Below are 71,613 nucleotides of genomic sequence, written 5' to 3'. Positions count from 1 at the left end.
CACTGTGTCTACTTCCTGCTGTCTTCTGATCAAGATATAGCCAGCACCACGTCTGCCTGCACACTGCCGTTTACCCTGCCATGATGATAATGAACTGAACCTCTGGAACTGTAAGCAATCTACCTCAATTAAATGATTTCCTTTATAAGAGTTGCTTGGTCAGGGGGTTTCTTCACAGCAGTAGAAACCCTAACTAAGACAGAAGTCGATACCAGGGTCTGGGATATTGCTGGGATAAGCCTGACCAGGTTTTTGTTTGGAGAAATATAGAATTTGGGATTGGGGGATACGAAAGCAGTAGAACGCTTTAAATACTGTTTAGTGGGTCATAAAAGTAGGTGTAATGATCTGTCTTGTCTCTTTAAGAGACAAGCCAAGCCCACTCCCTCTTCTGTCCGCTGAGGCAAGCAGACCTTCAGCTTCCAGCCTGAGTCCTGTCCTTTTCATCTCCCTCTCTAAGAGGCAGCTTCTGTCTCTCCCTTCTCCCCACTTCTCCCCTTCCCCCCTCTGCTTCTCTCTCTGTCTCTCTCTCTCTCTGTCTCTCTCTCTCTCTCTCTCTGTCTCTCTGTCTCTGTCTCTCTCTCCTCTCTCTCTCTCTGTCTCTCTCTCCTCTCTCTCTCTCTCTCTCTCTCTCTCTCTCTCTCTCTCTCTCTCTCTCTCTCTCTCTCTCTTTCTCCACTTCCCCCTTCTCCCCTTCTCTTGCACAGCCCACTAAATAAATACCCAAGTTCTCTCTGCATAGTGTGCCCCATCTCTGGTCTCTCACCCACCACACGGCTTCCTGCCTGGGACCCAACTGCCTTCGTTGCCTGCCGCGGTCTCGGGACCCACTACCCACTGCCTGCACTTCAGGGTCCTGCAGCGTGATCTCATGGCCCGCTGCCCAGTGCAGCCATTTGGGGATCCTTTTACCATTGCAGTAGGAACATGGAAGAGTGGTGCTGAGTGTGATTTCATGAACTCTGGGGGCCACCTCAAAATGTTTCAGGAGAAAATAATTTTAGTGTGTTGCCTAAAGATTGTTCTTGTAATACTTTGGTGAAGAATGTGGCTGCATTTTGCCCTTGTCTGAAGAGTCTGCCTGAGGCTAAAGGGAAGAGATTTGGATTAATTCCATTGGCAGAGGAAATCTCAAAACAACCTCGTATAAGCTCCGTTTTGTGGCTATCGGTACCATCTCTGAAGATTTATAATGAAAAGGAGCAAGCTGAGCAAATAAAAATACAAAATGTCCAGATTGAGAGAAGGTGCACCAAGAAGTGGACTAGATAAATCCTGTGTTCAAAGAGATCAACAGATTAAGAAATGAATAAAGGGAATGGTGACTTCCAGGCACGATCCCAGCCAGCTAAATGTCCAACTTGTAAAAAGGAACTAGAGAAAGACGTACAGCTAGGTGTGGTGGTGCACACCTTTAATCCTAGCTCTTGGGAGGTGGAGGTTGGCAGATCTCTGAGTTTGGGGCTAGCCCAATCTAGAGATTCAGTTTCAAAACAGTTAAGCTTAGTGAAGGACAGAAAGCTGGTAAAGATATAATTGAATAAGGGGGCATGTTCCAGGCCCAGTAAGCAGCAGAACTTGGCAGCATTGGCCACATAGTTCTGCAGTTAAGGATAAAAGAAAAAGGTTATGGAATTTGCCCCTGAGGCTAAGGAACATTGCTGAGACCAGGCCTGTGTCAAGGGTGTCCCTGAATAGAGGCCTAGAGAGGACTTTGTGTGACGCTGTGAAGTTGAAGCCTGGATTGCCTTGGAGACCCCAAGATGTTAGAGATTCCAGAGCCATAGGATACCTGCCAAGAAGAGTTGCTAAAGGAAGAGGAACCAGCCCAAGAGAAAGATGTGTGCTTCAGTTAATGAAGGTGAAGAGCATTTGACATCAAACGTGAAGATGCCAAGTTTGGAATTTGCCCAGCTGGTTTTCGGTCTTGTTTTAGTCCAGTATTTCCTCACTGTGCCCCTTCTGTACATTTTGGAATGGTTATGTATATCTTGTGCCATTAAATATTGGAAGTATGTGATGGTTTTTTTTTTATTTTTGTTTTAAAGGGAATTAAAGTTAAAAGATTACACAATTCTCAGAAGAGATTTTGAACTCTGGACTTTTAAACATTGTTAAGAGTGTGACAGACTATGGTAACTTTTAAAGTTGGACTAAATGCACTTTGCATTATGATATTGTTAAAAAAAAAAAAAAAAAACTTATGTGGGCCGGGGAGTGGAGTGTGGTAGTTTTAATGTAATTGGCACCCATAAGCTCAGAGAGAGTGGCACTATTAGGAGGTTTGGCTTTCTTGGAGTATGTATGGCCTTGTTGGAGCAAGTGTGTCACTCTGGGGGGGCAGGCATTGAGATTTCCCATGCTCAAGATACCACCCAGTGTCACAGATCACTTCCTGTTTCCTTCCGATCAAAATGCAGCCAGCACCTTGTCTGCCTGCATACCACCAGGTCCCCCACCATCATGATAATAGACTGAATCTCTGAAACTGTAAGCAAACCACCCCAATTAAATGTTCCCTTTAGAAGAGTTGCTGTGGTTGTGCTGTCTCTTCACAGCAATAGAAACACCAAGACAAGGACCTTACCTAACGTACTTCTCTAAAGCAGTTGCCCATCATTGGAACTCTTTAACCCAAACGTTTTTAGTTCTGCTCTTGTCCATTCTTAACCTGATGCTATATAGTCTGAAATATAGCCCATAACTTCCCCCAAGATTGCTAAGAATTAACCTCCTAAGATTTGCAAAAATTCTTCAATGATTTATATTTTATAAAAAAAAAATCAATTTGTATCCACTTATGACGGCAAGAGATGGACCATCTCACGACAGATGAGTTGATATATTTTTGTCACCATGCAAAACAATATGTATACTATAGCCTGTAAAGCAAGCTAAATATCCTGAATAGCCCAGAGACCTAGGTTAGAACAAAACATGATCTGTTGGGAGCAGTGAGAACCCAGATCCTGAATTTCTTGTAATCCCCTGATCTGAGTGCCTACAGCTGCTCTGGGCACAAGACCTTCAGGAGTTCCTGATGGCAGGAGAGTGGTTTCTGGTGGGTTTGGCTGGGGCGTGGCTATCTCTATATAATCTGCCCCTGAACACAATAAAGGGGGCATTCTTGGGGAATTCAAGGATGACCCGTGTCGCTGTCTCTCTGTCTGTGTGTGTCTGTGTTTTCTAACCTCCAGCCCCTTGCCCGAAGCTCGGTAACTGGGTAATAGCGCACAGAGCGCAGACACGGGGGCGCGGTGCGCAGCATGATCAGTCTAAGAAGGATCAATGAAATGATTCCTAATGATATTCTGCTATACATGGAGATAGATGCCTTGTCCAGTGTCATCATAAAGGTTTCCTCTGGCAGCAGACACAGTGTGTGCAGAGACCCACAGACAGACATACAGAGAGAGTGTCGAAATTGGAGGTCTCCATTGGGTGCCTTCCCTTGGAGCTCAGGGGAATCCCAAGGAAGAGGAGAAAGAAAGATTGCATGAGTCAGAAGGGATGGAGGCTCCCAAGAGAGCACGGCCCACTGAATCAACTAAGCTGGGCTCATTTGAGCTCACAGAGACGGAAATGGCAAGCACAGGTAGGTCCTTACATGGGTCTGTACCAGGCCCTCTGCATATATTATAGTTGGCAGCTTGGTGGTTTTTGTGGGACTATTAACAGTGGGAGTGGGTTATCTCCAACTCTTTTTCCTGTTCTTGGGACTGTTTTCTTCCTATTGGGTTGCCTTGTCCAACCTCAATATGATGACTTTTGCCTTGTCTTACTGTATCTTGCTTTATTCTCTTTGGCTGTCATCTCCTGGAAGCCTGCTTGCTCTCTTCTGAAGAGGAAATGGAAGGGGAGTAGATAGGGGAGAGGTGACGTGGGGAGGAGTGGAGTGAGGGAAAACTGTGGTTAGGATATATTATAAGACAGAAGAATCTATTTTCAATATAATAGAAAAATCTCGACCATTTCTTTAATAGCTTCTAAAAAGTAACCAATATGTCTTTTATGTTTCAGACTTTATAAGCAATAACTCGGCAAGTAAGACTCGAGCATTAACACCATGTTCAGCACAAAGAATGTCAAACTGTTGCTTCCCATTCTCCACTTGGTAAGGACTCTAAGGGCAAGGATAGCAAATGTCTTTCCTCTTTACATGGTCAGAATATTAGTTTTAGGACTACCACACACATCACACACAGATTTCCTCCATTTGAGCTCATCCTTTTACCTAATATATGGATAGCATTTTGCTGCAAGACTTTAATGTATTCTAGTTAATCCTTTTATTTTACAGTTTCTGCCTTTGATAATATACTTACCAAAAATGTCGTAATTTTCACATACATTCATGCACACTTTTCCAGCCTTTTTGTGCAATTATTTGAAATTTTAAAATATTTACAAAGGTTCAAGGTTTGATTTTGGAGTATGATACAATAATTTACCCCCTGTCTTAGGGTTCCTATTGCTATGAAGAGACGCCATGACTACAACAACTCTTACAAAGGAAAACATTTAATTGGGGCTGGCTTACAGCTTCAGAGGTTTAGTTTTGCTGGAGATTTGTTTGGGCTGATGCTCAGAGACTGCCAATGGAGTGGACCATAGTGTATTCTGGCAGACTCAGAGGAAGATAGAGGAAGGGCTTGAAAGATGTGCATGCTTTTCGATCATGGAAGGTGGGGAAGAGGGTCAGGTGATGATTTCTCCATTGCTCCATGGATCAATCAGGTTTATTCCTTAATATTTGACTCCTGAGCTTTCTTTATTAACAAAACAATAAAAGAAACCACAATAGCTGGCATCTCATGGCGAGATCATGTGGTGACTTTTTCCCCCTTCTTTTATTTATTCTTTGTGTCTTTCACATCATGCATCCCTATCCCATTCATTTCTGTGTCCCTTCATATCCCCCCTCTGCCCTGGCAACCTCCCCTCTAAAATAAAATAAGATTTAAGAGAAAAAAGAGAGAAGGAAAAAGAATCAGTTTTTTTTTTCATGGAAGCTGTAGTGTGACACAGTGAGTCACACAGTAAACCTTTTTGTTCATCTTTGCTTGGAAGTGTTCATTGCAGAGAGTCATTGGTCTATTTGGTTTGAGGTCTCTAGTTTCTGTTACACAATGCTGGGCCCTCACTGGGGTTCCTCTTGGATATCCTGCTGTTGCACTGTGTTGTAGAAATCCTGCAGCTTTGTGTCTGCAGGACTGGTCACTTTGCGTGTTCCAGCAGATCACAGATAGAGTGGATGCAGGAATGGACCAACACAACCCTAGTTCTGGGCCTGGGTAGTTGCAAGGTTGGTCAACCTACCAGCTCACCTTTGTCCTTACTGTCAGGGTGAGCACTCCTGCATCATCCTGGTGAGTTCACTCCTTCCTGCTATGAGCAAAGGGTGGGGTCAGTTCTTCTGCTTTTGCGTCCTCAAGGTCAGATCCCCCACACCTACACCTTCAGAGTCAGTTCTGCTGTGTTGCCCAGGCATGGCATAGGGGCCACTCTCCTGAGTGCTGCAGAAGATGAGGGACAGGGACAGCCATCCTGCTCTTAAGACCTCAGGACCAGATCTTCCACCTGCCTCAGGCATTGATAGGAAGTGGGGAGGGCATCTCTCCCCCATCCATGCTGTCACAGGACAGGTGAGTAATGGGGACAGCTCTGCCATGCTCATAACTTCAGGGCTGGCTCACCCTCACTTCTGCCAACAGGATTGGCTCTACTTTCCTGCTCAGGTGAGGGGCAGGGTCCGCTCTCCTGAGTGTTGCAGCTGGTAATGGGAAGGGGCACCTCTCCAGGCCTTATGACCTCAGAGCTCTCTTAACTGTTTTGGGCCTTGATGGGCAGGGAGGAGTAGAACATCTGTCTCCTATCCATGTTGACATGGTGGCTTTTAAACTACTTACTTCTCTGTTACCTTGGGTCACTGGTTTGTCTCACTGTGTGGGTGAAAGAATGGACTTTGACATCAGAAAAAATGACAGGCACTAGAATAGCTGGCACAGAAGCCTTTCTCATTGTTATCTTCTTACAAGAGCTGTGCACCCATCCCCCAAATGCACGGTTGCAGCCACCTGCTGGCTCTGCAGCTGCCTGAGTCAGCAGCTCATCACCAGCTGTCATTCCGGTTGCCCAGTACCCTTCTACAGCCTTGCCTTTCCTGTCATCAGCAGCAGATCTAAGAATTCCCAGTAAGACACCTGGGGATTCTTAAAGGGAAAATTAGGTTTAAAAAATATTATATATATATATATATATATGTATATATATATATATCCCATGTTATGAATGGTGAATATTTCAATGTAGGGAGTTCGGTTTCTGTGTAGAAATGGATGGTTTGGAAATGAAAAAATTAAATGAAGGGATAACAACTAAGCTGGGATTGACATAATGTCAATTATAAATATTATCAGTTTGGTAATTCATATTTTATCCTTTAAAGGTGGTTTGATATTGGTGCCAACTATGAAAACTTGACTAATAAGATAAAATCCTTTAAAAATATCTACTAATGGAACTAAGAAAAATACTCACACAGGAATTTAGAGCAGAACCGACTTCACCATTGCATTATGAAACTTAAGAGGGGCAGTCCATGATTACTATAAAATCAACATTTAATTTATCCAGTTACTATACAAGAATGGCCAACAGATGATAGACACCCCAAGGCTATGTAGAAGCTAACAAGGGTCCTGCAGAAATGTTAGCTTTGAAGATATTCAAGGAAGCAGTTGTTTCATGCGGTATGCACTCACCCTTTGTGGAACAGATGTTAAATTCATAAGCAGCTCAGGACAGAATTCTTCTACAAGACTGGAAAGCTATAGCTGCAGCAATATTGGAAGCCAGGCCTCAGTGACAATGGAAAGCATGGTAGAACAGCATCATAGAACAGCAAAAGCACATATAGAGGTATGGAAAATTTCCAAGACCAGCTTCTCAGTAAAGCACATATAGAGGTATGGAAAATTTCCAAGACCAGCTTCTCAGTAAAGGCCAGTATGCTGATTTGAAAAGACCATTTAGATTTGATGACGACACCTTGACCTTATGTCATATGGCAGTTTTAAATGCTTGGGACATGGTTGAAGAATCAGGAAAGAGAATGGAGTAATTTATACAAATTATACATGGCCCAAAAGAAGTCTTTACTGATTTTTTTTTACAGATTGACTTCAGCTGTAAATGAAATGATATCAGACCCATTATCTATAAAAAATATTAATTGAATCTTTGGCTTTTGAAAATGCTAATTAAGAATGCAGATGGATTTGTTTCATTTTTCAGAGTTTGGAAAATTAAACTATGTGCACCATACCACAGGTTTTCAGAATTTCAATGGGCAACTGCTTTGAGTTCTGAAAAGGATGATTCTGTAATTACATATTTATTAGAAATTATGGCCATCATGTAAATACCTGTACAAATTAAGACTGACAATGCTCCAGCATATGTCTTTAGTAAAATGAAAGTTTTTTTATATTACAATATATAGCATACTATAGGTATATCATACAATCCTACATGGCATGCAGTTATAATACATTTCCAACAGGAAAAAAATTCATAAATCTTTCCAAATGTTTGTTTCTGCTGTCATATAATGCAAATACTTTTTGTGGTCACAACTCAATTTAAAAATTAAAATTAAAGGTGGCTTTGGAGTTGAAGCATGGCTCTGTCCTTTTCTAAATCCAAGCATGCTTGTTAAAGGAAAGCCAAAATCTCTGTCTCTTGTCAGAGGGAGCACCTAGTATGGGACAGAAAAAAAGAAACTATTCTATTGTCAATAATCTCATAATTCCTTGGGATTTTATAAGATTTTATTTCTTATGTATATAGTGTTCTGCCTGCATATATGCTTACAGGCCAGAAGAGGGCACCGATCTCATTACAGATGATTGTGAACCACACTGTGGTTGCTGAGAATTGAACTCAGGAAGTCTGGAAGAGCAGCCAGTAAGTACTCTTAATCTCTGAGCCATCTCTCCAGTCCTATTTTTTTTCAAGATAGGGCTTCTCTGTGGAACAGTCCTGGCTATTCTGGAACTCATTCTGTAGACCAGCCTGGCCTCAAATTCACAGAGATTCACCTGCCTCTGCCTCCCAAGTGCTGGAATTAAAGGTGTGCACCACCACCACCCTGTTAATCTCTTGGTTTCTTAAGGTATAAACATTATCTCAAAATTGGCAACAACACTAAGCTGACAAATACTACCCAGTGACCAACTTTGGACTACAAACTTCTCAGGACAATTTCAAGGCAGTTAGCTAAGATGGTCCAGCATCATTCACCACTTCAGTTAGAACTTCAGATAAGTCTGGCACTTTCCCATTATACCAAGACTGGGCAACAACTAGCTCCCTGGACTTGATCTTTTTCTCAGTTTTTGGGGGTCCCGTAAAGATGCTGTCATCGCCAGACAAAATATCTATGGTTTTGGAAGTTGTTTGCTCTGCACTTCCTGTTTATGCAGGCAATATTATATCCCTCTTGGGTGTCTGGAGGGTTGAAGACTAGAAAGTTATAGTTACAGATATTCTAGGCCTATATTCTGAATTTGGATGCCCCAACATTGCAGAAGAACCGTGGGTGACTGTCCAGACAGCCAAATGTCTCCACTATTTCTATGGTTTTGGAAGTTGTTTGCTCTGCACTTCTTGTCTACTCGGGTAATATTATATCCCTGTTGGGTATCTGGTGGGTGGAAGACTAGAAAGTTATAGTTACCGATTTCCTTAGTTACAATGGAAAATAAATTAGGCACAAAACTTTGAACTCACCAAGAGAAGATAGATAAAAGTATTTTCTCTGAGTTTTCCAAATAAAAATGAACTGGACATTCTGAATGTAATTCTTACTTGATGATTGTTCTTATTGTATATGGTTGGTTTCATTTTGCTAAAATTAATACTTTTCCTTTTTACTTAGACAATGCCTGATAATTATTCTTATTGAATATGGTTTCATTTTGTTAAAGTTAATACCTTTCATTTTACTTAGCCAATACCTGATAATTGTTCTTATTGTATATAGTTTTGCTATGTTGGAGTTAAAACCTTCCCTTTTATTTAGACAAAAAGAGGAAAATATTATGGGAGATTTGTTTACGTTATCACTTTGAGACTGCCAATAGAGTGGACCAGAGTTTTCTGGCAGACTCAGAGGAAGATAGAGGGACACAGAAATAACAAGGAGAGGCTCAAAAGATGTGCACTCTTTTCCATCAGGAAAGGTGGAGAAAAGGGTCAGGTGATCATTTTTCCATTGCTTCATGGATCAATCAGATTTATTCCCTAATATTTAATTCTAAGCTTTATTTATTAATAAAACAATAAAAAAAAGCTGCAACAGTTTAGACCACTATCATCTTGACAGGACTCAGGCAGGCATGGTGTTGGAGATGTAGATGAGTGTTGTACATCTTGATCCACAGGCAGCAGAAGAATTGTGTCCCACACCGGGCATGACTTGAGCATATAAGACCTCAAAGACCACCCCCATAGTGATGTACTTCCTCCAACAAGACCACACTTCATAGCAGTGCCACTCCCTATGGGCCAAGCATTCAACCACATGAGTCTATTGGGGTCATACCTATTGAAACCACCATACCCCCCATAATTAACCTACTTGGAATTATTAGATAATATATAATCACAAAACAGTCAAGAACAAACAATGCTAACAAATATAATATGAGCCACATGCATAATTAAAAAGTTTGTTAGCCGGGCGGTGGTGGCGCATGCCTTTAATCCCAGCACTCGGGAGATAGAGGCAGGAGGATCTCTGTGAGTTCGAGGCCAGCCTGGTCTAAAGGAGCTACTTCCAGGACAGGCTCTAAAACTACAGTGAAACCCTGTCTCGAAAAACCAAAAAATAAAGTTTGTTATGGTCACATTGAAAAAGTAAAATGATGGGCTAGAGAGTTGGCTCAGAGGTTATGAGCACTTGCTGCTCTTCCAGAGGACATGGGTTCAATTCCCAGCACCCACATGGCAGCTCACAACCATCTGTAACTCCAGTTGCAGAGGATCTGATTCCTTGGACACCAACTATGTACATGATGGTGCACATATATACATATGAAGAAAAATCACTAATACACATAAAATAATAAATTTTACAAAAGTAAAAAGATGTAAATAAAATGATCACTTCCATGTGTGACTGATATCAAATGTTAGTAATAAGCTTCATATTCTGTTTTTGTATTGGATCTTCAAATTTTAATGCTTATTTTATGAGTACAAAGCCAGTTATTTGCTAATTTTATTGTCTAAAAATTTCATACATGAATGATACGTTTTTGTTTTTTTTTTTTTTATAAGTCCATAGTTTAAAGACAAAAACTGGCAGTATGGTATAAAGTCTACATTTAAACAAAGTTTACACATACATCTAACATATGCTTTAAAAGATTTTTACAATGTAGTTCTATGTGCAGGTCTAGACAATACTAAAAACTGATTTTATCTCATGATTCAAGACAGTATTTTGGATATCAGTTAATCTGAAGAGTTTTTAGTCTCAAGTGAACCACTACCCCAATATGAAAGTTAATCTCCTGAGAACAGGGGACCTGTAAAGGCATTCAACCCTTAAACTGACCCAGTGGGATTTGTGTTATCAGTAACTGAGCCTGCCATGAGAAGTTTTGGGGTTCAAAGCCAAGAAAAAACAACTAAAAAAGGACAGGGGCTCCAAGAGTTTCCACCCTAAGAGTACAGGCCCTCCTGTTCCCCCTCCCATAGGTCCTCCTGCAATACATGAGCCAGTGGCAGGGATGGACAAACTGATATTTATAACTTCATAATTGGAAAGCTCTTTTCTCCAGTTTCAGGAATTAGCACCACTAAGGCAGAATGGTCACCTGTATGTATATACTCTCCAATAAAACTGTCCCTCCTCAGTCAATTTCCATCTTCAAATGGCAGCTTTGGTAACTCTGAAACTGGCTTTATCCTTTGTGGTCCGCAATGAGCTCAGGTCAGGAGCACCTTGGCTGTAGGTTTCAGTATTCACAGAGTTTTTTAATAGTCTCTCCGTCTTCATTTATGGTGCCAATAAAATTTTTTGAAAAGGCAAAATATTCAAAAAACTTAGAACCAATTCATTAGTTGTTCTTTCTGCCATTTTGCCATTTCCTCAATCAGGCTCCAAATTTAACCAAAATGATTCTACCCATCTCCCTTCCTCCATACCCCAATCTTCCAACCACCAATGAATATACCAGTAATAGTCAAAAACTACACACATGCTAGGCTGTAAAAAATGTGATTAATACTATTGGGAAGAAGGCTGTGGGTTGTGTAGATGCTCTCTGAAGACCAGCAGTATCTTTGCTTTCCCACACCCAAGTCCTACAGGTTGTGGCCTGCATGGAAGGCCCTCTGCTTTCTTAGCGAGGCACAAAATGGGTTGCCTTGAAACACCACTCCACTGGGATGGGGATGCAAATTATACAGCTTGAAATGATGTAAAGCAGTTGGGCTGCTGCAGGGCACAGAAACTATGCTGGCTCTTCAAAGGACATCTTCTCAAGCCACCTCTGTGGTGTCAAGACAAGTAGAACTCCTTCCTCCGCTGTTAAAACTCACAATCAAAGGTGACAGGCTGGAACTCAAGAGGGCTAATTCTTGTCTCTTCTATCATCATCCTCTGAGGGGTAGGAATGCCACATTAGCCTTTCCACATAGAAGAATATGACAACCTGTCGGCACTTGGCATTGGCTTCCTTGGCAAGGACCAGGTCAGTCTCCTCAGAGCTCTTTCATTTCATCTGGAACATGAGCTCTCCACTGGAGCCAGTAGCTCTGATAATCCGTGCAGGCTCCAGACCCCAGGCAAAGCCTCCTTACTTTTCTGACTCTTTCTTCTTCACAGACAGATGTTTCTTTGGTCTGCCAGCTCTCTCTCTCTCTCTCTCTCTCTCTCTTTCTCTCTCTCTCTCTCTCTCTCTCTCTTTCTCTCTCTCGCTCTCTCTCGCTCGCTCTCTCTCTTGCGCGCGCTCTCTCTCTCTTCCCTCTTCCCTCTCTCCTCCCTCCCTCTCTCCTCTCTCTCTCTCTCTCTCTCTCTCTCTCTCTCTCTCTCTCTCTCTCTCTCTCTCTCTCAGCACAGCACAGAGACTTATTAATTATAAAAGCTTGTCCTATAGCTTAGGCTTGTCCCACTAGCTCTTATAACTTAACCCATTTCTATTTATCTTAGTTGTTGCCACATGACAGGGGACTTTTACCGCTCCTCCTGCATGGCTTTCTCCCTCTGTGTCCGGCTGGCAATTCTACTTTTTTTCTTCCATGAGACCTCTTTGTCCCCAAATGGCCCACCTAACCTCTTCCTAGCTAATAGCCATTGAGCTCTGTATTAAACCAACCACAGTGGCATACCTTCACAGAGTAGGAATATTCCACAGCACCTCTTTGGTTTGCTTTCCTCTCCCTTATCTTCAGAATCAGAATCATCTTTCTACTTGCTTCCCTCTGAGTTTTCTGTCTCGTGAGCTGTTTTCTGTGACTGTAAGAAACTCAGATGAATTTAGAGCAATCTGGGTTCTCTTCTGGCTCCCATGTGTTATCCTCATCTGATAAACCCTTCCATTTAAAAAAAAATATCCCCCTTTGCCTTTGATAATTCATCAAGAACTTTTTCCACTACCTCTTCCTCTTCTAGCACATCCTCCACCTTCTTCCTGTTTTCCCCCCATATTACTCATCAGCTTTCTAGTGTAAAGGGTGATGCTGCTCATAACAAAACCAAAGAGTCCAAGAGGAATAGATGCTGTGCTACTCACACGTTGAGTCACACAGCCCAGGGGATTAGCCCCCAGAGAAGAGAGGTTAAAAAACATCTATGTGGCTGCAGTAGTGCCTAGCTGAAGCAACATCCTGCAGGCATGGCTGAGGGTCAGCCAAACAAGAGAGCCTCCCCACAAAATATGTTTTAATGAACTCCACCCTCATTTCTTCCCATACAATTCCTCCCTCAGCACAACTCTTCCATCCCAATTTCATGTGTTCTTCTTTCAAGATTTATTTTTATTTCTATCAATGTGCACATGTATGCTCTTGAGTTAATGTGCACCATGTGTATGTAGCGGCTTGCGGAGTCCAGAGGGGATCAGAACCAGAGCGACAAGCAGTTGAGAGATGCCTGGTATCAGTGTTGGGAACCACACCCAGGTCCTCTGTAGAAGCATTAAGTGCTCTTAACTGCTAAGCCACGTCTCCAGGTGCCGTGTTGCGGTGGTGGTTGTCTACCAAGTCCACTCAGTCTCGCCATCCCATCTCCCACCAATTTAATCCTTCTTGCTTCATTATTTTCCATCCCCCCAACCCGTTCATCTCACCATCTCTCCTCTGTTGACTCCTGTTATCTTCTACTAGCTTCCTGACTTCTATTGGTACCCTAATTTAAACTCACACATCTAAAGATTCATGGATGTCTTTCTGAGTCTAGGTTACCTCACTCAGAATGATCACTCCTGTCTCCATCCATTACGCTGTGAATTTCATATTTCTTAACAGCTGAATAATATTCCATTATATAAATGTACCACATTTTCATTAGCCACTCATCAGTCCATAGACACTGTGGTGGTTTGAGTAACAGTACCCTCCATAGGCTCATACATTTTAATGCTTAGTCACTGGGGATTAGATTGAAAGGGTTATAAGGATTAGAAAGTATGGCCGTGCTGAAGTAGGTATGTCCTCATTAGAGGAAGCATGTCACTGGGTGTAGGCTTTGAGGTTTCAAAAGCCCAAGCCAGATCCACTACCATTCTCTTTCTCAGCCTGCAGAACAGGATGTGGCTGCACCTTCTGCTTAGTTAGTAGGGCATCAAGTCCTTTGGGTATATGTGCAGGAGTGGCATAGCTGAATCTTCTGGTATGTTGGGCCTCATGAGGCCCAGTGTAACTTCCTATGCCTAACCTGAGTTTAATGAGGCCCAGTGTAACTTACTGAGCCTAACTTGAGTTTGAGGAGGCCCAGTATAACTTCCTAAGCCTAACTTGAGCTTGGTGAGGCCCAGTGTAACTTCCTGAACCTAACTTGAGTTTGGAGAGGAGTGACTCAGCACAATCTGACCTAGGCCCGCCTCTGCCCAGTCACTGCTGACATGGCAGGATATTATTGGCCCTTATTCCTCACTCCACCTCACCCCACCACAAGACTCCACCCCACTACCTCAACCCTATATCAGTTCCTGCCCTGATGCAATAAAGTGAGTGCTTTGACAGACTCCCGACTCAGTGTGTGTTTCTCCCCAGTGGCCAGCGGGGAGGTCTGGGTCATCAACACTCACCATCCCGCTCAGCCCCAGGGAGAGACCAGTGGGACTGGCTCTGCCTCAGCCCTATCTTCTGGAGAACCCTGCAATGGTAGATCTATTTATGACTTTTCATGTAACCTCCACCCTGATTTCAATCCATGTGGCTATACCAGATTGCTCTCCCACTAGCAATGAGTAAGCATTCCTCTTTTCCCACTTTCAAGTCAACATTTGTCATCATTTTTTGATTTTTAATATAGCCATTCTGACATGGATAAGGTGAAATCCCCAAGTAATTTTCACTTGTGTTTCCTTGATGGTGAAGGATGTTGAGCATTTTTAAAAAGGTTTCTCAGCCATTTGTGTTTCATCTTTTGAGAATTATGATGGTTTGAATAGAAAGACCCCCATTGGCTCATAGATTTTAATGCTTAGTCACCAGGGAGTGGAATTGCTTGAAAGGATTAGAAAGATTAGGTATGGTCTTGTTGAAAAAAGTGTTTTGCTGGGGATAGGATTTGAAGTTTCAAAACCCCAAGCCAGACCCAGTGTCTCTATTTCTCTTTATACTTGCGGATCAGAATGTAGAACTCTCAGCTACTTCTCCAGCACCACACCTACCTGCCACTATGCTCTCTGACATGATAATGGACTAAGCCTCTGAAACTATAAGCAAGCACCAGTTAAATACCTCCTTTCACAAGAACTGCCTTAATCATGGTGTCTCTTCCCAACAATAGAATAGTGTCTAGACAAGGTATCTATTTAGTTCTATACCCCCACTTTTAAATTGTTTTCTTGATGTTCATTTTTTTTAGTTTTTGATATATTTTTGATACTAGCCCTCTACCAAATGCATAATTGGTAAAGTTTTTTTTCCATTCTGTAGGCTGTCATTTTGCTGGAATGAGGGTGTCCTTTGGTATATAGAAACTTTTTATTTAGTTTTATGATATCATATTTATTAATGATTGGTTCTAATGACTGTGCCATCACTATCCTGTTCAGAAAGTTATTTCCTATGCTATTAACTTCAAATGTTTTCCTTATTTTTTCCTCTATCAGGTTCAGTGTATCTGGTTTTATGTTGAAATCCTTGGAGTTGAGTTTTATGCAATGATGTGGGAGGGTCTTCTGTTTTAATAAAGAAACTGCCTTGGCCAGCCCTTAGGTGGGGGGAGTAGACAGAACAGGAAGAAGGAAGTGAGGTAGATGGCTCAGTCAGAGGCCACGCCTCTCCTAAGTTAGTCAGACCACCGTGTCTCTCCTCAGAGAGATGAGAGATGCCATATGCGATGAAGCCAGCCATCAGGTCAGACATGCTGAATCTTTCCCGGTAAGACACCATTCGTGGTGTTACACAGATTATTAGATATGGGTTAGTCAAGATGTGAGTAAGAGGCTGAAACTAATATGGGCCAGGCAGTATTTAAAAGAATACAGTTTCCGCCATGTAATTATTTCGGGTGTAAAGCTAGCTGGTGGGGGGGGGGCGGGAACGCAGCCCGCCGCTCCACACTACAATGCAGGTTGATAAGTATGGATCTATTTGCATTCTTCTACATACAGCCGTCCAGTCGTACCAGAATTATTTGTTGAAGATGCTGTCTTTTAGTCTCTTTGTCAAAAATCATGTGGCTGTGAGAGTGTAGACTTACATGTGGGTTTTCATTTTTATTCTAATGATGAATGTGCCTGCTGTTTACACCCATGCTGTTTTTGTTGCTGTATTTCTATGGTATATATTAAAATCAGTGATACCTCCAGAAGAATGTGTGTGTGTGTGTGTGTGTGTGTGTGTGTGTGTGTGTGTGTACATTTAATATCTGAAACAATGAGTAATCAATTTCAACCTGTGGATGAGCTAATCTCTTCAAAATCTTCCTTATTCAACAAGACTAAAGTTACCTGAGTCCCCATTTAATTGTGAGGTTTCCAAAATTGTTGTTTTGGTTTGGTTTGGTTTTTGGGTTTTTTGAGACAGGGTTTCTCTGTCCTGGCTCTCCTGGAACTCGCTTGGTAGACCAGGCTAGCCTCAAACTCACAGAGATACACCTGCCTCTGCCTCCAAAGTGCTGGGATTAAAGGCATGAATTACCACCTGTCTCTTAGTTGTTTTCTTAAAGAGTCATTTAATTTTATTTTATGTGTGCAGAAGTTTTGCTTGCATGTGTCTATGCACCATGTGCGTGTCGTTCCTGTAGCAGCCAGAAGAGGGCATTAGATCCTCTGAAACTGGAGTTATATATAGTTGGAAGCTGACCTGTAGGTTCTGGAAATCAAACCAAGTCTTCTGCAAGAGCAGCAACTGCTCCTAACTCCTGAGTCATCTTTCTAGCCCTGCTTAGCTATTTATATATGTTAAAAAAAAAAAAACCAAGAGAAATCAAAATCATTGCAGACATTTATTTTAGGAAAACAACAAACAAAATATATTGGGAAAGGGACTAAATCAAGAACATTTCTTAAGTACTTAGCATTTATTTTAATCATATCTACCTGTGTATATGCAATACTCAGAATGCTGAACACAGTCCCATGTGCTCGAGAGTCCTGAATCACCCGAAAATAGCCTTTTATTTCCCCCCATTTCAGTTTCATTTTAAGTTGATTAACAAGAGTTAAAAACTACAAGATTTCTGGATGCCTCTTGACAACCATTAAACTAACCAGGAGTTTGCTCACCCCAAGTGTTTGGATTTATAGAAGAGTTACTCTAAATGGGTGAGCTGATTTATAGGATAGTGAGCCAGCCACCGAGTGTGTCTACTACAGCAGGCAACAACCTACACATTCCCAACTACTGGTACAAGAGGAATTTTTCCAGTGGCTCTGGAAGCCCTAGCTGGCAGACGGATTGATGACATGCACGGCCCAAGCACTTCCGGATACACAGGCGGCAGAGCTGAGAAAGAGCAGGTGGACCTGGGAGAGGGAATAAAAACGGCATGAGCCTCACGGTGGGGTAGAAAAGGAGATTTGACTACTGGAAGCTTAGCTGAATGGGATAGGAATTACCAAAGGATGGTAAATGCTTCCAGCAGAGGATTCTGCTCTGCCCTTTTGTAGAGGGCGTCCTTTATTGAGCCTTCAGCAGTGACTGTGTTATTGAACACAGGCTCGGAAAAAGTGTGGATCTATGGCGAGTCTATCTAACTCATGATTGCCTGTGCTAATGGACGTGATAGGCTGGCTGAAGTAAAAAGCACTGGGGTTCTGAGCCCTACGAGAGAGCTTCAGAAGAGAGGGTGGGAGCAGGAAGTGGCACCTCTGTGGTCACACAGCCAATGCGAGGAGCTGAACCAAGGACCAAAGAGCATCCTCCGGAGCCTTCCAGTATGAACTCCCTATGTGGTAGACCTGGCTCTCACCACCCCCACCTGAAAGGGCCCTCTGTTCTTGCAAGGGTTCCACCTCAAAGGACTCTAATCACTTCGACCCCATTGGTCCCTGAATTTCAGTCTCTTGGAATCTACTTATAAAGGGACATTTACATTATCCCATTATTTCTTCACCTGTCTCTCAGCAAAGACTTCCTCACACGGCTCTAATTACTCACTGGCTTGTACAAACCCTCACTGTAGGTAAAGCCCTACTGCAGTGGCATTATGAAAACCAGGAAAAAGAGCAGACTACACATGCAAACAGCCAGAGGCCACTCAAGATTGCTGTGGACGAGGAACAGGCAACCCAGAGCTGTTCAGAGAAGCAAACCCTTATCTTTAGATAAAAAGTTGGGGATTGAGAATGGCAAAGAGCCCTACCCAGTGCCCCTCAAATCTGGGGCAAGCCTTACCTCAGAAACTAAGTAGCTAAGTAGAACACAGTAATACAACAAACTGTCCAGTTCTCTTGGAGAAGCTCAAAAATAATGTCTGTGTTTATGAAGCTCGAGGAAAGAGGAGCTTGCTAATAAGGAATGCAAGTAAACCCTGGGCCCGAAAACACTCCCAATTAGGGGTGGCGGGGAGAAGAAAAGAAAAATGTAGAAACTGTTACCAGCTATGTTCTCATCGACCAGTTGCAAAAGTACTTTCCAAATGAGCATCTGGTAAGCAAGGCCACTATCCCTCGAGTGGCGTCTCAAATGAAAGAGCATTTATTGATGGCCTAGGCATCCAGACTACTATGGATCGGTGCTAGTTAAAGGATCGGAACCTGCTAAATATACAGAGCTTAGGGCCCTGCTTAGACTGCCTTGATCAAAACATGGATTTTAGGAAAGGGCCCCAGGTGGTTTATTTGCACAGTAGGTTTTCTTGTTTTGTTTTTGTTTTGGGTTTTTCGAGACAGGGTTTCTCTGTGACTTTGGAGCCTGTCCTGAAACTAGCTCTTGTACACCAGGCTGACCTCGAACTCTCAGAGATCCGCCTGCCTGCCTCTGCCTCCCAAGTGCTGGGATTAAAGGTGTGCGCCACCACTGCCCAGCGTACAGTAGATTTTCTTAAAGCACTGATGAAAAACTATTTCCAAAACAATAAAGCAGCCATTTCATTGGGCCAGACACCGGCCTTGGGAGTGATTTCACAAAACGTGAGAGCCCTTGCTATGTAAATTGTTTCAGGAGATTTGGGTTAAGGACTTGGAACTTCAAGAGTGCTCTTTCTGGCAGAAAACAGCTTGCTTAGCATCCTAGAGCTTCTTCCTAGTAGGTGTGTGACCTTCTGGAAGCCGATTCCTCTTTTCTTCACTTTTCTCATTCATAGCTCTCCTTCACTTCTCTATTCATACAGATAGCATAAGCTTCTATGAGGTTCTCAGTGCTTCCAAGAACTCATTGAGGTTAGCCCTCTGTTAAGGAGGCCATGGTGCTACTGGGGGATTTGATCTAATGAGACCACAAGCTATATACTTGGCCATTATTGATGCTCCTTATTAGCAGCATGGGAGTTATTTCTAATTTGCCCACGAGCAGCCTCCTAGTGTTACAAAGTCGACCTTTGATGTATTCATTTGTGGGCTTGTCCTATAATGAACATGACTCTTGGATCATTTCAAGGTTGCTGATTAATTTCTTGTAGAAAATAAAATGCAACAATAAACACAGAGTGTAAAAGAAAAGTCTTAGGACACACTGCAGTGCATCCAGGACTTGGTCCTTTCCACAATACCATCCCTAATTATAAGGAAAAGGGAAAAATGGGGAATAGTCTAAGCATGCTTAGGGAGAAGAAGTAAATACCCTACCCGGCTTGTCTTACCTTCATGGAGCAGGAGCGCCTGCGCCACACTGCTTTTGGGAGCAGCAAGATCAAGGGCACTTTTGCCCTGGGAGTTTCTGAGTCTCAGGTTAGCCCCGTATTCAGTGAGCAGGTTGATGACCTCCACACTGGACTGCTTGGCTGCAGCATGCAGTGGGGTATCCAGCCGCCGGCCGTGGTCAACATTGGCTCCTTAATAGAGCAGATAACCACAATCAATGCTGACACATGAGCTATTATTGTATATAAAAGCATCTTACATGCCATGGCATATTTAACCAGCCTTGGAGACTATGTGACTTAAGCCTAGAACCTCCGCAATGCCTGGAAAGACTACTCCCAAGCAGTTTGGAGAAAAATGAAGTTAGGTGCTTTCATACACACACACACACACACACACACACACGCACACGCACATGCACGCATGCACACATGCGTGCACACACACAAATTGTAACAAAAGCAAAATATTTGAAGTTCCTGTTACATAGTTATTAGGGGGACTTTTTGGTAAAAGACAGAAAGAAACTTGTTTAGCATTTATATTATTGGAAACTCAAAAAAGATTTCTAAAATCAATATAAAATAGTAAATGAATGAATAAAATAAATAATAAAAAACATCTTGGAGATCAAATTTCTCAAGTAAAGGTTCTTCCTATAGATTACAAGTTTACATCAGTAGCTAGGTGCCTTAAATCATGAATCAAAAGATAGTTTTGGAGTATTCTACTTGTCCCTGGAATGGTCGTTTCTTTATATGACATTCTGAAGTGAAAAATGACTGTCTTAGCAGGACAGAGGAGGATCTGCTGCAAATGGCCACCGCATTCTATACTTAATTTTCCCTTTGGAAAAGCATCTTCCTGTCAGAGTCTCAGCCCATGTACCCTAAGAGAAGCCTAATGACTGCAGGGTAAACTGGAATCTAGCCCTCAGCCCATCAGTAGCCTGTATTCCCTTGGCCACCAAGGTCAATCGATTGCCTCAGAGATGGCCATGCATGCAACTCAAAGAGAGCCAATATTCCTTCTTGTTACAGCCCAAGTGTTTGTGGCAGCCATATTGCCACAATCGGGGAGAAGCATCCTGGCTGCATAAGGCTAGCATCAATGGAAGCAGAGCTGAGAGATGAATACGTGTTTCTCTAGATGAGCTGTGCATCTAGCTTTCAAGTGTCCAATGCAATCAGAATCTTTTCTAATCTGATAACAATGATGAGATCTCCTGGGTAAACCACAAGGGTGGCGGTATGCAGAGGGGATGGGGTATGAGAACATGAAGGAACCAGATGGTCGAGTTGGGAAAGGATGGAGAGGGAGGGCAATGAAAGATATATCTTGTTAGAGGGAGCTATTATAGAGCTAGTAAAAGACCCAATGCTAGAGAACTCCCCAAGAATTCACAAGGATGACCCCACCTAAGAGTCTTTGCAATAGTGGAGAGGGTGCCTGGAATGGCCTTTCCCTGTAATCAGATTGATGACTATGCTAATTGTCACCATAGAACCTTCATCTAGTAACTGATGGAAGCAGATGCAGAGATCCACAGCCAAGCACCAGTCTGAGCCTGGGAATACAAATGAATAGAGGGAGAAGGGAATATATGGGCAAGTGAGGTCAAGATCATGATGGAGAAATCTAAAGAGACAGTTGAAGCAAGCTCATGAGAACTCATGACCTCTAGACTGACAGCTGTGGAGCCTGCATGGGACTGAACTAGGCCCTCTGCATGTGGGAGACAGTTGTGTAGCTTGATCTATCTGAGGGGCCCTGGTAGTGGGACCAGGTTTATCCCTGATACAGGAGCTAACTTTTTGGAGCCCATTGCCTATGGTGGGATGCCACGCTCAGCCTTAATGTAGTAGGGAGGGGGTTGATTCTGCCTCAATGTAATTTGGGCAGACTTTGTTGACTCCCCAATGGGAGGCCTTGCCCTTTGGGAGGAGTCAATTGGGGATGGCCTGAGGGGGGAGGAGGGGTGAGAGGGAGAACTGTGGTTGGGATGCAAAATGAATAAAAATAAATAAGCAAACAGAAAAGAATGCAATCTTTAGATTCATTTTTTTAAAAAGTCTAGCAGCTTCATCTCACTAAAACTGTTCTAACAATTACCTAGTTCTAGAAGCTTCTTCACACAGTCGACTCTCTCATAGGTACAGGCTACATACAGAGGAGTTCCCAGCTGAGGAAGCTCTTGGTCAATGTTGACATTATTCGCCAGCAGAATCTCCATGCACTCTCTGTGACCTGGTGGAATATATAATTTTTTATAATTATATATTATATAATTATAATATTTATATAATATTATATATAATAATATATAATAATTTATAAATAAACTCACTTGCCCAGCGGTGGTGGTGACGCCTTTAATCCCAGCACTTGTGAGGCAGAGGCAGGCAGATCTCTGTGAGCTCGAGGCCAGCTGGGTCTACAGAATGACTTTCAGGAGAGCCAAGGCTGTTACACAGAGAAACGCTGCCTCAAAAAAAAAATGCCTCACAAAGCCAGAACAAAAAAACAACATATGGGACTCGCTCACTCCCAAAATCCTAGGTGTATGAACTGGCTTTTGGAGCCACATTGCCGTGGTGGGATACCTTGCTCAGCCTCTATAAGAGGGGGTGGTCCTGCCTCAACTTGGTATGCCAGACTCTGTTCAACTCCTCAAGGAAGGCCTTATTCCCTCTGAGAAGTTAATAGGGGGTGGGAAGGAGAAGGTGGGGGCTGGTGAAGGGGGGAGGGGAACTGGGATTTGTATATAAAATGAAAAGTAAATTTTTTAATAAAATATATGAGAAGAAGAAACTAAAAAAATAACATAAAAGATAACCTCACTCAAATAGGGACTTGTTGAATATGTCCAGAATTTCAGGACTGCTTTCCAGACTGGGCTTTTGAAATAACAGAGATTCGGGGGGCTGGAGAGATAGCTCAGCAGTTAAAACTCTGGCTGTTGCTCTTCCATAGGACCTGGGTTCAATTCCCAGCACCACATGGTGTTTCACAACTGTTTGTAACTCCAATCTCCGGAAATGTGTGCTGCACACAGACACACATAGGCAAAACACTCATGTGCACAAAATAAATAAATAAAAATCTTTAAAAAAGAAGTAACAATTTTTCCCCCATGTGTTAGAAGAAAAACACTTTGTTTTGGGAATCATGGCAGAAGTCTGCAAACTAAAATCATGAACATGTTTCCTGCAGGGTAAGTTTTTTTTTTCAGTACCGGGGTAACTGCAGTGAGACTCAGGTTCTAAGGAACATAGCTGAACTCACTCGCTAGCATGAAGCCACCACTGTACAAATGGATGGCTCTAAGACGCAGAGGGATAAACGACCCCGTTATTACCCGCACTTAAACTAAAGCTCAGTCCCATTCCCGATCCATTACTAAGTTCTCGTTCTCTTCTTTATCCACCCCTGTAAGAGAAGCTGTGACTTTATTTGGTTAGACTAGAAGACACGGATGGGGAAGAATCCAACGCTTCAGGTACAGAGTGTATTCAAATGAACTTACAAACTCACAGGCCTGCTCTATGGAGACTTTGCCCAATGACTAGATAAACACGATTAATTTGCAGTATGTCAACTAATTCTTCATGAAGGAGTGCTTCTGAGGTACAGATGAAAGTTTGATGATCGTTTTACATGTTTCCTCAAAAGTTTTACCACTGAGGTTGGAAGGATGGCTCAGTGGTTAAGAGCACATGCTGATCTTGTAGAGGACTCGGGTTCAGTTCCTAGCACCCATATGATAGCTCACAATATCCCATGCCTCCAGTGCCGGGGGGATACATACATACATGCAGGCAAAACACACATATATGCAAAAATTTTTTAAAAATTAATAGCTAATATCGCTAATTAATTTAGCCAACCTTTCTTTAGAGGTAACATAATCAGAACCAAAACGTGCCTAGTGAACACATGGTAGCTGGCAAATACTTATTTCTGAATAATTCTTATCGCTTTCAGTTTTCCTGGCCGAACAGAAACTGAGCCTAGTTTGAGTTGAATGTAAACAGCCTTAAGAAGTGAGTATACAATCCCAGATGTGGTGGCAGCCAGACATAGTTGAAAACATCAGGACCAACACCAGACCTTAATTTAGGTAAAGTGCAATCAACCCAGCACTGTCGGGTGTGCCCTGGAGTGGCTTGCTTACCTCTCTTCACTGCTTCATGGATAGGTGAAGCCAGGTAGACCTCCAGCTGGGCCTTGGCTCCAAACTCCAAGAGCATGCTGACACAGGCCGCACTGCCGCTGCAGCAGGCGTTGAAGAGTGGCGTGGTCCCGTGAACTGTCAGTCCATTGACCTAATGTTGGGGCAGAGCAAAACTCACAGTAAAATTGTCACCAAGAGCGTACTCCTATGTGTGTGCCTGGAGAAATCCCCTCATGATGATGATGAGGGACTGAGAGCATTCCAGACCTCTCCAAAGGGACTGGTACCGTTAGGAGGTGTGGCCTTGTTGGAGTAGGTGTGGCTTTGTGGGAGTAGGTGTGGCTTTGTTGGAGCAAGTGTGTCACTGTGGGGATGGACTTTGAGTGCCCCGTTTGCTGAAGCTACTCTCAGTATCAAGGACCACTTCCTGTTGCCTGCAAGATGTAGAGTTCTCACCTACTTCAGCAGCACCATGTCTGCCTGCATGCCTCCATGTCCCAAAATGATAATAATGGACTGACTGAATCTCCAAACTGTAAGTGAACTGCCCCAATTAAATGTTTGCCTTACAAGAATTTGCTGTGGTCATGGTGCCTCTTCACAGCAATAGAAAGCCTAACTAAAACAAAAGTTGGTACCAGGAGCTAGGGTATTAATGTGATAGACCTGACCATGTTTTTGTTTGGAGAAATATGGACGTTGGGAGTTTGGATTAGGAATGCAGTAGAATGCTTTAAGTGCTGCTTAATTGGCCATACTACCAGGAGCATGGAAGACAGGGGTGCTAAGTTTGAGTTGATGGATTGGGGGCGGGGCTACCTCAAGATGTTTCAGAGAAGAATTTTAGTATGTTGCCTAGAGATCGCTCTTGTGAAATTTTGGTGAATGATGTGGCTGCTTTTTGCCCTTGTCCGAAAAGTCTGCCTGAGGCTAAAGTGAAGAGATCTGAATGAATGCCATTGGCAGAGGAAATCTCAAAGCATCCTAGTATAGACTCTGCCATGTGGTTGGTTATTAATGGTAACGCTAATGAAGATCTATAATGAAAAGGGGCAAGAAAATGAAAATTTTGAAGAGAAAAGGAGTGGAGTTAAGTGGAAGTTAAGTTAATAGTGTTAAGTCCTGTGTTCAAGGAGATAAACAGATTAAGAACTGGAATAAAGGGAGCGGTGACCTCAGGGCAGGATCCCACACAGCTAAATGTCCAACTTGTGAAAAGGAACTAAAGAAAAGTTTGGAACTAGGTCTGGTGGTGCATGACTTTAAAATCCCAGCATTTGGGAGGCAGAGGCTGGCACATCTCTGAGTTTGAGGCCAGCCTGGTCTATAGAGCAAGTTCCAGAACAGTCGAGCTTAGGCAGTGAAGGAAAACAGACAGCTGGTGAAGATAGAACTGAATGAGGGGGCGTGTTCCAGGCCCACTAAGCAGCAGAACTTGGCAGCTTAGGCCATGTGGTTCTGAAGTTAAGGATAGAAGAAAGGGTCTATGGAAATTGCCCCTGTGGCTAAGGAAAGCCACTAAAGCAAGGCATGTGTCATGAGTGTCCCTGAATGGAGGCCTGGAGAGACCATTGTGTGAAGCTGTGAGGTTGAAGCCTGGATTGCCTTGGAAACTCCAAGATGTTAGAGATGACTGAGCCATAGGATACCTGCCAAGGAGTACAGGGAGTGGAACCAGCCCAAGAAAGAGAAGTGTGTTACAGTCAACAAAGCTGAAAGGAGTTGGAGATCTAAAGAGCATTTTGATATCAGACATGGAGACACAGAGTTTGGAGCTTGCCCAGCTGGTTTTCGGTCTTGCTTTGGTCCAATATTTTCTCACTGGGCTCCCTTCTCTGTGTTTTTAAACAGTAATGTATATCCTGTGCCATTGTATGTTGGAAGTATGTGATCTGCTTTTTTATTTTGATTTTACAGAGGATTACAGTTGAGAGATTGAATGAATCTCATAAGAAACTTTGAACTTTAGACTTTTAACTGAGTTTGATATTGTTATAGGTTGTGGGGACTTTTGGAGTTGAACTGAATGCATTTTAGCATTCTGATATGGTTATAAGTCTTTGGGGTCCAGGGAGTGGAATGTGGTGGTTTGAATGAAAATGGCCCCCCAAAGGGAGTGGCACTATTAGGAGGTGTGGCCTTGTTGGAGGAAGTGTGTCACTGTGGGGGTGGGCTACTCTGGGTGTCACAGATCACTTCCTGTTGCCTGAAAGATGTAGAACTCTCAGCTACCTCTCCAGCACCATGTCTGCCCGCACACTGCCATGTCCCACCATGATAATAATGAACTAAACCTCTGAACTGTAAGCAAGCTGCCTCAATTAGATGTTTCCTTTGTAAGAGTTACCGTGGCCATGGTGTCTCCTCACGGCAACAGAAACCCTAACTAAGACAATCCTTTTATGAAAATTTAAAACCTCATGGTATCATTGATAGATCAAGTGAGTTATTCTATGTGAAATACCTAAAATACCACCTTCTTATTTGATTCACTCTCATTTTCTCTCTTACTTCATGTCACTGACTAGTTGCCAATGTCTTATTTTTTTGTTTTATTGTGTGTGTGGGTGCGGGGGTGGCCTGAATGTGTGTATTTGAACTGCATGTGTGCCAGCATCTATGGAGATTAGAGAAGGGAGCCATATTCCCTGGAACTGGAGCGACAGATGGTTGTTAACCACCACGTGGTTGCTGGGAATCAAACCTAGGTCCTCTGGAAGAGCAGCTAGGGCTCGGAACTTCTCTCCAGCTCCCGGCTGCCAATGCTTTGAAAACAAAGGTAAAATAATTACCTCTTCCAAAGTAAGTTAAATTTTATCAAGGGAGAAACACACACACAAACTACTTTTGATGAAACAATAAATTCCTCACATCACTATGGCAGAAAAACAAAGGAAGACATAGATCTGAGAAATGGGAAGGGAGGAGAGCCAGATTTTATGATGAGCTAGATAGGGTGTTGGCAGATGAAAGATGATTCCCAGGGCTAGGAGACTAGAAAGAAATTGTATCGAATCTCTGAAACTGAAACCTAAAATAAGAAGCCCGTGGAGAAGGAAGGAAGTGACATGTACATTTCCGGTGGGCTGAGTTTGGGGCACTGATGGGTCAGCTAGCTACTGACCGATTCGCTTTCTCCTACTCCTTTCCTCGTTCTAAGGGAACTGTGAAATGATGGGAGGGAGCACTTATCAGCTCTTTATGAAAATTATCAAAAGAATATGGTGCCTTATTGTTCTCTTTGTCGTCCCCCCCAAACATTGTCCTAAAAAGAGAAATGTCTACCATTTCCCACTAACAATAAACTTGTGACTCCAAGCATAGAGCTTGACAAAAGGTCACATAGCCTCGCTTGCATTGTCACCCATGAGCTAATAAAGCAGTGACCTAGAGATGGGCCACCTAACACAAATGTGGGAATGACCATGAGGACACAGGAAAACTGGTTCAGAAGACTTGAAGACTCACTTCTATACACAGTAACCCAACTTGCAACTAGATGAGGAAGAAAATCATCACTAAGCACTTAATGATCGTATAGCTCATGAAACAAGGGCTAGGACAATGTGTGGACTAGGTCGGACAGTAGAATTAGTATGAAAACGCTATCTGGTAACAAAATACAATGTCATTGAGATTTTCAGAAGCTGTGATAATATTAAGTAACTCCAACCTTCTCTGGAAAGTTAAGGTATAGGCTAGAAGTAAAGTTTAAGTTATGTTTTGTATGGTAAGGGTTCATTGTTAACTTGGCTGCTCAATATGGGTACTAGGAAGGAAACTTCAGGTCCACTGAAACACATCTGCAGCCTGGGAAGATCTGCCCCCTGTGGGTGGAACTATTCCCTTGATAGGGGATCCTAGACCTCTTCAGAGTGGAGAAAGCAATCTGAGTACTACTGCACGGTGCAACCTTTGCTCTTTTCCTCGGCCTTTGGACTACTGTAGCCAGCTGCTTTAAATTCCTAACACTGCGACTTCCCTGACAGCCAGAATGGACTATAACCTGAACTGTGAGCAGAATGAACCCTTTCTCTTTCAAGTTGCTTTTATCAAGGTGTGTTATCACTGCAATAGACAAAACTAAAACACAATGTGTTTTATACCTAAAACTCATTTACTTTGGTAATGTATACCTAAAAGTATGGTTGACTTGGAGCATTGAATTGAGTGTCTTTCATTGGTCTGTTGAAATTCATTATTTATGTTTTATAACAAAATGTTTTTTTTTCTTTTTTCTAATTGATTTTATTGAGCTCTACGCTTTTCTCAACTCCCCTCCCTTCCTCTCCCACCCCCTTCAACCCTCTCCCATGGTCCCCATGCTCCCAGTTTACTCAGGAGATCAACAAAATATTTTTCAATGACCTCATCTGGATATCCACACATGGCTTATATAGGCTGAAAAGAGGAAGCCGGATAGGGCTCGACCTTCCCATTGCTCGGTGAGTAAGCACTCTGGAAGGGCGTGCCTCCCCAGGTGTTTTAGCCGATGGACCTGGACAGACAAATCCAGCTGTGCTGGGCAGGGCTGGGGCAGTACTCACTTGCGCACCATTTTCCAGCAAGAACTTAGCGCAGGCCACATGACCCCCAAGGCATGCCTCATGGAGAGAGGAGACCCGGTTAATTGTCACAAGATTCACGTTGATCCCCTGCAGTTTGGAGAGAAGACAGTGAAGTGCCTCATCCAGTGCAGCAAAGCAAGAATGGCGCTCACCGCGTTTCTGTTTTGGAAAAGCGGGTGAGAACAGTGATACTAGCGCCTAGCGCCGTATAAAATAGAGTAGGAGCCATGACCATGGGATTCTAAACACAGCACTGGGGACTGGAGAGATGGTCCAGAGTTGAAGAGCAAGCGTGGCTCTTAAAAAGAACCCAAGCTTGGTTCTCAACACCCACATCAGGCTGCTCACAACTGCCTTTAACACCAGCTTCTGGGGGATCTGATGTCTCTGACTTCCTAGGTTATCTGCATTTACACATACACAGACACAGACACACATACACACACACACAGAGAGAGAGAGAGAGAGAGAGAGAGAGAGAGAGAGAGAGAGAGAGAGAGAGAGAGAATAAAAAACTTTAAACACAGCATAGAGTTTCAAAGTCATTTGTTCTGATTCAGGCAATGTGCTAGGACATAGGTCTTTGAAATTTATGGCCTAAGCCCCTCTCCTCTCCTCCAAGAGTCTACTGGGGAAGAAGGAATTTAAACAAAAAAGCAAGAGAAAAAATGTCATACTACAAAAAGCATGTTGAAATTTCAGCTGGGAACATGGAATATTCTAAAAATTTGGTTTAGGGAAGGAGAAAAAAATAATCACCAGACATAGTGGCACAAGGCTTTCATCCCAGCACTCAAGCAGAGGCAGGCGGGTCTGTCCCACTGGCAAATGCTTGATCTGTGTGCCTATTATTGGATAGTATATATATAGTATAATACACACAAACATGTAGCCTATAGAAACTTCTCTGGTGAAGGAGTATTGAGAAAAGGAAGTTTAAGGACAGGGCTTCAAAAGCCCTATGTATCTCACAACTGAGGTCTTTCCCTTTTTCCTTTATCCTCCCCATATATGATTTCCTTTTAAGAAATGAATACTTGATATTCGGTGATAATAGAAAAAGAGGGAAGGAAAGGAAAGGAAAAACTGAAAAAGGAGTGGGAAAGAAAATGGCTTAAAATAATCTAGTCCACGAGGTGGCAGCATTGTACTAGTTCAAAACGAAATCTCTGCACCGGAGAAGTGCCACCAAGAAGGTCATTTGTCCTCGACCTTCCTAGCGCTGTGACGACCCTTTAATACAGGTCCTCGTGTTGCAGTGACTCTGCTATAAAACTGCTTGATTGCTACTTCACAACTGAAAGTTTGCTACTGTTATGAATAATAATGTAAATATCTAATGTGCAGGATATCGGATCTGTGACCCCTATGAAATAGCCATTTGACCCTCGAGGGGGTCGCAAGCCACAGGTCGAGAAACAGCGATCGAGATTGACTCCTAACAGTGCATGAGAAAATGGACCTACAGACAATGCAAATCGTTTGTAAGACTTGAGGTTACCTAGCTGTCAGTGACAACATGCGACAAGCAAGACGGTCCTGAATTAATGCTTTCATCGCATTTACTCAAGGTGGCTGAATGTTTTAGTCACATTTAGCACAGGGCCTAAATGTAAAACAAGCTTCTAAAAGTAGAATATATAGGCCAGCAAGCTAGCTCCATGGGTAAAGAGACTTGCCAGACACACAATAATTTTTTTTTTCTTTTAAAAAGTGGAGTATAGCCGGGTGGTGGTGGCGCACGCCTTTAATCCCAGCACTCGGGAGGCAGAGGCAGGTGGATCTCTGAGTTCGAGGCCAGCCTGGTCTACAAGAGCTAGATCCAGGACAGGCTCTAGAAACTACAGGGAAACCCTGTCTCGAAAAACCAAAAAAAAAAAAAAAAAAAAAAAGTGGAGTATAAGCGGCTGGAGAAGTGGTTCTGTGGTTGAAGCACTTGCCGCTCTTCTAGAGAACCCGAGTTCAGTTCCCAGTACCCATGTCAGGTTGCTCACAACTGCCTGGAACTCCAGCTTCAAGGCCTCCAATGCCTCCTTCTAGATTGCAAGGACACTAAGACACACGTGGCATGCGTATATACACACACAAAAATAAAAATATAAAGAAATCTTCAATAACAGGAGACTATATGTTTGACTAGTACAAAGAGCAAAGAAGTGAGTCTGTAGCAAACCAAGTGCAATCCTTCTCTGTGATGCCCTTACTCACTTAATCACACTACTAAAATAACAAGTTTCAGAGTAGTGGCGATATCATTGCCGGGCCTGCTGGGGCACCACTATAACCCCAGCACTTGGGAGGTCGAGGCACGAAGATTATGAATTTGAGGTCAGCCTCTACTAATTTTGAGACCTGTCCAAACAACATGAGACTCTGTCTCAAAGAGCAAAGAAACAACAAAAGGGGGCTAGAATCCCATGATTGTTTAAAGTGCTTACATATAAAGAAACAAGCCAGGTGGCAGCAGCGCACACCTTTAAGCCCAACGCTAGCACTGGGGAGGCAGAGGCCAGCCTGGTCTACAGAGTGAATTCTGGGATAGCCAGAGCTACACAGAGAAATCCTGTCTCGGCAAAGCAAAAATAAATAAACAAACAGGAGCCCTCCGTGGTAGGTCACTTGCTTAGCACATGCAGGGCCTGAAGGCCACTCTCAGAGCCTAAGAAGGCCCTGTGCAGGGAGGAAAGGCAGTGGTGGAGAGCCGTCTAGTGTGTGATGCCCTGCGTTGAGTCAGAAACACAGCTTGAGGGGAGACTAAATTAGTGACAAGACCAAATACAAAGTCCATCATTGCTAGTAGTTCTGGTTTCACTTTGCCTCTATTTGCACTCGGGAGGCAGAGGCAGGAGGATCTCTATGAGTTCGAGGCCAGCCTGGTCTACAGAGCTAGTTCCAGGACAGGCTCCAGAGCTACAGAGAAACCCCATCTCAACAAACAAACAACAACAACAAAAAAAGAAAAAAACTATGAAATACTAAGTGCTGAAGCTCAAACCAAGAGGCTTTAAGATGACGCTGTTTTTAAGAAATGGCACAACTGTGAAGCTGGGGATGGAACTGAGTTGGTGAAGTGCTTGTCTGGCTGGTTTGAGCCTCAGTCCAGCATCAATTGGTGAGGGACATGCTTCGACTGAATTCCAGAACGTGGAAAGTGCAAGCAGGAAGGTTAAAAGTTCAAGGTCACCTTGTACTCCAGCTAGAAAGCTGAGCCTAGCCTGGGATACCTGAGACTATGTCTCACAAACAAGTGGCCACGGAGATGGTTCCACAGGTAAGGGCAATTGTCGCCAAGCCTGATGACCTAAGTTGATCCTGGTCCCCATATGGTAGAAGGAGAGACCCATCACCAGTGGTCCTGCTAAATGCTCACCACGGCATGCCCCCTCTGTCCCTACACACACACACACACACACACACACACACACACACACACACACATAGATATTTTGCAGAATAAAGAAATCAATAAAAAATAAATTTAAAATCAAAATGTAAAACCGAACAAAAGTAATGAATCACTAAAAAGAGAGGGACACACACAAAATATCACTATCCCAGCTGGCTAAATCCAAAAGAGGAAGCCATTTTTGAATGGTTAGGTGATAGAGGGGCCATGGGAAAGAAAGCACGGTGACTCACTTCCTCTGCTCACATGTCGCGTCCAAAACAAAGAAAGAAAATGGAGGGTATACTTTCATTTATTTCATAAATCTTTACTCGGATGTTTGTTCTACGTGTGGGGGATACAGTCAGCAACAAAATTCCAGTGCCGCCAATAGCTAAATCTGCCCTAAGATTTATCTGACGACTAACCTATCTCAGAGCCTACTTGGAATGTGCATTGTTGAAGTGGGCACCCTCTCAGTGGTACCCAGTGATGCCCAGTTCCTAACGCTGCCTCAGTTGGGTAATGCTTTCTCCTCGAAGTGTGAGCGTCAGGGAACGAAATGACACCACTTCCAAGACTAGGAAGACTGGGAAGCTGGTTCAGCAGTGAAGAGCTCTGACTGCCCTTCCGGAGGACCCAGGGTTCCGTTCCCAGCACCCATAGAGCAGCACAGAACTGTCTGAAACGCTGGTCACAGAAAATCAGGTGCCCTCTTCTGGCTGCCGAGGGCACTGCATGCACATAGTCCACAGGCAGCTAAAATCCCCATACACATAAAATTAAAATAAAGGTTTTGTAAAATGGGACTTCCTTCTTAGGCACCCTCTCTGGAGAAAGTCATCTGCTACCTCCTAACACAGCCCTGTGAAGCCCCTGAGACTGTGTGTGAAAACAGATCGCCCCTCCCCCCACCATGAATCATCGCATGACCTAGCTGCCACTTCCCTGACTGGAACTTGCATCCCCAAGCCCTTAGAAACTTCAAGAATCCGAGTGTTTGTTGTTTGATTAGCGTCACCTTGCTTTGAGGAGATTCATAGCACATCAATAGCCAACAAATGCAATCTCAAAGAGCATGAGGTGAGTTAGCATGACATAAATTTGGGGATCCCCTTCATTGTCCTTTAGAGAGAAACTTCCTGTCAGGAAGTTTTCCCAAAGGAGAAAGGAAGAGAAGTGGGCAGAAACTGAAGCAGCTCTTAGAGAAAGCAGAGGCAAGAGGAGCCCATGATGTGGGTGGGGGCAAGAAGAAGACGTCTGGAATGGCAGTCACAGCTTTGGCCAATGCTAAATACAGAGAGATTGTAGATTAGAGCCACAGCACAGAGGACAAAGTCTTACTTACTTGTGCAATTAAAGTTTTAAGAGCCAGCAAGCGCCCCTGGGCTGCAGCCTCATGGAGTGGTGATTGGTCAGCCCAGCAGTCTGAAACACAAATCAGGTTTCTGGTCAAGATCAGGAAACTTGCAGCTGTTCATGCTGTCCACCCGCTGTGGCTCTTGAGGGAAGAAAAGAACCCAACCTGCACCATGCATCAGAACTTGCTGGATACAAGGAGCTGGGTGCCTCGGCTCCTGCTGCCTTTCCATGGGTGGTTTTAACATGGAATACTGTTTTGTTTTTTTTTTTTAAATAAAACTAAGGGCTTGTCCTTGGTAACTCTAAGGTCAAGTGAAGGACTAAATGAACCAATTAGGTTTTTTTCTATTTCCCATAATATTATCTCACCTCCATCTATACCCCCCAAATTCAAAGCCTATGCTTTGTAAACCTAAAGAAATATGAGAAAAGAGACCTGAAATACGGCTCAGTGGAAGAACACTTGGCGAAGCTCTTAGTTAAAAGAAAAAGTGAAGGAAGAAAGGAAGGGAGGGAGGGAGGAAGGGAAGAAGGGAGGGACACAGAGGTGGAAGGGAGGGAGGAGGAAAGGAAAGAAGGAAGGAAGGAAGGAAAGAAGGAAAGAAAGAAGGAAGGAAGGAAGATGTTTTCCTGAATTGCTTAAGTAATTTTCTCCGATTCTTTTGATAATAATATCTATGTATTTTAATGTAAAATACCCTTTTCAGATAATATGATCCCCCAAAATTTACCCTAGAAAGTTGTGCACATGGGGCCAGTAGAGCCAGGCTGCCTGAGCTCACGTCCTACTTCAACCACTCTCTGCCAAAAGCAGCCTTTGCCATAAGCATCTGAACCTCAGTTTTCTTAGCTGTAAACCAGAGAGACAGTAATCTGTTTGGCAGGGCTCTCTGAAGGCCAGTCTAGGATAGCCACGGAGTCTGGTGCTCAAGGCCATTCGTGATCGATTAATAAGTAGACATTGCAGGGCAGCTCTCTAAGGGACAGGCTTCTCCCTGTTTTATGAGTGTATTTATTTTTCTGTAATTGTTTCTCTGCCGCTAAGACTGATCAGCTTCGATGGGCATTTGAGAAGTAACCACATAAGAAAAATCCCAAAGGACAATATTTTGTTTTGGAAACAGACCTGCTCCAGTTTGCAAACTCTGCACAGTTTTAAAAGTGTGGCTATCTTCTTTCCATACTGAATAGAATGCCATGCACTTGGGCTTTCTTTAATACCATGGGTCCTTCTGGTCAGTGTCTTCTAAGTGATCCCGATGGTGGCCAGGGTTCAGGTTTCCCATTGTCAACAAACTTGTTAAAAACAAAATCTCACCAGAAATGGAAGTGTGCAAATTTAAAACACTACGAGCCTTGAGGATGAGATTGGAAGCCGCAAGCATTTCAAGAAGCCTCCTATCAACATTAGAGCCCAGCGCATCTCTCCCATTAGAGGAGTCTGGTTAGAAAACTGAAGGGGGTTAACAATGCACTCGACAGGGTTGGAGTGATACTGGAACAAGTGGTATGAAAATATGATTTTCATAACATGTAAACATAAGAGTAAATTTAGACAGACAGTGAAGAGAAAATCTAAACCAGGGCTTTTTGAAGAAATAGCTGACTCCAGGCTGGAGGTGGCGGGGGGGGGGGGGGGGGGGGGGCGCAAGCACATGCGTGCACTTGCAGGTGTGGTGTGGCCTCTAACAGAAATGAAGGATGAGGAAAGACAGAAGATGTTGAAAAGATACAGGATGACACAGAAGGGCTTCTTCTAGTCAAATATGGGACAACTTGCCCACCAAAATAAGCAGAGAGTAAGAAAATACATGCTATCAAAACAGGAACCTGTAAGTCCTTGCTGATATACGTAATACATCAATATGGACAATGTGCTTTTTCCTAAAATACACTAACTGAAAAAAAACGTAGAATAAATAACAGGATTGGGTTCAAATTATCACTATAGTAATTATAAAGGGAATGTGCGTATTTTATACTAGAGAAAAATTGTAGAAATAATCTTGACCAGCCCAGGTTTCAAAGAAAAACACAAGCATTGGTTAAAAAAAAATTAAAAAAAAAACAAGTTGGCACCATGTGCCATCTGATTAAATGCCACAAGCCACAATGGTTGGCATGAGAGGGAACACAATGTTAAAAAAATCCTATCATCCTGTCTGTGCTATTCACGCCCCCAAAGCATAACCTGACTCTTAGGAGCAAACCATGCAGCAGCTCACACCTAGGGACAGTCAATAAATGAATTGGCCCCGAGCCAGTTGCAGAAGAGATAGGGACCTTTTCTAGACGGAAGGTGAGGGTGGAAGGCAAGGCATAACATCTGATGCACTCTTTGACCTGGGACCCCTTTGCTTGAAGAGATATTATCGGGGCAGTTAGCTAAACATGAATGGCGAGAGACTGGGAATTCTTTGTACTGATCTTGTAACTTTTCTGTTAAAATTAATTCCAGAAAATAATTTTTTTAACCAAGAAAAACATAAACAAATAGATAAAAATGGTTTGTCATCTTGTACTCCTGTTATGAATGTGAAATGCTTTTATAATAAAGAAAAAATAGAAAGGGCTTGTTATAAACAAACATATGCTGTGTTTCATCTCTGCTTCTGAGTTGGCCCACAGCTGGTGAGTGTGACATTTTGCTTAAAAGAGAAGTGTTTCTCGTTGTACCACCCTTTGCCCCCTCAGAGTTTCCAAGGACCAACTAAAACGGAGGTGACGTGTCCTTGGAGAAGAACGGGACCTTTGTAAGATTGATGGTGTGAGAGAGCCAATCAAGTTGGAGCGAAGCATAGCTGGTAAATCTGCATCACGTTGGCTCTTAAGGACACCCAAATTAACACCTTCAGACAAGTTTCCCTGAGAGCAAAAAATTATACCTTGTAGAAAAGGGGAGCCCAAAGCACTCTATACCAGTAAAACAGAAAAAAAAAAAAATGGTAAAAATGGACATAAAGGGGAAAATGAACTTTTAAGTCAAATTAACTGATAATTTTTTATTTGTTTTACATATAGTTTATATCTTGTGGACCTTGCTTGGCTATCCACCATGACAATGAAAACTGAATTTCAAGACATGGCTCACTTAGCCTTTTTTTTCTGTATACTCATTTTCATTTACTGAATACCGTAGACTTTCATACCATGTCTGAAGATAAAAACTAGCTGCAAATCACTTCTACTAATGACATGGTCAGCTCGGAGGACAGAGTCCAGCTGCGGAGCAGAGCATTCCTGAATCTCCTTGCATATCTCCTTGCCTTCATCGTTAGTCTCCATCTCAGTCCTTGGCAGCTCTGCCTCCAACACGCTGGGCATGAACACAGGCCCTCGGGGTTTCAGGACAGTCTTTACCCACCCCAGCAGTTCAGCAGCCTGAGCAACGGAAGCAGCAACTCTTCAGCGTGCCTTTGGCATTCTGTTCTTCTAATGCTAGCTAGTCAGCCCGGGGTGCTGAAGAACTCCGGGGTAAGCATTTCTACTCTAGAGGTCAAAAATTTTGGACCACTCCAAAATCCCAAACGTCTGGAGCGCCGACACAACACTGCCACGCATAGAATAGAAAATTCCACCGCATGAAACCCAGATTCATGTCCCCAAATTATTTTAAATGTCACAGGAAATTTCATGGATGAATTTAGTATTTAAACTAGGGTTTCCTCCCCTCCGAGATAGCAAATTTTCTAAACTCTGGGAGAAAAAAAAAATCTGAAATCTAAAACTTCTTGGTTCCAAGCATTTCATGTAAGGGAGACTCAAGTTGTAGAGGTAACCTGTTCAAGCATTAAAAACAAGACTACAGCAGCCACTGACTCCTAAAAGTATTAGCTTAGGATATCAACATGAACTGGGTTTGTCATTCCTACAACTTGCCTCTGCGCAGGCTCTGATGGTCATTTGCCCTGTGAGAAGCAAGAGCCTTAAGCACATCCATTAGCCAATTCCAGATTCTCTCGTAATGTTCCATTATTTATCAGTCCCATTAGACCCAAACCCTAGGCAGTATTTGGATAAAGCACACGAGAATAATGATGAGTTGAAAACAGCCCAAAACAAAGAAGGCAGCACTGGGGGGTTCTGTTTCTGTCACGGAAAGAAGGAATGCGCACTCACCTTGAGTATTAGGAGTCAAAAGCAAACTGAGGAGGGATGAGGGCTGACGAGAAGTGGGCATGGTAGGAGCCATACTGACAGAAGTCTCTCATGCTATGAGTGCCGGCCCTGTCTGTGTTCACTAAACCCTTGTGGACTTCTCTGTACTCGGGTCTTTAAAATGACTCCACCCCTTCCTAAACTTGCCCTAAGCATCTCTCCCTGCTCCCAGCAGAGAACATGGCTCTCTCTGGTCCACCAAGCAGCTAGAGGTTCAAGGGACAGCATGTTCTTCATGGGCCTCCCACCTCTTTCTTCCAGGTATCATTTTCTCTACTGCTTTGTGGATGAAAAGAACCAAGGGGGACAGGGCAGATGACTCCCAGTTACCTGGGGGAGGCAATCAGCCCCAAGCACTGGGCCTCAGCATGTCACAGGATAAGCTAGCATTTGTAGTGCTCCTACTCACTGTTGAAATGAAAATTAGGGCACCAAAATTAGTTTTTAAAAAATTGGGTTTGAGCCAGGCAATGGTGGTGCATGCCTTTAATCCCAGCCCTTGGGAGGTAGAGGAAGGTGAATCTCTGTGAGTTCGAGGCCAGCCTGGTCTACAGAGCTAGTTCCAGGACAGGCTCCAAAGCTATAGAGAAAACCTGTCTCGAACTCCCCCCCCCCAAAAAAAGGATTTAGTATACGTTTTCTAAACTGAGGAAACGAGAACAAAACAAAAACCCTCCTGATTTCTTCTGACTTTCCTTACAAATTGGAGAAAGGATGGGGCAACAGCCAGGAAACATGAACAATTAGCTATGGAAAGAGCTGCACGCAATCTCCCCCCAGGAGATGAACCGTGGTCCCTGTTGAAAGTCTGTCTCTGTTGGGAGTCTGTCACCGTTAGAGGTGGGGGACTTTCAGCGTCATGAGATCTACTGCCAAATGCTGCAGGCGTCTTTTGGGCATGTGAGCTCTGTACCACCAGGCCTGCTGCTCAGCTGCTTGCTCACCCACTGACAGCTGCTTACCTCTGCTAGTGTCTACTTAGCAATGCAGTATCCTGGGATGCCCCCCTGACTCCCACCCATGATTCTGAGGTCACCTGAATAAGCCAGGTGCTGCCACCTGCCACTGCACCAAGAAAGAGGGAATGGTGGCTGCCTTGGGTTTCTTCCTCACTTCATCTCTGCTTTGCAACCCCATCTCCATGGCCAGGCCTCAGGTTGTACAGCACGCCAGGACAATTCACCCAGGCTATTGCCTCAAGCCCCAATGACCCCTCCATGAGAGAAAGGGAGAATATTGCTTTATGCATAAGAACACCCCAAAATGAATGACAAGCATTTTCCATTTTGCTCCTACTAAAAAAGTCTCGTGGCTTAGTAAGCATTAGAAATAACACCAAAAGCCAGGGATCAGAACTTCAGAAGCTGGGTGGTGGCGGCGCACGCTTTTAATCCCAGCACTCGGGAGGCAGAGGCAGGTGGATCTCTGTGAGTTTGAGGCCAGCCTGGTCTACAAGAGCTAGTTCCAGGACAAGCTCCAAAGCAACACAGAGAAACCCTGTCTCGAAAAACAAAAACAAACAAACAAACAAACAAAAAATTCAGAAAAGACCTTGTTCTGTTTTTAAGAACAATTGGTCTCTAAATTCTGCCTATCTTGTGCTACATTCACTTGTATCGGGATGCTTTGGCATCTGATTATTCCTGCTGAGAGTGTGAAATAGTTGCAGGGCATATAGGCAGCTAAGCTGGAAAAGCACTGGCTACGCATGCAGGAAGCCCTGTGCTGTTTAACCCAGGGGAGCTGGAGCATGCTGTACTCTAGAGAAGGAGGCCCAAGGAAGGATCAGATGTTTAAGGTCACCCTCGGCTACAAAGAGAGTTTCAAAACAGCCTCAGATTGAGGCTGTCCAGGGGAAACAAAGTTTGAGATGGGCATTGGTGGTGTACACCTGCAATCCCAGTGCTCAGGAAGCTAGCAGATCTCTGTAAACTCGAGGTCGGCCAGCCTGGGAAGTTCCAAGTCAGCCACAGCTGCATAGTGGGACCTTGTAAAAAAAAAATGTGCAATAAATTTGCTGTATTCTCAACTGGAAACAAAATCGCCCTCCAAGAAATAACCTTTTCTGTCCCACTATGAATGACTGCCCCCCAAAAAAGAACCTGTTAGGGTTTTCACACAACTATGTTCCTGAATCTGTCACAGTGCAGGTGGCTTTGTTTTATTCTTGTTCCCAACACAGTATCTCATACCCTTCTTAGCTGCAAATTGGAGCAGATTGTAAAACATTAAGGATTAAGGCTATTTGGCAGATTCAAAACTTTTCCATTGCTTTTAGTAAATATGTAACCAAGCTCTCCAAGTACATGAATACTTAAATAGGACTCGATTCCTCCCGTTTAAGATACTCTATTTTTACTTCCTTGGCGCCCTGCCTGGGTCACAGGGCTACAAATACATTATGAAGATAGTTTACAAATATGCTCGCGCCTGAAGAGGTGTTTGAGAGCATTTTCACCTCACGTCTTTCAAACTCTGATTTGTGGCTCTGGTTCTCGGAGACTTCGAATAAAATTCATGACAACCCCCCCCCAAATTATCTATTTAATAACAAAATCCATTTAGATGGAATATGTGTAAGTTCCAAGAATTCAAAATAAAAGCCAGTAATTATTTTAGATTTAATACAAGGACTTTACCCCTTGTCAAATTTTAATAACAATGTGAGATGATTCTAGAAGACGGCCTGTTTACAATATTTGGTCCACATGGTGTACAATTTTTGTTCAAGCGTTGAAATCGTAGGAAGCAACATCGGTGGCATTTATCCAAGAGAACAAAGTCATGAATCTTATTTCTGAATCACAATAATGATAAGGACTTTGATGAGATTTTTTAAGAACACGGGGTTCGCTCGGTGCAGGGAGGGAGGACATAATGCAAATTCTGAGATCCCTGAAATGTTATAATATAATGGAGTTAAGTGATTATTAACTAGAACATCCAGTTCTCGTAGGAAGATGAAGTATGGTTAGTGATCTGGATTAAGAAAGCTTCTTTGAACCCACTAGGAGCCGAAGCGCTGAGCTACAGGTGTGGAGGCAGAACCTCTGCCAGGAACTCGCTGTTCCCACCTGGAAACAGTCAGCAGGCCCTTGAGGTACGAACCAGAGGACAGGCCACGGTTGAAGGAAATAAAGAGGGAATTAAATAAGACAAAAGACTACATATGTGCTGGAACAAAACAAAAAGGAACAAAGGCAAGAATACTGAAGTGGAATGGACAGGAGTCAGGCAGGGGTGGCTGTCCAGTAAAAATCAATCCCTTTGGGGAAAAAATGATTTTGAATGTAGCAATTGGAAAATGAACTAATGTTTTAGCCCTTCCCTTAAAATGGCTTTTTTTTTCTTTTTAAGAAAAGATTCTATTATTTTACAAGCTTATATCTGCAACTGTAAAATGTTCCATCTTCTAAATCCCCACCTAATTTTATGGCTACAACTTTGGCAGCAAACGCGGCCGGGATTCAGGTTAAGCAATTTCTCCTTTTCATTTGGTGCAAATATGTTTGCACACTAGAAGAACCAAGCAATTTTGCCTTGAGCTGAGAGTCTTGCTAAGTCAATTCACTAACTTACTGAGTATTTATCATGTATTTTCCAAACAAACCTTTGTCTGACAAATGTACCACAAAGGTGACTTCTGATTTGAGAATAACACTGTCACAAATATCTTCCTGGTTTTTTTTTTTCAAGACAGGGCTTCACTAGGTAGCCATGGTTATCCTGGGACTCACTTTGTAGACCAGGCTGGCCTCCAACTCACAGGGATCCACCTGCCTCTGCCTCCTAAGTGCTTTAATTAAAGGTGTGCGCCACTATTCCTGGCTCACAAAATCCTGCTGCTGCTTTATATAGGTAACTCTAAATAATGGCAAAAGAAAAGTAACTGTTAGGATCATGCAAAAAAGAAAAAAAAACATGTTTTGGGTATGTAACTATCAGTTTATTTTAGAAAGACATCAAATCTGAGTGTATTATCATACATGTGAGAGGTATAGGACACACATATACATAGACAAATACATATACAGCACATAAACACACACATATATAATAATAATAATAATAATAATAATAATAATAAATAAACTAGACTTACATGTACTAGCCTCACCAGCACCTGCTTTTAAGAGTATCTGGAAATGGGCACCATCCCAACAGCCTGAACAACATGGCTGTGCTAGAGAGTAAATGAGTCTCTTCAAGAGATTGGAAGTCTGGCGCCAGATTATAATCTAATGATTAAAATGCACAGCATGCTTACACAGGTTCTGAGTCCTCTAACTCCCTAACAAGTACACTTCACTAAGGACGACGAAGACAGGAGTCACGCACGGGAACAACTGGGGAAAACCTTTTACACACTCTGCCGGAACTATCCCCATTAGGCTGTCCCTAATTTAAGTCACAAGGATGACACATCGAACAGAGCATCACATGCTAGGAAGTCCCAGCCCAAATTTATAAGTCAATAATACCTTCCTAGATCACACTTCATTTGAAACGAAAACGAAGCATTAATGTTTTTTTCCCCCCACCAGTTACATACCTCCCTGAAATGTGTGACAAATATAATCCCCAAAAGAGATCTCTTTCCACAGTCCAGGCCTTCTGGCACTTCCTTCACCAGCTAGTTGAAGCATTTTGATGGCTTGCCTTAGAGTTCTTGTGTCTTTATGTAAGGCCACTGATGCCCAGCGTTTTCCAAGCTGTCTAGAGCATTGAAATCCCAAAGCATGTCTATTTTGAAAGAGAATCCTGGACGCAAATTGAAACAGACACCAACTAAAGCATGATGCAATCCAGGAACCCCCGGGAACACTAAAAATACATACAGCAACTCTGGACAGTGTTTATGAATAAAGCCTGCTCCTCCTCTGTGAAGGGGCAGTCCCAGCAATGAGGGCCTATCTGCTTCAGTTACTTTTGCGCTATGTCACCGCGATTAAGGCGAATTGTTTCTGAAAAGGGATGGAGACTGGCCTCTGCAAAGCACGAGATGTTTTATGTTTTAACCAAATTGTAGCAATTTCATAGTGGGAGGAAACCTCCATTTTTTGGTGCTTTCTGTGGTGCCACTTGTATATAAATGTGTTTAATGATGTTTTCCTGGGAAAAAATGGTCAATCAATTCCCTTTGCAAAGGAGCCACACTAGGCATACACGCCACACTGACTGCTTTTCAATCAAATTAATCGGTCATTTCATTTCCCAAGGAAAAACAGTCTTATCACAGTGCCCTTTCTTGTTAGTTTGACTCAAAGTGTTGCAGAACAATAATGTTATATAAGAATTCTTTTGGTTAGTAGAAAGTCTCTCGAGATAGCCTTTAGAACCCACTATTCTGTTTACTTACATACTAACTGTGACCAGACCCACCAATTTCCAAGAAAATAAAGCTGAAGATCCTCCAGCAATTGGTGCAGACGTCAGTTGCTACTTCAAGTGACAGGGCACACTTTAATCTATGCACTCAGCACAAAAGTACAAGGAACGCTTACCTTCTAGAAACACCCTTCCTCTGAATTTTCAAGGAGGAATTTTGGAGGTGTTGGGAATAAATTCAAGGATTTTTTTACCTGCCAATCCACCATAGATCTCTTCTGCTATCCTAGCTGCCTCTTTTCTGTTTCCTTTGACGACATAGAAATGGGTTAGGAGAGCCAAGAAAACTTTAATTAAAAGCTTGAAGAAAAAAAACGTTGCAAACATGGTCATAAAAATGTTTTTAAAGCCATAGAAAGCAGGACCATCTTCCATGTTGGCTTCTTCTCGGCATAGGTTCCAAGGGCTGCAAATTTTTACCGGGTTATAATTGGCATCATATGACTTCTATTTTAAGCCTCCTAGCACTCAGTGCTCCTGTTACCAAGAACTGTCTGTAGGTTCTAATCTAACACTGATGTGGAGAGCTAGATTAACACTGGGTACGTTGATATTTATGGCAATGTTAAACAACTTCCTTCTAATAAGAAACACTCAATGCTGGCCTGGAAGGATGGATTCGACTCCCAGCACATGGCCACTCCAGACCATCTGTAACTCCAGTGGTCTCTTCTGGCCTCTGTAGGTATGAGGCATGCACACAGCACACATATAGACATGGAGGCAAAGCACCCACACATATAAGATTAAAAAATAAACGTTAAAAATACTTGGTGTTCACACCCAACACTGAATTTGACCAAAACACATTAGATGCATGTATAGAAGTCTCAAACAAGAAAAAAAAAATAAGGAATTCCTATTCTAACTGCACTTCAATGTTCCTTCTAAACCCTTAGCTTTGGTATAGTGGGATGGAAGATGGGATTGGAAAGATCAAAGGAACTTCTACATTGCCACAGTAACAAAGCAATACAAGAAAGTGGGAATACACTGTGTTCATCATAGAAAATACAGTTCGTAGGAGTTCTTCACTTGCTTTTCATGTAGTGGTTTACAAAAGATTAAGTCCAAATCTAAACTATGACTAGTCAAAAAGAAAAAAAAAAGATTCTTGGTGGTAAGGTAATACTAAATACAAGGCCTACCTTACATCTTTCTCCAGACGAAAGCGGGGCTGTGACTGAAGTGCTGAGATGATTCTGGTGACAGTCCTGACACCTGTGCCAAGGTCCACCAGCAAGGTCCTTCTCACGTGTTCACTTGTTTGAAGCTTCGGAGAGGACGGCAACTCCTCCTGGAGGATGTGGCCCATCCTCAATCTTGGAAGTGTGATACCAAAATGGATGAATGCCATGCCCTAGCTTCCAGATGAAGTCATCACAGATTCCATGCATCAGTACCTTCCTTAGCTGGGCAGGGTTCTCTTATCAGCTGGCCAATACAAGTAAAACTCAGTTGTTTTTAGTCTCCCTCACTAATAAGTTTCTTCTTCTATTCTTGTTTATATGAGTTTTTTTTAAATTTCTAAAATCTACTGAAAGTATAAGTGCATTAATCAGGGATTTCTAGAGGAACAGACCTTATGAAACAAATACACACACACATACACACACGAGTGAGGGAAAGGGGGGGATCTATTAGAACGACTTACTGACTGTGGTCCAGCTAGTCCAACAATGGCAATCTACCAATGGAAGGTCCAAGAATCCAGTGGTTGTTCATCTTACAAGGTTGGATGTCTCAGCTGGTCTCCAGTAAATACAGGAATCCTGAAGAAGTCGGCTCCAATGCCAGTGAAAGAATGAACTTGCCAGCAAGAGGGAGGGCAAGCAGGCAAAGAGCAAGCTTCCTTCTTCCATGCCCTTTACATAGGCTGCCAGCAAAAGGTGTGGCCCAGATTACAGGTGGATCTTCCCATCTCAAAGATCTGGATTAGAAGTGGGTTTTCCCACTTCAGATGATTTAAGAAAAAAATCCTTCAAGATAGGCCCAGCCATTTGTGTTTTAGTTAATTCCAGATGGATTCCAGCTGAAAACCAAGGGCAGCCCTCACAGAAAGCAAAAGTACAATTTTAAGAGCAGAGTGACTTTAAAAAAATATTATATATATGAATATTTTGCCTAAATGTATATATGTGCACCACATGAGTGCCTGGTGTGTGTTGAAAGTCAGAGATGAGTGTTGAATCCTCCAACTGTAGCTACTGATGTCTGCAAGGACATCTTACCCACTAAGCCATCTCTCCAGCCCCAAGAGCACTTTTTAAATAAATGCTTTATGTCAAAAATATGACTTTCTCCAGCAAATTGGAATAACTATCTCTATAGGAACTGATATAGTAAACTTTTCTCTTTTGAGATGGTATTTCTCTGTGTAACAGCTCTGAACTAGGCTGGTAGAGACCCTCTGCCTCTTGAATGCTGGGATAAAAGGCATGCACCACCATGCCCAGCTTAAGGTCTGCAAATCTTTTAAAGGCATCTTCTGGGGGGAGAGAGTGGAAGAGAGTGGGGGGTAGAGAGGGGAGTAGAGAGAGGGGGAGAGAGAGGGGGAGAGAGAGGGGGGTGGGAGGGTGGGAGGCGTGCTGCCAAAAGATGTCTTCTGGACATGAGCACTTCTCTCACGACCTCACCACAGCTGTACAAAATGTACAAAATGTACAAAACCTGTACAAAATGGAGCCCATCAACATTCCAATCCATTGCCAAGGTGGGAGGGGCTCAGAGGATGAGTACCCCCAGGAACTATTGACAGTCAATGGTTGCTGGGGGAGGGATGCCGTTTTGTTCAGTGGTGTAGCCACTGATAAGTTGCCTGTGTGCCAATAAATAACCTACCACCCACACTCTGACAAATGTAGTTAAACCCAGATGGCTATATACGCCAAGAAAAAGATATGAAAGATGAAAGGAGGAAGACTTGCTATGAAGGCTTTCAGTGGGAAACAAGGGAAAATGATAGAGTAATGAGGAGGGGCATGAAAATAACTGAAACATTTTTAAAATCCCTCTGAATTCTATTTATCAAAGAATCCATAACATAATAAAATATTTTACTCTAGTTTTTTAAATGGGGATGCTTGTGGAATGACACTAGACATTGTCAACCTCTACACATACATGCACACAAAGATTCACTTGCACCTGCCCACCCCCAATCCAGCCACAGGATAATCTCATTTTAGATCAAGCCACCTTGGAGCTGGAGAGATGGCTCAAAAGTTAAGAGCACTGGCTGCTCTTGCAGAGAACCTTGGTGTGGGAAGTCCCTCTGTATATGCTTTGCTCTTATTGGTTAATGAATAAAGAATCTGCCTTGGCCAGTGATATGGCAGCGTAGAGCTGGGGGGGGGGGCAGGGGGAACTAAACTGAATGCTGGGAGAAAGAAGGTGGAGTCAAGAGAAGCCATATAGACCAGCCAGAGACAGACGCCTGACAAAACCTTGCTGGTAAGCCACAGCCATGTGGCGCTACACAGATTAATAGAAATGGGTTAAATTAAGATATAAGAGCTAGCCAATAAGAATCTAGAGCTAATAGGCCAAGCAGTGGTTTAACTCATATGGTTTCTATGTGGTTATTTTGGAGCTCATAACCATTTACAACTCCAGTTCCAGGAGAGCAAACACTTTCTTCTGGCCTCCTTGGGCACCATGTATGTAAGTGTTGCACAGACATACATGCAGACAAAACACACATACACACACACAAATTTTAAAATTAAAAAAAAAAAACTTTAAAAGGAGATCAAGCCACCTTCCTTTGTGAGACAAATCTAAGCATTAATAATTGCTTACCACTACTTATTGTTGGGGAACAATAAGCTCTTTTAAATAAAGTCAAATTCAAATTTCTCTTAAAACAGTTGGCAACATACAAAGTATAATTACGTAGTTCACACACAATAGTGTGTGGATGTATTCATTTGCCTTCTGGGACAACTGACAGTGAAAAACAAGGGCTTATTGGAATCAGGAAACAAAGGTACAATTGAACTTTCTATCTCAAGAATACAAAAGAGCATATATTCTAGAAATAAAAGATGACAGAGTGGTGCATCAGACAAAGGACACTTCCTGTTTTACTGAGACCAAGCAACACATTAGCTCTACTTAGAAAACGGGAGGAGAGGGTGTTCCATAAATAACATCCTGGTCGCAAAATAAGACAAACTGAGAAAACCACTAAAAGATCATTCTTGTCTTTATTATCGGATATGAGCATGTTTTAATAGACGAGTTTCATGTGTGTGACTGCAACATCAAAATAATACAGAGTCTTTTCAACAAATTCCTCATCCATGTTAATTTCCTTTTTCAATAATTCTGAGTAGCAGTGTGGAACAGGGTTTCCACGCTGAGTAGTGCAACACTGATCATTACAATGAAGGTATCCAGGAAGCCTGAAAGTCATTTCTGGCTGACAAATAAGTTTATTTTCACTTGTTCAGAAAGAGGAAAACAATTTTAACTCATAAATTACATATTTACGTATAAGAACAAATTAATTTTCAATTCTATTTTTATCTTAAATAAAGAACAATCAAAGCATTCCATGATAATTTTGGCAAAAACTAGAAGCAAACATAAAAGAAATAGTAGTATAGAATAAATAAAGCCAAGAGTTAACATGTCTCAGGCTACCATGAATATTGGCACTGTTTACTATCCGTACACCTGTCTCAATGCATTGAAATTTGAGTAAGACTCAACAGTTTGGACCAGGTCATTTATCTCCAATAAAAGAAGCCCTGCCGTAACTTCCGCATTTTAAAAAGTACTCTCTAGCATTTGTGTTCTCATATAAACAAAACACAAATATATCTCTTTTATATTCATGGCAACCAGGTAATAGGCATGTTAAGATACTCTTTAAAAAGGTTTGCAAATGAAATTTTAAAAATCCTGTACAGAATCACAATACTGACAGAATCGAATGCCCACAAGCGCCTTGCTGCTTTTCTTTCGTCCTTTTCCCACAAAAACCCATGCAAAAGAGTTCAAAGGATTAATAGTACATTATCATAGGTAATTTGGGACTCAACAACCCATGGCTCTAGATGGCCGTGACTATGACTGAGAAATTCCACAAGGGACTGCGTTCTCTGACACCTTGCAGACTTTTTACTCTATAAATAAACCATTCTGGAGGAAAACCTCTCTGTACCCTGGCAACACTCATCAGAAATCAGCTAGGCCACAGCGACAGGGAGGGACTTCCATACAGAAGACTGGATAGCAGCTGGTTTTGAGATGGTACACCTCTTCTGTTCTGCTCAGAAACCACAAAGGTGTTTCCGGGGACTAAACTGGGCACTACAAAAGCAGAGGATGGGCCCGTACTAGGGTCAACAGTGGTATCGGTCCGTAGAACTTAGAAATCAACATTTCTTCACATGCACACACATGCATACACACATTCACAAATACATACACACACAATACACATACAAATACACACACACACACACACACACACACACACGGACAAGGGCTCTTCCTAAGAGAATGCATAAAGCCGGTTCAGAGAGGTACTTGGAGCACGCCAGTGATGATCTCCTGAAGTCCAGTAGCTTGAGCATTTCGGTATGTCTGCTGGTTCACCACTTCGGGTTCACTAGTCCTTAGTCTCAGCAACCATCTAGCTCAACGTTCATACGTAGCACGTACACAAACATGCTGGCAACCAATCAGTGGTCTGACGCTCAAGAAATCGGATTACATGTAACCCTTGAGTGGACCCAGTAGGTGTCTAAGAACATGACTTCAATGCTCAATGAAGGCTACATGAACTGGACTTAAAACAGCTCACACAACTGTTGTACCTCCCTAAAGAAAGCTTGTAAACATCTGGTAAATGTGAACTAATGGTATAATGTTTAAAACTGGCCAAGAAAGATCCAGAAACATTTGGCCTTTCAGCACCCAAGGCTCCCAAAATATAATGTTAAAACATCTCTGCTAGAGGGATCTCAGTAATCTGAAAAATGTCATGCCTGAGTGGTTAAACCATTCTCCCCCCCCCCCAAATTTTAAGAAGTGCAAGGAGTTTCCACACTCAGGAATTGCATAAGTGTTTACCTTTCTTCAGAAAACAAAAATAGTGAATGATACAGAGGTAGCATAATTTACTAAACCAACTCTGAAACCCAAAAAAACAAAAGAGCAAGGTAATTTTCAAATGCTAACAGGAGTATTGCGAGAGGCTAAGACGTGTGGACTTGGGCCTGCTTCTACCTGCTTTTGGATACCTTATCATTCCCATCTCCTTTCTCATCACAAGGACATTGATACACCCAGGCTCCCCTTGGCCCAGTAGCATCTACCGCAACATCAATGATAGAGTCTGGAGTCATCCATTGCAGGAAAATGAGGAAGAGATAGCTGAACACTGCCAGCAAAGCAAAAATGTAGCCTGTCACTGGGCCACAATGAGAGATGAGCCTGTTCAATCTCTTGTGCATTGGCAACACAGTTTCCTTCGACACACGCTCATATACCTAGAAGAGAGAAGGTGACAATGAGCACTCTGAGCCACCACATGCCTGTAACAAAGGGTGATCCATGACCCACAATGACCAGGAGCATCTGGCAAACACACGTTGAGAGAATCACCCATGCTTGCTGTCACTTTTCACTGTGCTCGCCACTGACTTAATTCTGGGCTAAACACCGAGTAACACCGAGAGCAGTCAGCTGACTCCGGAATACCATAAGTCCTATAAGGTCAGAAGACGGTTTCAGCAGGCAGGCATACTGTTGAGTTGGGCCAATGCCTCACAGGGTGAAGAGAGTGCTCACTAATGCCTAGCAGGCGGCACACACAATCACAGCACTGTACTGAGGATGGATGGAGACTCTACAGAGAAAGGCCTTCTACACTGCAAGTAAAGCAGGGAGAAGATGGGGCAGATGCTGAGCGGCAGAGTCAGTAAAAACAATGCTAAGGAGAACCAAGAGGACTGCGCTAAGAACTGGGGGTTGGTGCTTGCTCAGTAAAACGCTGCTCATCCCGCCTCCTGAAAACCTTAGACATGCAAACTTTGTCTCCCTGGAAACTGGAGAAAGTCACAATGGGTGGCCTTCGAAGGCTTGCTGCCTGTTCAGCTAGCTCTTCTACCCTGGGGACAATTTAAATACAAACACTTTAATCAGAATGATGTTGAGGGACTGAGGCCAATGGATGGTAACTAAAAAATAAAAGTAAAAGTGTTCCTTATTAACAGGAACTCTAACTTCTTTTGGAGACAGAATTTTGTGCAGCACAGACTGGCCTCAAATTCAGTAGGTGGCTGAGGACAGTCCTGAAGCGCTCATTTTGTTACTACCTCCAGAATGCTGGGCTCAGAGGTGTCTACCACCATGCCCAACTTTCCAAATTACTTTTTAATCAATGTTCTAAGCAACCCAGTCAAATTAAAAGGAGTCGAAAAGGATCAAAATGTCTGTGAGGTAAAAGACAAAATAACTTTTTTGTCCATCTTCACTTGAGGTCAATTAATTTATTATCCTAAGTAATAAACAATTTACAACTATGAAAAGAACTATTTTAAATAAGGATTTACCTTTTTCTGTTTGTCTGTATTTTTGAGATAGTATAGCACAGAACTATCCTGAAACTCACTGTTCTGCCCAGGTTGGCCTGGAACTCATGGTCATCCTCCTGCCTCAGACCCCAAGTGTAAATCACCATGCCCGACTGGATTTTTTTTCTTTTTCTTTTTTGCCCCCTTTTCTTTCTTTTTTTCGAATATTTTTGTACCACAAATTAGTAGAAATATAAAAGAAAGCATACATGATGTTTTACTATTATCTCAAAGCAAAACTGTAAGAAAAAATACCATTACAAAAATGCTTAGCACCTTTAACACAGGCTGATAAATCACCATTGCAATTCTGCCTTGAGTTTGGCTTACTCAGCTCAGACTTTGGAGGTTTGCATGATGACAAAGTCAAATCACAATTTACAGAGCTATGATTTCAAATCAGGGTGGAGTCCAAGATCACCAAAAAAACCTGTCTGGCCAAATAGTCCTGCCAACCATAATCCAAACTGCATTTCTGTTCCACAAGGAACAAGTCAGAATTTAAGGTGTGGTTGGGGCGGTAAGTGGACACAAGAATGAGTAAGCAGTCTGAAGAAGCCGTCCACATGATTCTGATTATGCACCCCCACGGGCAACTGGCACTCAGTCCAACTTCCCGAAAAAAGGTGCTTATTTCCCTAAGTTGATATACCTCTTCAGTCAAAGTTATGTCTGTTTCCAACATCTTTTATATCAATAAAACATATAGTATATGTCTACTTTTAGAGATTGATCTCATAAACGAGAACTTGTATCTCAAACCAAGAAAGATTCTCCAGGTCGGACATCTACTGCTCCCTGTATTTAACACCCAAACCATAAATCCCCGACTCGAAACTTATAGCCTTGCCATGCTGCTCAACTGTCTTCCTGTTACAGGATTTACTGGTCTGCTTTTTCTTTCTTTTCTTTCAAGAAAGGGTTTCTCTGTGTAGTTTTGGCTGTCCTAGATCTAGCTCTGTAGATCAGACTGGCCTCACACTCACAGAGATTCACCTGCCTCTGCCTTCCAAGTACTGGGCCTGAGGACAAGCACCACCACCGCCCGCCTGGTACAGGATCTCTACATACGAAGAAAGCAAGGTGTTTTCCTCAGCTTGGCAAGCGGTAACCTGAGGAATGAGGCAGAAATAGACGCAAGGGGGGCCTAACAGACGACACCAAGCAGAATAAATACCACAGCGTTTCCCACAATTGCCCTTTTGAAGGATCTGTCAATACGGAATATGTCTTTTTGGAAAGTTCCTGTGGCTCTTTTCTCATTGGTGTCTTTAATTTCACATATATTTTGAATTCTAATATAGTGTCAATCAACCTAAAGTTATGACACTCCTTTGTGGCCTTGGCATATCAGTCATCAGGAAAAGAGTTCCAAGAGTTCTGGGAAGTATTCTGACTCAACATTCATAATTTAGAGCAGGTACTGCAATCATTTGCTAGCAATAGGCCCTACATGCTGCAGAATTAGAAACAGCCCCAACACAAAGAGAATCTAGAAACTTTTGTGACTTCTTTAGGGAGTTTAATGAGACTAGACTGTGTTGTTCCTATTGTCAGAGGCCGGGGCAGTGATTTCTGTAGAAAATCAGCCAAGCGTGTGCACCAAACCTGATGCAGAAATAATTACTTCTTTCCTTTTCGAAGGGCTCATGCCCTTAAACCAAAACTCAAGGGGCAAGCCTGTTCAGGAGAGAGAGCAAAGGTACATGCAAACATGGAGGAACTGGCACAATCTTTTACCGACACGTGACACACCTTCTCAGTTCGCTCTGCCACATTCCGCCAGGTGTAGAAAGCCTTTACTACATTGTGGATATTTTCTGGAGTTGGCAACGTTCCCGACTTCACTTGGAAAATAGCTTTTTCCAGGCCTTCACACAGAGATTTTACTGAAGGCTCACATAAAATAATAAGATTTTCCGGAAGGACTTCAGGAATGCCACCAACCTTCGTGCTGACAACCTTAAAAAGACCAGAGAGAGCACGGGATGCACTGGGACCATTTCTCAGGAAAAGCAAAAGATCAAGCTAAATGATATTAATTTGCCATGTACTACAAATACCGAATCCCACGAATCCCACAAGAGAAGCCCTTAGAGTGTTTTACCTGCAGACCACAACTGGCGGCTTCCACGATCGCCATGCAGAAGGCTTCAGTGAGGGAGGTGTTAAGAAAAATATGTCCTTGAACTAAGACATTTCTAACTTCCTTGTGTTCTAAAGCGCCCAAAAGTTGCACCCTAAATTTTGTAATGAGAGGAAGAAAAAAAAGGTGTAAAAAAATTAAAAAGTCATGATGCAAAAGAAATTTAATTTCTAAGCCAAGTTTGTCATCTGTATTACTCTTATTGATACTAATGCTTCCTACCTCAAAAGATATAAACCCCAACATAATAGAAACAACTTTAGAAACCTATTGGGTTACAGCTCATACAATGCAATTTCATCTTTTCCAAAACTAGTTTGTGCTTAATGAATATTATATTTTTTAAGACAGGGTCTTACTATGTAGGTCTGGCTGTCCTGGAACTCATTCCGTAGACCAGGCTAGCCTCAAACTCACAGAGATCCGCCTGCCTCTGCCTCTTCCTCCCAAGTACTGGGATTAAAGGCATGAACCACTACACCTAGCTAACATAATCATAACATAATATATTATGTTATGATATATTATATATTATATATTATTATGATATATTATATATATATAATATATTATGATTATGATAACATAATCATAAGTAAATGTTAAAAAGTGTCATTTCTAAGTGGGGAAAAACCTTTTAAAAATCAGCACTTCATATAACATGCATTGTATGTTAAAGAAATTATGGAGGAAAGGATATGTTCGAACCAATATATGTACAGCGATTTACATGACTAGATCATGACACGTAAATCATAACATAAGATGGCTTGGAAACCTGCAACCATTTCCAGCCAAGGTTCTCCCCCAACCCCGTGCCTCCAACACCTGAACCCAAGTCAATATTCAGCTAACGGACAAAAGCTGTGTATTCTGTAAGCTTTCTTATTTGGTAGAAATTCACACAAGAAACCAACATGCCTTCTATTTGCATGCCCCTTCTAAACAGAAGCAGGAGCACAGCTAAGTCAGGCATGTGGTCAAAAGCAAACATAAACAACTGCCATTTTCACACCACAATGCCTTGGGAGCCGTTAATACCTGTCATGTAGTTGGTATCTTTCCCGTACTTCTTCCAAAATGATTCGCTTTGGCCCCTCTCCTCCAATTAGGAAGTTTAATTCTTGGTATTTCTGACAGAGTTCAGGGATTATACCACTAAGCAAATCAGTCCCTGAAATCATAAAGTTAAATATCGGAAATATTAATATTTAACACTTAAAAAACTCACCAGAGTCCCTGAGAATCCACTCGTCTTAAGAATCAACTATAGCTAGCCTCCTTAAAATAGACATACCAAGCCTCTTAACCTTTTCCCAGAAGTGGGGAGTCATGTACCAACTGCCATTGGTTCCCAAGAGTTACAACACCCGAAGATACAGGTACGGACAAGCGTTGCTACTGCCACATACCCAAGTCATGAGCAATCCTGCTTCAACTTTGTAGTCTTTAAGACACTCACTTGTTCATACCGCCTACCTGGAAATGGTGACGGAGATAGCTAACGCTTGTTAGCTATCTCCAGAGCACACAGCTGACTAGAAATCTAGGTCTCGCTCCAGCTTTGGTTTTTTAAGACCAGTCCACCCTATAATCATGCCCTAGTAGATGCAGAGACATATATATAAGTCCAAAGTCTCCAGCTATAAAAAATCAACAGGTCTATGACTCCACTTCTTGCAGCAGGAAAGGGCTAAGCAATAGTCTTAGCTACTGCTTTCACGCTGTTCAGACTGCAGTTTGCACAGGGGATTTCAGAATGTAATCCCCTCGGCTGTAAGATCATTATAGTTCAGAGACCTAAGGCTATAGCTTCCTTTTTTTTTAAAAAAAAAAAAGAAATGGTTTTCATCTCATATGTAAGCATAATCTCAGGAGATATAATGCAATAGAAAAAGGCACAGCCTACTGGTATAAAGAGTAGCTAGCTAAAGCCACAGTAATGCTGACACTACTTAGGAACTTGGTTCATCGACAATTACAAACCATATGTTCAAAAGTAAACATGAAATAATCTATTGAGCCGAGTTTATTCAATTAAAAAATGCATACACATAAATTTGCATATGCACACAAAGTCCATTTTTCCCATCAATCTTCCTCAAAATAGACAGACCGATTATAACGCGTGATGGGAAAATACAGGTTCACGTGGATTTTCTTTTCTTTATAGATTACAAACCCACACCTTCTTTCATATTGCATGAATTATGTGGATAATGATGAATCCCTATGGATTCTCATTCAGTGTTCTTTTGATCCAACTAAAAGGAACAATCAGATGGCGGGTGTGGTTTGTCATTGCCCAGCCATGTGACCCTGGCAAACACTCGGGCACTACACATGCAGTCTCACTTTGCACCCTCAGAATGGCCCGGATTCATAAGGGATCCAAAGAAGTGAATTTCAAAAGACAAAGGAAATCCCTTTAGTCTTTACTTTGAGATACTGAACATATAGATAAAAAAATACTCGCTCCACGTATCTGACTTCTTTTGGGACATTTTCTGCTCTAAGCTTCTACCTGACAAGATAAACCACAACAAAATCATTTCCCCCACAGATTCTTTCCTTAATACGAAATTTTGCTTTGGCTATTGTGAGGTTCTGAAGTTGCCCATGTCTCTGGAAGCGACTCAGCATTTAGCCACTTTGTGCAATCAGCAACAGGTTTTTCAAAATGACTATGTACACCAAAAATCAATTCAGTTGTAGGTTTCCTGGGTGATGAAGGCTTCCCATTAGCATCCTTGTTTCCAGTCTACACCCATCAGCTGAACTGCTGGAGAGCCAGGAAATGCCTCAGTACCACTTAACACTTGGCTTCCTACGCTTTCTCCTTTTCCTGCCTTTAAAAGAAAATATTAAGTGCCCATTCTTCATACAAAAAAAGAAGGGAGCAATCATCACAGCTGTAGACAATGGCGACATTTACTGAACAGGCTATATTCACTATCTACTTCAAATGTACACGGTCATTTAATCCTGATTTAAAAAAAAAAAACAACCTTATACGCAACGGAGTCAGTCAGCACAATCAATGCTGTATTATAGTACTCTAGGAATAAAGCAGGTTTTCCCCTCCTCACTATAAAACAAACAACCAAAAAGCAACAAGCTTACTCTGGCTAGAGTCTAAGAGGACTCCAACACAAACCACAACACACAAAATGACCACCAGTCACCACATTCACACAAAATAGACCCCAAAACCCCCTCTGATTAAAACTGACTTTAAAGCACAGTCCAACCATGTTTTAAGAATGTTCAGATCTGATCCAGCATAACACTGGCCAGACTGAGGGGAGGGGCACAGGCAGACCTTGACTCAAGAGCTAGATGCATTTGTGATCTGTTACTTACTGCGTTACCTTGGGTGAGTTACTTACCCTCTCTGAGAACTGTTTTGTCTGTTACGTGCAGGTAACATCTACCCTACAGTTGTTGGGGTAAGTGGGGTACTGTACCATGGACAGGCTATCGACTGCAGAATACAAATGTTGTCTTTACCACTGCAGCAAGCAGCTGGAGGTGCCTACACAGAGAATGGTGGGAAACCCTGACTAGATGGAAGAAGGCTCAGAAGCCAGCCTTTTCTCCACAAAAGCTGGGCAAGGAGAACATGGCTTTATCCTCTTAATCTACTTCAATGGGCCTTAGAAATCTGGGAATTACAGTATTAGGAAGGAATGGATCTTATTATAACTACTCACATGTGAGTTAGGGACATGGCCTTTGCTCTTCACGTTACATTTTGCAGGTGCCTGGCCTATGATGACAGTTCAGTTTATCTGTTGAATTACTGAATTGAAAACAGGAAAGACCATATTTTGACTCCATTCTTGCTAGTTCTGATGGTTAAACTACCACATTAATGAGATAAAGTAACACGTTTAACCTTTGTATGAGTAGTTGTGGAGATCTTCAATCACACGCACCGTCATACCTTCTCATCTATCTCAGCAAGGTAAGCTATCTGATTAAAAAAAAATTGGGGCAAAGTTTTAAAGTTATAATATATACATCACCAGTATCCCAGAAAGGGTACAGAATACAGAATTCCATTAATATCATCTTGATTAAACAGCAAGACATGATTTCCTTTATCCCAGAGAATGCAACTGAGTCCAAGTTTTCTAACTTAAGGGCGTTGTTCAGAAGTATGACAATCATCACCTATACTGACCACTGCCAGCTCCCAAATACACTGCTACATGACAGAACATAGCCTGTTGGCATTTCTCCAGATTCATCTTGTGCCCATTTTCCTTGCGACTGTGTTGAATAATCTAATTAAGTATCTATCACATAAGCTGACATGTTTCTACAAAGGCTAAATAGTTTGAAAGAGCCAAATAAATGAATGCCAAAAAAAGGCAGTCCTTGTCAGATGAGAGGTGACCTAAACTGGAGAGTAAAACTGAAAAAATAATTTTTTTTTACTCCAGCTCATGGTTTCAAACATTGTGGTCCCCTCCTTTAAAGGAAACCCAGAGTAGCAATGGTTGGCCCTGTGAAAGCAACTGCGCAAACCAGCGCAGCAGGAAGCAGTGAGCTCAGCTCATTCTCGAGTCCTAGAGCTCTCAACCAAGCTCCCTACAATTCAGCCCGTGTGCAAACGTTTCAAATTCAAATAGTTAAGGAGAGCATGTAGCATTTGTTACTGACTCCCTGCCCCGCAAGCCTTCAATGGTATTTCTGACTATTGGACAGCTTTTCACAAAGCACCAAGAGACGGTTTCCAGGTTAAAAAGCAGGTTGCTTCGTATGTGTAATAAACACAAATGCTACATGGGACCATTAGTGCCACAGAAATTGGAAAACCAGCAGCAAGAACACAATACTCCTGAGAGATAACAGAAGATGGAGGTGGAGGATAATCTAAGCAAAGATCTTTATAAGAGTTATCTCTGATCCATCACTAAGTTCCTGTTGTGACCCAAACAAATAAAAAGGGCCGCAGAACTATCAAGTGACCTATCTTTGATCAGCAATGAGCCAGTTTCTGACCCTGGGCCACCTACTCCTTCATCACTTGACTCTCTATATCAATGCCTTGCAGATGACCAGATAAAATCAGCAAGCCTCAGGACAGCAAGTGCCCGAAAGGCCTACTGATTTTGAATAATGTGTACAGCACGGTACAAAAGACAAGAAGTTTGCCAATGGGAACCGTCATTAGGGCCATCTCTGAATAAAACAGTCACAGATGTGCTATGTGAACTTTGGAAAACTGCAATTAATAAACCATTACTTCTGCAATCCAAAAGCAAAGGCCACAGAGCACATTCTGTTCGGACTACCCATGCAGGGCGCCTGAACTTTTACGAAGATCTGATTAGAGGACATCGGGTAAACGCTTTGCTTGTTGTTCAGTAATCATTACAACATCAAGGGTTGGGGCAGCATTCGTAGCCACTCTATACATTTTTCTTATTAGATGTATAAACTTGATATCTGACCTTCCCTTGCAACAGTTACAAGTCAGTGTAAAACCACCACACAACATAAAAAGGCAAGCAATCATTATATACAAGTATTGAACAGTTTTCTACAAGGAATAAAAAAAAAAAGTCGTCAAGGCAAAGAGAGCTACTATTTCATTACCTTTTCTGTAAACAAGTCTGCTGACAACAACAATAGTTATTAAACTATCATGCCTCCTAAATGGCTCTGGAGTGAAGTCAGTAGGATCTACAGCGTTAGGAATGACGGACACTATTTCAGGATTCAGTGCTGCTCTTAGGACAGTGTTTTCCTTACTAGTATAAGAGACGCAAATGATGTGGTTTGTGTCACAGAGAGACACAGTTAGAAGCTTGTTTGTAAGCACCGAGCTGACATCAGCAAATCCAAAAAGGGAATGGTCTGTGAAGACTGTCTGAAGCCCCATTGTCTTGGCGTGGAAGAGAGCATCATGGGCCATGGCAGAAAAAGAACTGTGGGAATGGATTATGGTAACTCTCTCCCGAACAAATATGTACCTGAGCAATGGCAGACTGTGAAAGAGAGTCGTGGCTGTAGATTGGTTGTACATGACTCTGAGTGGCAAGTAATAAACTTTGAGGCCGTTGGTGAGGTAACGGATGCCCTTTCGATTTCCGTACGCATGGGTGACAATTATGACCTTGTGCCCCCTCTCGATGAGGCACTGAGAGAGCTGGTAAATGTGGCTTTCCACACCTCCCATGTTTGGGTAGAAAAAGTCAGACACCATGCATATATTGTGGGTGCGGGTCCTGTTGGTGGAAAGACGTCGGGGGCTAACCCGGGATGGCTTCACGGAGGGAGGCTGGCCATGCCCACCTCGTCTTCTATTGGCCATACTGATGTAGTTCAGGCATGAGTTCTCAAAACAAGCCAGTTAAGAAATGTGTCTTTGGTCACCTGAAAGATAAAAACAGGACATCAGCTCAAAGCCACATCCCATTTTCTATTCCAAATCCTGTAAGAAATAGTTTTAATGTTAAGGCAATTTTTTAAAGTTTTCCCCCTAAATTTATTCATTGGTCATTTACTTGCTTAGCATGGGGACATGTTATATGACAAAACTAGATTCTGCAATGTGTTAACTGAGCTAGGAAACTGGCCCGTTTTGGGGTTGAGACAGGATTTCTCTGTATAGCTTTGGTGCCTGTCTTGGAACTAGCTCTTGTAGACCAGGCTGGCCTCTAACTCACAGAGATCCGCCTGCCTCTGCCTCCTGATTGCTAGGATTAAAGTTGTGTGCCACCACTGCCCGGCTTGGAAACTGGTACACTTTAAATGTTAGGCCATAGTACATAATGGTTTGCCACAGTAACAAACCAATTCTTTCCAATAAGTAAGCATATATCCATATTGTTCCCCCTCTCCTCTTATCACTTTATCGGCTGCTACTTATTAAGTCGCTATATATCCAACACTACACAAAGAGTTTTCTATATGCTATATGTGTCCAGTTGACACACCTAAATAAAGCATCAATTCTCTAATGCAAATTCTAAAGCTTAAAGAAGTTAGAGGGAACACAATATGGTTGGCTTTTCATTAGTGATCCTCTCTACCCATATTTTTTTAAACCAGATTTTATCTATATAGCTCACACTGGCCTTGAACTCTAATATCCCCAGCCTCTGCCTCCTGAGGGCTGGGATTACAGGCTTGCACCACCGCACCCCAGAATGTCCCTTACATTTGGACTATTTAAGTCACAGGACATGGTACAAGTGACACACAAATCTTTGACCTCTGCATATAAAAGGTCTGAAGGCTTTCACTTCTGTAGTTAGCACATAAGTCACACAACTATTGGGCTAGAAGGACTTGGGGGAAGCCAGGCGTGGTGGCACACGCCTTTAATCCCAGCACTCAGGAGGCAGAGGCATTTTGTGGATCTCTTGGATTTCAAGGCCAGCCTGGTCTACAGAGTGAGTTCCAGGACAACCAGAGCTACACAGAGAAACCCTGTCTCGAAAACAACCAAAAAAAAAAAACCTAAAACAAAAGGAGGACATGGGGGAGACAATAAAGAGAGACAGTGCTTACAGGCTACATGGAGAGGAAGGGCCCAGCCATCTCTATGTCCTGACCTGTGCCTAATCTCTAGGAAGACCATTAGCTAAATGCAGCCACCCCAGCAACCCCTAAAAAGACTCATAAGAGTATCACTAGTTAAGACTAGGAGCAGATTCCAGAATTATACAAAATAGCAAAAAGACTGTTGCTTTCTAGTGTTACCTTTTGTTCTGGATTATTATGAGGCAGAAAAGAATACTAAAACAGGCTAGGTTCTGAACCTAACTATACTGGTACACTGTCTATTTTTATAAAAAAAATTTACAGGAACATGGCTTGCTCATTCATTTATGTGAATGGCTACTTCTATGCTATGATGCAGAGTGGCTTTGAAAGAGATCATATGACCCATAGAGCCTAAAATATTTGCCATCTGGCTCGTCACAGAAAATGTCCCGATGGCTGCTGCACAGTTCGGCTAGCGATCCAGTTCATCCATAGTGTTCCGCTGGTTAGCTTTGTGATTTCCACTAAAACACAACAGGAGCTAGAGATTTCTCTTCAAGTGTTACCTGGAACTCATGCTGCAGACCATCCAGCTTCTCCTTCCTTATTCAAGAATGCTGACACTCAAACTGCTCCCTTCTCTTTTCTGAGCCCCTTTTAGTTATGTAGGCCTTTCCTCCACGAGTGCCCTCCTTTCGGCGCAGACTCTGGAAAGAAACACAGAACTGGGCATGGGCTATTGGTGTGGGTTCTTTCCTACCTCTTCTTTTGTTAAATTCTGGTTTTTCGAGACAGGGCTTCTCTATGTATCTCTGGCTGTCCTGGAACTTGCTCTGTAGACCAGGTTGGCCTTGAACTCACAGAGATCTGCCTGCCTCTGCCTCCCAAGTGCTGGAATTAAAGGTATGTGCCACCAACACCTGGCAGAAATGCTTCTTTTAGGGAGTCTCCTAAAGCTACGCTGATATAAAATGCTCATTCAAAACTCAGTTCTATAGATGCTTACACGTTTAACACTAGAGCCTTGGAGATCTAAGATGGTAAAAATCCTTATATTAGATCTATAAGGCTGTAAGAACTCAATGGAGAATTACTGTCCTAAAAGCCAAGTTTCTGGTCTCACTTGCAAACTATCTGTGCTGGTTTTCTCCAACAAATTCATCTATGCTTCTAAATACTCTCAGAAACACAGAGTGGGGAGGCAAGGGAGGAGCATGGAGTTGGGTGGCAGAGGGTTAAAGGGCTCCAGAGACTGGACTACTGGGGGTACTCTGCCATATAAAACTGGAAAAAGAAAAGAGAGAAGGTCGAACTTGCAACCAATAAATAAATAACGACAGCAAGAAAACATCAAGTTTGCAGAAAGAAAGGAAAGTCTCGTTAACACTTTTAAGCAGCTACCGCTGTTCTACTGCGGTGTGTCACCTAAATCAGAATCTTTAGTCCAATTCAGCTTTAAGAAATGAATGATAAGGAAAACAGAAGTAATAAATCAAATGAAATTATCTGAAAGCCTGTCATCGACCTCCAATGTTCTGTTGGAAGTCTGCCTGCCAGCAGGCTATCCTAAAATCTTTACTGTGTAAAAGCTCAACATATTGCATGCTCATTGAATCTTAGCTTCTATAGGTTACGGGAGGCTGTAAAATCTGGTGAATTCTCACTCGAACGTTACAAGTTGAGCAGTCTGTCCAACGCAAATGACAAAGTCAAGAAGACCTCAAAATTCTCGATCATGGCCAGGGAACTCCCTTATTAGCAGAAGCTCCTGAGGAGCCTTAGAGGGGGATCGGACAGGGCTGAGGAATCAGATTCGTACTTCAATCCAGTTCCAGGACAGCGCCCCCGCATGACTCCCTCAGAGGCAAGTTGGGTGCACTAGAGCCAAAGAGAGGGTCAGCCGGGTCCATCAGTCACCTCTCCGAGATCAGGCAAGGTCTGAGCAGACCCAAAGGGAGTCATAAAGAGTCCTGAGGTTCCAGTTCCTTGCTCTACTAAACTCAGCCGAGGAACCGGCTCCAGCTCTCAACCCTCAACCTCATTTAACTCAGGAGACCCTCGGACCCGACTTCGGTGCCTCCGGCCGGGTGGGCTTCATCCCCCTCCACAGCCTGCCACGCTCTTACAAGAACCGCACAAGCTCGTCCGAAAGCGCGGCAGAGCATTGCAAAGGACAGCTAAGACGCGCACTTACCCTCGAGTCCCATGGCCGCCTCTGTCCGGACCTCCCGCGGCTGTAAGCGGAATCCCGCCCCGCTGTTCCAAAGCACCAATCAGAAGCGTCCGCGACCCGAGCGCCGCGCCCCCTTGATAGCCAATCACATAGAGGTTCTGAATACACGTGAAAGAGAGACGCCCAGTCATTCCCAACTCTCCAGCGCCAGAGTGTAGCGTCAGCGAGCGCTGGAGCACGTCTCCTAAGAGCTGCGGAAGGTCCCGGGCGGACGTACCCTAGTTGCCTAGTTACAGCGTCTCTTTTCAGGAAGCCCTGTCTCTCTCCGCCTCCTTCCGGTTAGAGACACTTGCTGGAGGAAGGCTGGGGAAATCAGGGTCAGGGCGGTTTATGATCAGTACCTTATCCTACTCAATCACGCTGGTTCTTATCACTCTGCACTCTGACACGGTTGCTAAATGCAATAAATAAAAGTACACAGTTACGGAAAAGAACCCACAGCAAGTCAAAAACGAAATTATGAACTTTGAATTTCAGACCTACTTTTCAATGAATGTCCCAAAGACTGAGGACATTCCTTTTAAAAGTTCTGATTTGGTATTTTGTCTTAGAACTCTACAGTCCAGGTAGGAAGAAATCTTAAGTATAACCTGAAATGCTCCCCTTCCAACTGGTGCAGTCCTCAGTCAAAAGTGTCTTGAGGTCTGGAGCCAGATCATGGTGTAGTGGTGCTTGGCTGAGAATACAGACTCCATGTGATTGTTCTAGTTAGTGGTCACCCACTCTTTACAGTTGGTACTTGCGGTTCCTTGGCACTGCCACTTCTGCACTTTCTAGACTAAATTCTTTTCTGAGCACCATTACCATCACCATGACTGGCATCCTTTTGAAACTTGTGCTAAAGTTAAGGCTATTTTCTGAAAGTCAAAATAGCTGAGTTGAGTTAAATCTGGGGATGATCTTAATTGTAGTATTCTGCATGAATGACTTCGAAGCATGCATTCAGAGCAGCAGTTCTCAACCCGTGGGTCTCGACCCCTTTGGGGTCAAACCACCCTTTCACAGGGGTCACACATCAGATATCCTGCATGCCAGATATTTACATTACGATTCATCGCGGTAGCAAAATTACAGTTATGAAGCAGCAATGAAACTAATTTTATGGTCAGCACAACATGAGGAACTGTACTAAAGGGTTAAAGCATTAGGGAGGTTGAAAATCACTGCTTTAGAGAATGTTATTGAAAACCACTAAAATTTGACTAAAATATTGCTGTGCAGTATGTTCTGATACTTAAAAAAATAGGAAAGCCAGAACCACTTGGACTACCAAATGTCCTAAACGGAAAAGATGTAAAGTAGACGTAGGTATCATCTTCCCTTGAAATTTAGTTCTTTGCCAATTCGTATGTAAATAAGCTTCCATGGATAATTTTAGAGTTGGAAGGCATCACACATGCATTGAAAGCTTGCTAACTATATGCAAGTAGATGAAGAGAAAATCTGGAATGAGGACTGTTTCCAAACCAAGATAAAACTAAAGCATTCGAGATGGGCGGTGGTGGCGCACGCCTTTCATGCTAGCACTCAGGAAGCAGAGGCAGGTGGGTCTCTGTGAGTTCGAGGCCAGCCTGGTCTATAAAGTGAGTTCCAGGACAGCCAGGGCTGTTACACAGAGAAATCCTGTCTCGAAAAACCAAAAAAGAAAAAATAAAATAAACTAACACATATGAAATGGACTATGAGAAAAGGAATTGCTAAATGTCCTAAGAGAAGTACATAGGAACATGCTGGGAATTTCAAGACAAAGAATATTTCTATCTGCTAGCATTTATGAAACGATGAGTAGAAGGTATCCAAACAAGTTGAGAGCAAGAGCCCTTTAAGAAAACAGTGAATGAGGATGCAGAGCCAGATGCTGACTGTTCAGTGGATATTTGCGTGTAATTATGCAAGAAAGAGATAGGGAAGAGATGTGGGCAGAATAATGGCATTGTCAGTAAGGATTAGAGCAAATGGGTAGAATGCTTAAGAAAAATTCCTGAAGAAAATATACTTGATGCTGATCCAGATTTCCAGCAAATAGGACATTTTTCAATCCTTATTCTGTGACTCTTTTCCTTTTTCTGCTTCAAATAGAAAAATCAGATATAATATAAAGGAAAAAAGGTATATGCTTTGTTGTGTGGGTTTTTTTTAGAACCTAACAGATACAGAATCAAAAGCTCAAACTCTTAAGACTAAAGTTATATAGGCCCAGGACATGGGACTTGGTGGCAGTAAAATATGGACCAGTGGTTAGCTACTGTACAATACTAGATACTGCAGGATCCATGTGTGACTATGGACAGGAACTAGTCTGTGAGAGACTTTTACATGTTGGCCTTCAATAAACCACCTGTCAATTGATACTTTATTTAACTCCCTCCCGCATCGAGTCTGAGGTTTGACCTTGTGGCTTGCTTCACCAAAAATACTCTCAGCAAATGAAGTGCAGCAAATGCTTCCCAAGTGTTTACAGACTGGTCCATGCCCTGTTGGAATCTTTCCCCTTGAAATCCAATGATCATGTATGTGAAGAAGCCCAAGCAAGGTGTTAAATGAGAAGAGTCATATGGAGAAAGAGTCTGAAGAATGAGACTCCTATTGGTCATCCCAGATTGAGAGAAGTTCTAGTTTGATGGGATGACCAGCCTGTACTCTGTGGAGCAATATAACCTTTGAGTCAACCAACAGAATCAGGAGAAATAATCATCTTGAGAACGTCATTGCTGACTGTGGATACCAAGTTTTTGTGACATTTGTTACACAACAACTGATAACTTGCCTCAATCTCATCTCCCCAGTTGATAATGGATGTTGGAAAACTTGGTTGCATTGTTGGTACCTGTCTAGAGATAGACTTGAGCTACTTAAAAAGTGATCTTCAGGGCCGGGCGGTGGTGGCGCATGCCTTTAATCCCAGCACTCGGGAGGTAGAGGCAGGCGGATCTCTGTGAGTTCGAGGCCAGCCTGGTCTACAAGAGCTAGTTCCAGGACAGGCTCTAAAAAAGCTGCAGAGAAACCCTGTCTCGAAAAAACCAAAAAAAAAAAAAAGTGATCTTCAGGATGCCATTGTCACTGTTAATGTGGTCTATGTCTCCCAGATATACTTACATGCTGGTGAGAGAGGCATGCACTAGCTCTTGGGAGATTTCAAAACTTTAGAATAGATGTAATACTAAGAAAGACAAAACAAAAATGTAGCAAGGGGAAATAGAATTTGGTCCAAGTGCAATTAAAATAATAGACAAATGTGAAAAAAAAATGAAAATAACAGTTTTTGAAAAAGTATGTCAAAATGAAGCAAACATCAGCTGATAGTAGAGAACAAATTAGAAAATTTGAAGAAGTTATTATTAATCTTTTTAAAACGTAGATCTGGGGAGGGATGGAGTTGAGCAGGACCATGGTTGCCTAGCATGCCCAAAGTTTTGGCTTTGATTCACACAGCAGGACAAATAAATCAAAACGCTACATTTCCTCATCTGGTAAAGTTGAAGCTCATGCCATTAAAAGCAAAGACGGTGAGCCAAAACAGTCCCTTCTTTTAGGTTCATGTATTTTATTACAGCAACGAGAAACGTAAGAAATACAGAAAATTAGTACTTGGAAGTGGAGCGGTTGCTATGGTAAATCTGACCATGTGGTTCTTGAGCCTTTGAAAAAGCCTAGTATGTGTGAGTGGAGCCTAGAAGACCATACTATGGTAGCTTTAGATGCCAGCACTGGGGAGCAAACGCAAAGGCAGGTAGATCTCTGTGAGTCGTAGGCCAGGCTACATAGTGAATGCCAGGCCAGTCAGAATTATACAGTGAGACTGTAACTGGTCTGGCAGAAATGAAGATACTCTAAAGAGACACTTGTGTCTCTCAGTTAAACTATCAGACTGTTGAAATAATGGCCCCAAAAAACCTGGAAATTTCTCCAGAAAACTTGAGCTTGGAGAAGCAAAAAGACCCCATCAGAGGAGTAACTTGTCTCTTAGAAAGAAATTTCACGCTGTTTCAACTTTATCTGACTGAAATCCAGAGGACGATAGATCTACAGTGGGCAGGGCCACACCTTGACCAGGACTGCTTAGCTATGCCTATCCTTGGCCCTCCATTTAAACTTTGATCTCACCTCAGGACTCGGAAGATGAAGACAGATTTGAGGGTTTGCTGGACCCCTTTGTCTCTCCTCCTGATGTGGCCACATTGAATACATCCACTTTTCATTTTGCTCTTTTAATTGATTTATTGAGGACAGGTCGCCAGGCCTGACTTGGGGCACAGGTTAGGACCCTTAAGTTAGATAACAAGACCCTGGGGGAGAGACAGAGGGGGGGGAGAGGGGGAGGGAGGGAGGGAGGGAGGGAGGGGGAGAGAGGGAGGGAGGGCGAGAAAATCCTAACACAGTTAAAATTAAATTCTACTGACACAGAGCTAATATTCCTTTCTTATATGGATATTATGAGTTAAAATAGCTAACAAGGGGGGCCCTGAACATGTACATAACCTTAAGGGGGATGCTCATTCCTTTCCCTAGACGTTTTCTGGAACTCTCTTTTTGCGGTAAAGATGCAGCCCCACATGCCTGTCCTCATGAGTGTCAACTTTACTTTATCAGCATTACCCTGTCCCCAGGCCCCCTGGGAGCCACCCTGTGATCTCATTTAAGTTCCTTAGCAACTCTTTGAAATTATTAGCTTCAAAACTACACAAATCCTATACATGACTATTATTAAAGACAATGGGGTGTGAGTTTCTCAGAGAAGCCCACACCCATGTTCTCGGGTGTGTCTTCCTTTCTTCTCACACATTTCTTTCCTTTCTTTAAACCTAGTGCTGAAGAAACTCTATAGTCAAATGCCTTTAAGAAACTCCAGCTCCACTTCATGCTGTGTACCCCTAAAATTGTCTTCTGTGTCAAAGTTAAGGAACCTGTTTTACCAGAGCCAAAGTCCCTACAAGATTAGGGCAAACCCCCTAGGCTGTTTCGGGTGACAGCACAAAGCAGTGTCTTCATCTGGTCACCCACTGCTGGCAAATTCTGTTATGTTTTGGACAAGAATTTGGCTGCATTCTGCCCATATTCTGAGAACCCAAGTACGGCAGAATTCAAAAGTAATAGACTCACTTCTCTAGTGGAGGAGAACTCAAGACAGGCTTGGAATAAGACTATGGAATGTCTACAGCTCCCTGCTGTTAACCCAGGTCCCCAGTGAGAGAAAGCAACCCGTGAGTGCAGTAAAAGTGAAGGAAAATGTGGAATTTGACAAGGAGAGGTGGTACTTACAGACAAGGAGGTGCTGAGGAAGCAGCTCTGATTGCTAGAGACAGCCATGCTGTTCAAGAGAAACCTCCTGCTCTGCTCTGCGTTGAGACAACAGGAAAGACGCCATAGGGCAAAACACTAGCCACGGAAAACTTCATCTTGTAAAAACCCAAGTCCATTTAAGAGGAGAGCGAGTCTAGAGTAAGGATACTACTGAGAACGTTCCCTGGTCAGAATCAAGCATGTAGGGAAGAGTTTCTCCAGGATCAGCACAGGGAGGCTGTTGCAAAACTGCCATCCGGGCCTGCCAACCTCCATCTCAAGCTGGCAGCAGAACTTGGTAGCATCATCCACATGATGCAGGGTGAGGGGGTCATGGAGGCTTGTGCCGAGGTTCCAGAAAGCCAACAAAGCTGGCCTATGTGGCAAGGTTGAATTCCCTGCCCAGAGGCCCTGAAGACACAAGTTGCAATGGAAATCCTAGGGTGTCTGAGATAGCCCCCGAAGAAAGTGACGTGCAGGGAGTAGAGCCAGCAAAAGAGACTGTGTATGTTGTACACAGCAGAGGTGGTGTGGCAGAACTAAGCCAGCAGTTCTCAACCTCCCTAACACTGCACCCCTTTAATACACTTCCTCATGTTGCGGTGATCCCCAACCATAAGATCATTTCGTTGTTACTTCATAACTGTAACTTTGCTACTGGCGTGTTATGTAATGTAAATACCTGCTATGCAAATTTGCTGCTGTTCTGTTATGTAATGTGAATGCCTGAGGGGTTCGAGAACCCCCAGGTTGAGAATCACCTTTGGAGCCCGTATGATTCTGCCATAGCCCCATATATCCTTCATGAAGCTGTGGGATTCAGTGTCTGACACGATGAGCTTTGGTCTTGCTTTGATCTGTGATGCTATTTCCTTCTTATGCCTCCAGTTCCTCTATTTTGGAGTGGGGATGCTTACTCCATGCCACCATATATTGGAAGTATGTAATTCGTTTTTTATTTTGTAGGGGTTCACAGTTAAGAGATCGCCCGAATCTCAGAAGAGACTCTGTACTTACACTTTGAATAGTGCTGGAAATGTTCTCCTTATTGTTCAATTCTTTGAAATTAAAATATAATTACATCATCTTGCTTTTCCTCCCTATAGTCTCTCCCGCCACCATACTCAAATGTTGAGCCACTGTCCTCTTTTTCTTTAATTGTTGTTGATAAATATATTTTGATATATATTATATATATATGTATGTTATGTATGTTTACATATATATTTTGTGTATATATCATATAAATCATATTTAGATGTAACTAAACCTGTTCAGTCTATTTAATACTGCTTGTATGTTGACCACTTGGAATTGGAGAACCAGTTAGAGAGCTCCTGCTCTCAGCATTCCTTAGTTGTCTGTAGCTCTGTGTCCAGGACCTGAGGTTTGGTGAGCTTTACTCCATGCACCTTAGCATGTCTGTAGTTGTCATCCTGATTTAGGTCTTGTTTAGGCACTTATGTTCTTGAGATTCATGGGTGTAGATTCCCTGACATTTCTACGGGGCACCGTCTCACAGCAGACATCCTGTTCCTGTGGCCCTTACAATCTTACTGTCCCCTCTTCTCAAGTGTTCCCTGAGCCTTGGGTGCAGGTGTTGTGTTATAAATGGTGTTGGTGTTGGGTGCCACTCAACGGCTTGTTCTCTGCATTGTTATTGGTTGTGATTTTCCGTAATGGTCTCTGTCTATTGCAAGAGACATTTCTTTAGAAAGTTGAGGGCTGAGAGCTATACTTACCCTTGAGTATAAGGGTACATATTTAGAATACTGTTGGGAATTATACTGGTTTAGTAAAGTGGCCATTGTAGGTTCTTCTATAAGACCTGTGACCTCACCAGACAACTACTCAGGGCTACCTTGGCTAGATTTCCAGCACCAGGCATGATTTCTCTTCTGTTGATTGGGCTTTCAGTCCAATTAGAGACCTACTGGTTATTGCCAAGATGCAAGGTGGATTGCACCCTTGGTGTTATTAAGCCATGTTGGTTACTGTTGTAATTCATAAGTGGCATAGTTGAGTGGGACTATTGGTTGCTTTCCTCCTTTGGAATCTCTCATAGTTCCTTTTGGTACCCCCAAAAGCTAGTCCTCAGGGAGTAGGCTTTCAAGTCAGATCCAACTCAGGTCCTCTCAGCCGTGTACCTGAAGTGCATGGCGTCTTCACCAATAGGAACTTAACATCCATTTCTGGGGGTGGGGCAACAAAGAATGGCAACAACAGGCTATAATATTTTTGGAGTATGTTTGACAAAGCTGACCGACAACTCCAGAGAGGATTTCTCACTCCTGGTGTTGGGGTTCTGTTTTTCCCACGGCCCCTTTGTCATGGAACTACAGACTTTTGCACTTGAACTGAATGCACTTTGTATCATGAGATGGCTATGAGCCTATGAGGCCAAGGAGCAGAGTGTTATTACTTAAAATCAACAAGTTTTGGTGTCAGGTTGACAAGGAGTGACTTTGTAATGGTTAGTATTGTCAACTTGATAGGGTCTACAGTCACTTAAGAATGAAACTCTTCAGTATGTCTGTGAAGGAGTTTCTAGATTTGTTCAACTAAGAGAGGAAGGCTCACTGTAGCAGTTGACAATACTATTCCTTGGCCGTGGATGTCAGATTGAGTTAGAAAGACAGTTCGCTGAACACCATCCAACCCTGTCTGTTCCCTAAATGCAGGCCCAACACAGTCCGGACTTCTGTCATTATGCCTACTCTTTCCATGATCTTCAAATTGTGACCCAAAGCAAACCCTTCCTTCCTTAAGTTGCTTTTGTTATTTCTCCCGTTGCAACAACAAAAAAGTAAGTAGTGAAGTGAGATTTGGTTGAGCCATGCCTTCCTCCATGTTTGACTTCCTAGTTTTGGAGATTTTTGCAATGATCTTTTTTCCCTAAGAAGGATGTCATGGGAAGGTGGGTAGGAGTAATATTGTCTAGGACCCTGCATGTTTTAAATGTGCTTTTCATCCCTTCAAGTTTATTCATACTTCCTGAAGCAAATAATGTTCTCTGAAATGTCATACTTTGTTCTTGACATAGACATGTTTTCATTGTTGGTTCTCTGCAGACCAAGCTGGCCTCAAACTCAGAGATCCACCCGCCTCTGCCTCCCTCATACAGGCATTAAAGTGTGCACCACAAGGCCTGGCATACTTCAGGGTTTTTTAAAGGTTTATTTTCATCTTATGTGTATAAGTGCGTTGCTCAACATGTATGGATGTGCATCACATGCATTCAGTGCCTGTGGATGCCAGAAGAGGATGTTAGATCTCTTGAAGCTAGAGCTATAGATGGTTGTTAGATACCGTGTAGATGCTGGAAACTGAACCTGGGTCCTCTGCAAGTGTAGCAAGTGCTTTTAACCACCACATCGTCTCTCCGGCCCCAGAATCTTTGTATCTTTGATTTCTCTTTTATTACAATTTTGTGTATCTACATTATACATACTGACTACTCTCACTCTTCCACTGTCTCTGTCCTCCTTCCACAGATCTCTCTCTCTCTCTCTCTCTCTCTCTCTCTCTCTCTCTCTCTCTCTCACACACACACACACACACACACACACACACACACACACAATTTTTTGGAATGTCTTATAGACTGCATGTGGTTGGGGTAGTCCAAAAATAGCTGTCTTCCGACAGACAGGCCAAGAATCTGGCAGATGTTCCATTCACAGGATTGGATGTCTCAGCAGTCCCATCTGGTGCCGAAGTCGCAGAGGATCCCTAGAGAGCTGCGGGTCTTCAGTCTGTGTCAGAATCCCCAAACGTAGGTTCTAATAACAATGAATGAATACCTCAGCAATAGGATAGATGAGCTTTGCCAGCAAGAGTGAGGGCAAGGAGAAAAAAAAATAAAAAGCTTCCTTTTTCTCTGCCTTTGTGTGGGGGGGGATGCCATCAGAAAGTGTGGCCCAGACATAAGTTGGGTCTCCCCACCTCAACTGACTCAATCAAGAAAATCCCCCAGATGCAAGCCCAGCTGCTTATTTTAGACAATTCCAGATAGCAGTCAAGTTGACAAGCATGATTAGCCATCACAGTCAGGGACAAAAGAGCTAATCAGAGTTCTGAGCCCAGGCCTGGGACATGCTGATGTGACTGGACAGTTTTCCTGAGTATCACTCTTGCCACAGCTAATTTCACCTGTTTTTAGGTCTCTTTTCTTGGATCTTGATGCCTTCCAGAGAAATACTTTCCAGGTTCAGGCCCGACTGCCAGTATTCTGGGTAGGTGTGCACAGAGGAACAATGGCAGGAAGTCTGAGTACTTGGTGGGCACATGTCCACTTAATCCTCTTGTTGTCAGTTCGGTATCTAGGTCCTCTGGAT

General features: G+C 42.8%; 2 protein-coding genes and 1 pseudogene across 10 annotated transcripts; all 3 read right to left on the bottom strand.

Moving 5' to 3' along the window:
* Positions 1-11,645: 11,645 nt before the first annotated feature.
* LOC119804950 lies at positions 11,646-14,931 on the bottom strand (annotated as a pseudogene).
* A 2,157-nt stretch (positions 14,932-17,088) lies between these two features.
* Positions 17,089-42,900, bottom strand: Asb11 (ankyrin repeat and SOCS box containing 11). Of its 3 annotated transcripts, none has more exons than XM_038317099.1 (7): positions 42,720-42,900; positions 32,966-33,045; positions 28,212-28,319; positions 23,665-23,815; positions 21,603-21,737; positions 19,490-19,681; positions 17,089-17,213 (listed from the first exon to the last, which is right to left on the bottom strand). In XM_038317099.1, the coding sequence occupies exons 1-7, from the start codon at positions 42,898-42,900 to the stop codon at positions 17,089-17,091; spliced, it is 972 nt and encodes a 323-aa protein (XP_038173027.1). The 3 variants fall into 3 exon arrangements, with proteins under 3 accessions (XP_038173027.1, XP_038173028.1, XP_038173029.1); XM_038317100.1 differs by having other exon boundaries at positions 28,212-28,268; XM_038317101.1 differs by lacking the exon at positions 42,720-42,900 and adding an exon at positions 41,690-41,783.
* A 3,814-nt stretch (positions 42,901-46,714) lies between these two features.
* Positions 46,715-61,995, bottom strand: Piga (phosphatidylinositol glycan anchor biosynthesis class A). 7 transcript variants are annotated; one of them, XM_038317285.2, is made up of 7 exons: positions 61,958-61,994; positions 60,330-60,470; positions 57,868-58,647; positions 53,302-53,434; positions 52,222-52,354; positions 51,870-52,076; positions 46,715-49,028 (listed from the first exon to the last, which is right to left on the bottom strand). In XM_038317285.2, exons 3-7 carry the CDS (start codon positions 58,583-58,585, stop codon positions 48,762-48,764), a joined length of 1,458 nt encoding a protein of 485 aa, XP_038173213.1. In that variant the 5' UTR covers positions 58,586-58,647; positions 60,330-60,470; positions 61,958-61,994; the 3' UTR covers positions 46,715-48,761. The 7 variants fall into 7 exon arrangements, with proteins under 7 accessions (XP_038173213.1, XP_038173220.1, XP_038173215.1 ...); XM_038317292.2 differs by having other exon boundaries at positions 58,567-58,647; XM_038317287.2 differs by lacking the exon at positions 60,330-60,470 and having other exon boundaries at positions 61,958-61,995.
* Between the last annotated feature and the right edge of the window lie 9,618 nt (positions 61,996-71,613).

Source organism: Arvicola amphibius, chromosome X, assembly GCF_903992535.2.
Source record: "Arvicola amphibius chromosome X, mArvAmp1.2, whole genome shotgun sequence".
NCBI classification, from domain to species: Eukaryota; Metazoa; Chordata; class Mammalia; order Rodentia; family Cricetidae; genus Arvicola; species Arvicola amphibius.
This window is presented reverse-complemented; position numbering and strand designations above follow the sequence as displayed.

Bases quoted from the DNA above. Each gene is read 5' to 3' on its own strand.
- Asb11 (XM_038317099.1), bottom strand. From the start codon at position 42,900: ATGGAAGATGGTCCTGCTTTCTATGGCTTTAAAAACATTTTTATGACC. The intron at 33,046-42,719 runs GTAAAAAAATCC...TTTGTGTTTCAG, and splicing joins GATCTATGGTGGATTGGCAG to ACTGCTGGGCTGACCAATCA. The intron at 28,320-32,965 runs GTAAGTAAGACT...TCCAAACTGCAG, and splicing joins TTAAAACTTTAATTGCACAA to GGGATCAACGTGAATCTTGT.
- Piga (XM_038317287.2), bottom strand. From the start codon at position 58,585: ATGGCCAATAGAAGACGAGGTGGGCATGGCCAGCCTCCCTCCGTGAAG. The intron at 52,355-53,301 runs GTATTAACGGCT...TACAAAATTTAG, and splicing joins AGATACCAACTACATGACAG to GGTGCAACTTTTGGGCGCTT. The intron at 52,077-52,221 runs GTAAAACACTCT...GGTCTTTTTAAG, and splicing joins CCGCCAGTTGTGGTCTGCAG to GTTGTCAGCACGAAGGTTGG.